At 42.5% G+C, this 72,089-nt stretch overlaps 1 long non-coding RNA gene, 1 other non-coding gene and 1 pseudogene across 4 annotated transcripts; 2 read left to right on the forward strand and 1 right to left on the reverse strand.

Moving 5' to 3' along the window:
• Positions 1-14,153: 14,153 nt before the first annotated feature.
• LOC112438113 (U6 spliceosomal RNA) lies at positions 14,154-14,254 on the forward strand (annotated as a pseudogene).
• Positions 14,255-21,340: 7,086 nt separating this feature from the next.
• LOC130541101 (uncharacterized) lies at positions 21,341-31,713 on the forward strand. Of its 3 annotated transcripts, none has more exons than XR_010111159.1 (4): positions 21,341-21,536; positions 24,212-24,381; positions 26,607-26,724; positions 31,392-31,713. It is a non-coding gene; the product is annotated as an uncharacterized LOC130541101 (long non-coding RNA). The 3 variants fall into 3 exon arrangements; XR_010111158.1 differs by having other exon boundaries at positions 24,215-24,381; XR_008955133.2 differs by lacking the exon at positions 24,212-24,381.
• A 7,299-nt stretch (positions 31,714-39,012) lies between these two features.
• On the reverse strand, positions 39,013-39,083 carry TRNAG-GCC (transfer RNA glycine (anticodon GCC)). The gene has a single exon. It is a non-coding gene; the product is annotated as a tRNA-Gly (tRNA).
• Positions 39,084-72,089: the final 33,006 nt, after the last annotated feature.

Consider the following 72,089-nt stretch of genomic DNA (forward strand, 5'->3'; position numbering starts at 1 on the left):
AGGTTTCACCACATTGCCCAGGCTGGTCTCAACTCTTGAGCTCAAGCGATCTTCCCACCTCAGTCTCCCAAAGTGCTGAGATTACAAGTGTGGGCCACCACGCCCGGCCTCAATTCAATTTTTACTGAATCACTGCTAGAATCAGTGATTATTTCATCATAATTTTCCTGCAATGTGGCAGGAACAAAAATGTCTGGGTGATAGACCTGGCAGCTCTGAATCCCAGCATGTGGTGAAGTTAAAAGATGGCATCAGAAATCATAAAATAGGCCGAGCGCGGTGGCTCATGCCTGTAATTCCGCACTTTTGGGAGGCTGAGGCAGGTGGATCACCTGAGATCAGGAGTTCGACACCAGCCTGGTCAGCATGGTGAAACCCTGTCTCTACTAAAAATACGAAAGTTAGCTGGGCTTGGTGGACATATGATATAACAAATAACTCCATACAAACTAGAAAGAAGAAGAAGAATATTGATAAAGAAACAAGAGCAGGAGCAAACAACAAAGTCACAAAAGGTCTTGATATAGAAAGGTAACCATGAGGAACTCCATAGGGTGGTTGCTTGGAATAGGTGGGATGAAATCGTAGGATATAATATTGGAACTGCAGATTATTGGATGTGAAGGGCTCCATTCACATGCACTTGTTAAAACAATAATGACGATTCTTTTAAATTTTTGTGCCAAGTATGCAGAAGAAGACCCAAGTGCACTGGCAGACCCATGGCATCAGTACACATCTGCTATCGGCTCACTTTCTCTAATCTCCAGGGGCTTTTTCCCAACCTTCTGGTTCCTTCTCTGTCACTGACCATTATAGAAGGAAAATGAATCCAATAATTAAATCTTGACCCAAACTCAAAACAAATAATTTCTTTGTGTTTTTTTTTTTGTTTGCTTTTTTTTTTTTTTTTTTTTTTTTGAGACGGACTCTTGCTCTGTTACCCAGGCTGGAGTGCAGTGGCTCAATCTCGGCTCACTGCAACCTCCACCTCCCAATGCAAGCGATTCTCCTGCCTCAGCCTCCCAAGCAGCTGGGACTACAAGCATGTGCCACCATACCTGGCTAATTTTTGTATTTTTAGTAGAGATGGGGTTTCACCATATTGGCCAGGCTGGTCTCGAACTCGCGACCTTGTGATCCACCCGCCTTGGCCTCCCAAAGTGCTGGGATTACAGGCGTGAGCCACCGCGCCCAGCCAAAACAAATAATTTCAACAGCATAAAAACATTTTATTCTCCTAGTGTTGTAACGAGGTAAGCATTTTCATATCTGAATGAACCTCCCTTCTTCCCATGATAGGAAGAGTTGATGTACAAGAATTTGATTTAAAAAAAATACACAGGAGAGGTTACGTGCAGCCTGCAGGTTAACAAGATGGGTGGATAGGATAGAACCCTAAAGCATAATTAAAACCGCTTAGGTAATTGTTTTTAAACCAAGCTTTGAGAACTAAAAATGAAATTTCATATTAAGAATATTCATGTGTTTTTCTGAACACTGCTAGAACCAGTGATTATTTTTGAATAGGTAATATAAATTATAATGTTGCCTAATAGCTGAGAGGCTTTTGGGCCAAATACTCCCACCGCATATATTTCCTAAGAGCATGGAAGTCCCACAAGCCTACGTGTACCTAACAATGGCATGTGTACATGACATCATAATTTCACTTATCAAGGGAGGAAATGAGTCACACCTGAAGTTGTGTCATGTCATTGAAGCCAAACAATCTGTCAATTTCAAAATTGGGGATGCAGTTTATTTCACAAAGAGTGTGTAGGCTAAAAATGTACGTCCTCTTCTATTCTACTGAAGCAAGAGCAGACAGATACCTTCTGCTGGTCCACCTCCAAATCTAGTTCTTCATCTTGAGGGATTTGTGTTACTTCAAAACAGCAGAACAATTCTTTCTGCCACAATGTTCTCTTCAGCCATGGGTATGCTTCTAGGATTTCATTTCCTGATATTGTCCTTCTCCTCTTTTCGGGCAGGTGCACCTGAGTTTCAAATATTTCACATGCCTAAGTTGGTGCAGGTAAACTACATTCTTTTCCTTTTGCTTTCTGAGCCAGTTATTTCATTTCCTAGCACATTCTTCTATATTTGGCCTTATGGAGCGTCTGCCAATGAGAAACAAATGTCTGCCAAAAGCATCTGTGCTCCAAACAACCTTTGTCCATTCTTATTTCCTCTATTTGGATAATTCCACCTACGTTTAATCCTCTCATCAGCCTATCGTTCATCTCAAACCTGATTTCTATTTATTTTTGTCCTGGCTAGCTCCTCTTTAGTGTATATTATCCTACCTTTTCCGGGGGTGTGCAAATTTTCTAAGCATTATCTCTAATAACAAATACTTTAGAAACTTTCCTACTTACCAAAAATGTATCATTTTGAGACTCACGTAATAGGGGCTAATGGATTCTGTGCTAAATTTCCAAGCCTTCTCCTGTCTCAAGTCTGTGCATATTACCTAAACCCTCCTTGTATATAGCTTTTTCAGCCTTTGAGGCTGGTTCCCCACTGATTATTATTTGCTATCTGGAGCTTTCAGAGGCACATCTCAAAACTCGCCAAGTTCCTTGTTTCATCTAGTAAAGTCAGTGCAATATTACATCTATAATCTTGCCTCTCTTCTGTTATTGGAGATCTTCCAGGAATATTTCTTATTATTTCCCCATCTTTGAAAGAAGTTAGGTCAAATTAAACAGAAAAAGGAATTTATTGGAGGAACACTTGGTTGTCCACATCTTCAGGAAGACTAGGGAACTACATTCAGAATAGGCATTAAAAAGAGGAGGCTATGCCACCAAAACCCAGCCAAAACCAAGCCACAGAACAAATCCAGTGAGGATACCACTGCGTCACAGAGCCACTGCAGAGACCATCCATACTGCCAGCATTGACCTTGGCCCTACCACTGTCTTGGTTGCCAGCATGCAGCCCAACACCCCACAGCCAGAGAGATGTCCCCACTGCTTTTGACCCTTGGTTTCTGTCTCCAGGTCTGAGACTCATGGGTCTGATTGTCACACCTAAGTCATGGGTTCAGGCCCCAGCTTCAGGGGAGGTTGAGAGGTAAGTTTCAAGTCTATTCAGATTTTACAGTGGAAGATGAACTCTGCCTCCCAGCAAGACCAATAGTATAGATATTCCAAATGTAAGAAAGGAATTCAGATAACAGACAAATGGTAGGGGAAGTCTACTATGTTTTGACTGCTGTCATCTGCCTTATGGCATAGCCAGTAGACAACTCATCTGTGTGTTGCACTATAGCTAGGGCCCTTACAGGAAATATGTCTTTTCATTTTCCTTCATCTAGCACGGCAGTTTCCAAGCCGTGCTCTGAGGTACCCCGACCCCCACCAGGTGCCACAGAGAACTCAGAAGACCCAGCAGCATATTTTAAATTTTCAAGGACAGGCTGGGTGTGGTGGCTCAAGCCTGTAATCCCAGCACTTTGGGAGGTCGAAGCAGGCACATCACTTGAGGTCAAGAGATCGAGACCAGCTTGGCCAACACGGTGAAACCCCATCGCTACTAAAAATACAAAAATTAGCTGGGTGTGGTGGCAAGGCCTGTAATCCCAGCTGCTCAGGAGCCTGAGGCAGAAGAATCGCTTGAACCTGGGTAGGTGGAGGTTGCAGTGAGCTGAAATTGCACCACTGCATTCCAGCCTGGGCAACAGAGTGAGACCCTATCTCAAAAAAGTAATAATAAAATAAAATTTAAAAAAATAAATTTTTGAGGACAGCACAGTGACATCTATCAGACACCACTCAGTCTCTATCTCGAGGTGGTTCACAGTTTCATTAGATCAGGCTACATTCCCTTCCAAGCCAGCCCTTTCTTTGCAAGGCTGGGTGTTCAGCAGTCACTACAAGTTTTTAGAAAGTACCATATGAAAAAGCAACGTGGAATAGGAAATGAGAGTGACATGTTCATTCTGATTCCAAACTTGTCCGGTGGGCAGTGCCCCACAGGCACACACGTCCCATTAGTAACTGTGTTCATTCAAGAATGAAACTAAGTATTACTTGTTCTTTATATTTATATGTTTGCTTTCCAAATAGCTACTTGGTTGTTAAAACATAAATATTTAAAGGTGTTTGAACCTACTAACTTAATACACGTAACTGCTAGGGTTGTTTTGGCAAGGAGTGAAGGGGGAGTGTTTTTGTTTTTGTTTTTTGGCCCAGGAATGTTGTGAAAAAAATTAAAACACAAATGGCACCATAAACCAAAAGAGTTTGGGAAACTCTGAACCAGCACAATGTCTATTGATTTTTTAAATTAATGTTTTATTCTTCACAGTCCTGCATTGTTCAAGAGAAGCCTCCACTGTCCTCTCTCAAAGAATAACTTCTGAGTAAAGACAAGGAATAATAGAAAGCTATTATTATATTATTATTATAGCTTCCCACTCATATGATAGGTGGCAAGTGGATGACTAGAATTTCCAAAAGCAAACAACACAGCTGGGAGAGACCAAGAGACGAAAATATAGAGGAGAATACAGGCAAATGCAGAAAGTCCCCAAAGAACAAAGACAGAGTCAGGGAACCTCCCAGCCTTCTAGAAAAGGGACTCATGGGCCGGGCGTGGTGGCTCACACCTGTAATCCCAACACTTTGGGAGGCTGAGGTGGGCGGATCACCTGAGGTCAGGAGTTCCAGACCAGTCTGGCCAACATGACGAAATCCCATCTCTACTAAAAATACAAAAATTAGCTGGGCATGGTGGCACATGCCAGGCAGGAGAATCGCTAGAACCTGGAAGGCAGAGTTTGCAGTGAGCTGAGATCATGCCACTGCACTCCAACCTGGGAAACAGAGTGAGACTCTGTTTCAAAAAAAAAAGAAAAATGTAAAGGGACTCATGCACCCATTACCTAGCAGAAGTGCATGGTATCACTGCTGGCAAGCACAAGGATGTCTATATATCCAGTAGGGAGAGTTTGAATAATTCTTCTGTGGAGAAAATATAAGCATGCGGCAGAAAATGTCCAACTTTGGAGACAAGAAATTTGCTTATTGATATTTCTAAAAACAGTGTCATGTTTAAGGATGAGTTTCGAAGGAGAATGCAGATAATGACAGAAGAGCTCTAAAATCTTACACGAGTCATTAAACCCAGTTTTCTCTTCCATAGAAAGAGTGTATGTACTTGGCATCTAGCCTGCTAAAACTCTTAGTCTGTGTTGGTCTGAGATTTTTGGTGTCCTCAAAAGTGAATTTTATTTGTTTGTTTGTTGTTTGTTGTTTTTTGTGTGTGTGTGTGACAGGGTCTCACTCTGTTACCCAGGCTGGAGTGCAGTGGTATGATCACATCTCACTGCAGCCTTGACCTTCCAGGCTCAGATGATACTCCTACCTCAGCCTCTTGAGTAGCTGGGACCACAGGCAAGCACCACCATGCTCAACAGATTTTTTTTTTTTTTTTGGTAGAGGTGAGGTCTCACTATGTTGCCCAGGGTGGTTTTGAACTCCTGGGCTCAAGTGATCCTCCTGCCTTGCCCTCCCAAAGTGCTGGGATTATAGGCATGAGCCACCATGCTGAGCCTAACAGTGAATTTTGTACATAGAAAAATGATTTCAATGGTTACTTACTAAAATTAATTCAATCTATTAAAGCTATAAATTTTAAAAACCTACTTCTTTATTTGGCTTTTAAATTCTGTCTTGCTGAGTCTCTTACTCTCACTTGCTTTGATGAAACCCAGCTGCCATGAGCCTGCAGCTCACAACAAGAGTTGGTCCATATGGAGAGGTCCATATGGTAAGGAAGTGAGGGAGGCCTCCAGCCAACAGCCAGTAAAAAACTGAGGCCCTCAGTCCAACAACCCATGAGCAAGTGAATGCTGCCCAAAATCACATGAACGATCTGGGAAGTGGATCCTTCCTCAGTCAGGCTCTTGGATCATAGTGACTCCTGCTGGATCTCCTTGACTGCAAGATCCTTAGGCAGAGGCATCCAGGTAAGCTGCAGCTGGATTTCTGTCCAGGGGAAACTGTGAGTTATTTTAAACCTGAGTTTTGGAGTCTTTTTTTTTTTTTTTTTTTGAGATGGAGTCTTGCTCTATTGCCCAGGCTGGAGTGCAGTGGCACGATCTCAGCTCACTGCAACCTCCATCTCCTGGGTTCAAGTGATTCTCCTGCCTCAGCCTCCTGAGTAGCTGGGCTTATAGGCATGCACTACCATGCCCAGCTAATTTTTGTATTTCTTTCTTTCTTTCTTTTTTTTTTTTTTTTTTACTAGAGACAGGGTTTCATCATGTTGGCCAGGCTGGTCTTGAACTCCACACCTCAAGTGATCTGCCCGCCTCAGCCTCCCAAATTGCTAGGATTACAGGCGTGAGCCACCATGCCCAGACTTGAGTAATTTTTATGCAGTAACAGATAACTAATACAGAAACTAAAAAAGACATGACAGGTAAATGCAATGTGTGACCCTGGACTGGATATCATGGGGAGGAAGAGATACTAAAAGGACATATTGGACAATTGCCAAATTTGAATATTGACAGTATATTAGGTAATAATATTAAACTTCTTAATAGGATTATTGGACTGTGGTTATGTAAGGAAGTGTCCCTTTTATTACGAAATTCACATTGAAGTATTTAGAAATAAAGGAAAATGATATCTGCAATTAACTCTTACATGGTTCAGGGAAAAATTAACAATAATATGCATTATAAGTAGAAAGAGTAGTAAGGCAAATGTGTCAAATTGTTAATTTATGAATCTGGATAAAGGATACATATTTAAAAGATATGTGTACATTTCTTGCAGCTCATCTGTAACTTTGAAAGTATTTTTTAAGGTTTTTTTTAAGTAGTATAGAGAAGCAATTTGTCATTTGTGGCTTAAACCTAAAATGTTACAGAATTTTAAAATTAATTAAGACGTTCATTTCTTTAGTAAGAAAAAAGAGACTTATTTTTTTCTTTTAATAATGATAGTCTTTCTCTTTTGGCGCTTTTAAAACCAAATACAAGCATAAATATATTCTGCCCATTGTATTTTCAGGAAAAAATTAGATTTGGCTAAGTTAGATTAAAACGCTATGTATAAATTTCTGTATTTAAATCCTACACTTACTCCGAAGTAAAGACTGTTGTTCAAGTAAGGAGACTCAAAAGAAGAAGTTGAAAGGATAACAATCCAATTCTAAGGCCTACCTTGTGCAAAAAGTCAAAATTTGACTTCGGTACCTTCCTGACATTCTATCTTGACAACACTTTGTGACAACCTGACTTGTCACCGTATTCACCTTATTTCCTGTGCTAATCCAAGGATATTTTCTGATTAACATTTTATATCACAAGAATTTTATGTTATTTTCCTCCCCTTAACACTTTTATCCCATCACTTGAGTATTTTACCTTTTAATTTTTCACATTTTCAAGTGAGTGTTGTGGAGACAAATGTTGTCCACTATCCTTCACACCCATCTTCATTTCTTTTCTACCCCCTACTCATTCTCCTTTCTTCTTTTACCTTCTTGGGCGCCTTGCTTTCCTTTCTCTCCCATGGCTTTATCTCTTTGACGCCTTCCCTCTTGCTTCCTCCATACTAACCCCACTTGATATGGTTTGGATCTGAGTCTTTGCCCAAATCTCATGTCAAATTTTAATCTCTGATGTTGGAGGTGGAGCCTGGTGAGAGGCGATTAGATTACGGGGGTGGATTTCTCATAAATGGTGTCGCACCATCCCCTTGGCGCTGTTCTCGTGATCATGAGAGACTTCTCCTGCGATCTGGTTGTTTAAAAGTGTGTAGCGCCGCTCCCCTCCCCGCACCCCCACTCACTTTCTTGCTCCTGCTCTGGCCATGTGATGTGCCTGCTTCCCTTTCACCTTCTGCCATGATTGTAAGCTTCCTGAGGCCTCCCCAGAAGCTGAGCAGATGCCCCCATCATGTTTCCTGTACAGCCTGCAGAACCGTGAACCAATTAAACCTCTTTTCTTTACAAATTTCCCAGTCTCAGATATTTTTTTGTTGTTTGTTTGTTTTTGTTTTTGTTTTTGTTTTTTGAGACAGATCTTGCTCTGTCACCCAGGCTGGAGTGCAGTGGTGCGCTCTCGGCTCACTGCAACCTCTGTCTCCCGGGTTCAAGCAATTCTCCTGCTTCAGTCTCCCGTGTAGCTGGGATTACAGGCATGCGCCACCACACCCAGCTAATTTTTGTATTTTTAATAGAGACGTGGTTTCACGTTTTTGGCCAGGCTGGTCTCGAACTTCTGACTTCGGGTGATCCGCCCACCTCAGCCTCCCAAAGTGCTGGGATTACAGGTGTGAGCCACCACACCCGGCCATCAGATATTCCTTTATACCAATGCAAGAACAGACTGATACATCACCCAAGGCCAGCTTTCACCATTTCATACCTAGATCACAGCAATCACCTCAAAACTGATCCTCTGCCTATAGGCTCTCCAAGCTTCCCCAAACATTACAGAGGCATTCAATTTTAGAAGTTCAGAACCTATACACCTGCCCATTATATCTGGTTTAAACTTATCAAGTTTCTATACTATCATTTCCTTACCTCTGAGAGGTACCAAACCACCAAACCAGTTTTTTTTTTCTTTGACTTACCTGAGCCAGTGTTTCTCTCCCCTTTTAGGGCCACCTATCACTAATATATTTAGGAAAAGACCCATTGCAGGTTTGTTGTGGAGTTCTCTGTTCCCAGCTGTTTCTCCACATTCTGCCATGGCCCACGTGTCACTTAGCACTGTCAGTGGGGACCTGGATAATTTCCTTTAGTCTTGTCCATCTCCTCTTCCACACATAATCACACATAGATGCTGGGAGAAATAATAAGAGGAAGCATAAAATATGAAAAGATAAATTTGAAACTAGCCTCTGTATATGACTTTTTTCCCAACAAAGTCCAACCAAACATCATCTAAGGAGTTAAAGGTTTTGTAGCGGTTTCCTTGTGAGCATACTGTGGAACAGCTGATCTCGAACTCCTGGGCTCAGGTGATCCTCCCACCTCAGCCTCTCAAAGTGTTAGGATTACAGATGTGAGCCACCATGCCTGGCTGACTCTTCTTTTTATAAAATTGCTTTTTCCTCAACTTTTTGTTTTGAAAAGTCATAAGCCTACAGAAAGTTACAAGAATTAATTTATACACCAACATGAAATTTCCTAGTTGTTAATTTTTTCAAAGTTCTCAATCTCTCTTCCCCTCTCTCTCTCTTTCTGAATCATTTGAAAATAAATTACAGGTATCTAGTCAGGCGTGGTGGCTCAAGCCTGTAAACCCAGCACTTTGGGAGGCTGAGGCGGGTGGATTACTTGAGGTCAAGAGTTCGAGACCAGCCTGGCCAACCTGGTGAAATCTCATCTCCACTAAAAATACAAAAATTAGCCAGGCATGGTGGTGGGTACCTGTAATCCCAGCTCCTTGGGAGGCTGAGGCGGGAGAGAATCGCTTGAACCCAGGAGGCGGAGGTTGCAGCGAGCCAAGATCACACTATTACACTTCAGCCTGGGTGACAGAGTGAGACTCCATCTCAATAAATAAATAAATAAATAAATAAATAACAGATATCCTTGTTTACCCCAGCAAGAATCTAATAACAAAGACATTCTCTTGAATATTCTTACATAACCACAATACAGTGATCAAAATCAGGAAGTTTTAACATTGTTACAACACTACTTTTCTGATATTATTTTCTCGATAATATTCTTTCTAGCCAAGTTTTTGCCATCTAGAGTCACACATTGCATTCGGTTGCCATGTCTTTAGCCTTTTTCACTCTGAAACACTTCACTGCTCTTTCTGTCTTTCGTGGCATTGTCATATTTGGAGGGTAGTGGTCAGTAGTTTTGTAGAACAGCTCTCGCCTTGGGTTTGTCTGATTATTTCCTTATGCTGAAATACAGACCATGCATTTTGGAAGGAAGAGTACAGGAATAATGTGCCCTTCTCAGTGCATCGCATCTGGAGGCTCCTGACGTCCGTTTGTCCCATTATTACTGATGTTAAGCTTAATCACTTCTTCACAGTGAAAGTATCTCTTTCTTCCTTTGTGACTAATTAGTAGTCTGCTTTTATAGCAGCTCTGTTCATAATTGCCAGAAACTGAAATAAATTGAAACGTCTTTCAGTGGATGAATGAATAAACAAAGCAATGCCTTCATACACTGAAATACACTGAACAATAAAAAAGAACAAACTGGCCAGGCATAGTGGCTCATGCCTGTAATCCCAGCACTTTGGGAGGCTGAGGCAGGTGGATCACCTGAGGTCAGGAGTTCAAGATCAGCCTGGTTAACATGGTGAAACCTGTTGTCTACTAGAATTAAAAAATTAGCTGGGTGTGGTGGCGGGCGCCTATAATCTCAGACACACGGGAGGCTGAGGCAGGAGAATCGCTTGAACTCGGGAGACGGACGTTGCTGTGAGCCGAGATCAAGCCACTGCACTCCAGCCTCCAGCCCGGAGACAGAGCAAGACTCCATCTCAAAAAAATTAAGCCAGCCTCAAAAGATATACTGTATGATTCCATTTATGTGACATTCTTCTTGTAGAGACAAAACTATAGTGACAGAGAAGAGATCAGTGGTTGCCAGGAGTTAGAGGAGGGATGACTGTAAAGACATAGCATGAAAGAGTCGTAAGGTAATATAACTGTCCTGTACGCTGAATGTGGTGGTGGTTACATAAATCTATACTTGTGTTAAAATTCATAAAACAAGGCCAGGTGTAGTGACTCATGCCTGTAATCCCAGGTGTGGAAAAAAAATTCATAAAATGATACACCAAAAAATAAGTCAATTTTATAGTTCAGTGATTTTTCTTTTTTTTTTTTTTTTTTCCTGAGACAGATTCTCACTCTGTTGCCCAGGCCGGAGTGCAGTGGAGTGCAGTGGAGTGCAGTGGAGCGCAACGAAGCGTATTGGTGCGATCACAGTTTACTGCAACCTCTGCCTCCCTGGCTCAAGCAATCCACCCCCAACCTAAGCCTCCTGAGTAGCTGGGACCACAGGCCCATGACACCTGGCTAATTTTTGTATTTCTAGTACAGACAGGGTTTCGCCATGTTGGCCAGGCTGTTCTGAACTCCTGACCTCAGGCGATCTGCCTGCCTCAGCCTCCCAAAGTGCTGGGATTACAGGTGTAAACCACCGCACCTGGCTGATAAGTTAATTTTACAGTTTGATGATTTTTCTTTTCCTTTTTCTTTTTCTTTTTTTTTTTTAAGACGGAATATCACTCTGTTGCCCCAGCTGGAGTGCAGTGGAGTGCAGTGAAGTGTGGTGGCATGATCATAGTTCGTTGCAACCTCTGCCTCCCTGGCTCAAGCAATACCCCCGACCTCAGCCTCCTGAGTAGCTGAGATCACGGGCCCGTACCACCATGCCTGGATAATTTTTGTATTTTTTTGTAGAGACATAGTTTCACCATATTGCCCAAGCTGGTCTTGAACTCCTGGACTCAAGTAATCTGCCCACCTCAACCTCCCAAAGTGCTGGGATTACAGGTGTGAGCCACCATGCTTGGCTGTATGTATGATGACGCTTTAAAATAAAATTTAAAATAATTCACCTGTAAGAAGATACTTGAAGACTCTGTGAACATTTTGTTTAGCTGATAAACACAATCATTACATATCACTCAATTCTTTCTTTCATTCTCCACCTGAGCCCAACTGTCCACTTCTATCCAAACCTTTCAGTGACATAAGGACTTATAGCACCTGTAGTTATCCTCCTGTGGTTAATCATTCCCGCATTCCTACAGACTATCAAATTGACATTTGCAGGCACCGTATCTTAATCACAACCTCTAGAACAGTGTCGTTCTCATATAGGCACGCTTGGAGAATTTATGAATGAATGTGACTTGGCGGCCACCTCTTATGCCGGCGCCTATGCACCTACAGAGACTTCGTGAAGCCCTGGCACATTGTTTTTAATTGTTAAATTTCTCAGTTATGGGTATAATAGAGGCATTAAAGAGCATATAAGATTGTCTTCTCATTATGGATACAGACTTTCATTCTGGTAATCCTATTACACACTTTACCTTTGCATCTGTCTAGTGCAGCCATTAGTTGGCCACAAAATCTGAAATAAATATTTCATATTAAATTTAAAAATTGGCTGGGCGTGGTGGCTCACGCCTGTAATCCCAGCACTTTGGGAGGCCGAGGTGGGCAGATCACGAGATCAAGAAATCAAGACCATCCTGGCTAACATGGTGAATACCCTGTCTCTAATAAAAATATAAAAAATTAGCTGGGCGTGGTGGCACATGCCTGTAGTCCCAGCCACTCGGGAGGCTGAGGCAGGAGAATCACTTGAATCTGAGAGGTGGTGGTTGCAGTGAGCAGAGATCACGCCGCTGCACTCCAGCCTGGGCGACAGAGGGAGACTCCGTCTCAAAAAAAAAAAAAAAAAAATTAAAAACTATGATGTGCAGATATTTTCCCCTAGTATGAAAGCTTAAGTTATTAAATCTGTAGAAAGGCTGAAGAACTTAATGAGGATGTTTTATGCTAATAGGATAAATTTAATGGTTAAGATGTTAAGGTGGTGTGTTAAGGTGACAAAGGGGAAGTGGGAGGAAAGAGAACTAACATTACTGGGCACGTACTACATGCCAGTATCTGCTTCAGGTGCTTTAAAAACATTCTCCCAGTCCCCACCCAACTCTGGGACACACGCTCCATTATGCTCACTGCAGGGTGTGGATGGAAAATGAGAGGGTTAGTTCTACCCAGAAGCACCTGCCTAAGATGCCCTGTGCCCCATCCCTTGGGCCCGCCTGACATTAGTGGCACTAATGTGAACAGCGGCATGCATGCTGCAAGTGCCCCACCTTCAGTGGGTGCTGTGGGGTCCCTTGGGGACACCCAAGCAGGCCACAGCCTGGAAGTGCAGGAGAGTTAGTAAGTAACAGTGGATGGAAGTCAGCAGATTAATGCCCCAGCCTCCTTGTCCTTCAGTGGAACAATGCTGAAGCACAGTCTATGAAGTTCCACAGCTGATCCCGGGTGTAAGTAGGCCTTATTTTTCCATAATGGTTTCCAACTGAGTAGCACACACTTTATAGGCTTTCTCACTTCCTTGTCTCTCTCTTCTCACACCTCACTTCTGCTTCCTGGGATCAATATCATCAGTCAATAGGTAAATGCAGATAGACTACCTGCATCCAAGTCCCTTGCCTTAGACTCTACTTTGCAAGAACCCAAGGTAAGACATACAACAATATTAGTCAGTCTCCTCCTTCTTTAATAATGAAACCCCCAGCCAGGCGTGGTGGCTCGCTCTTGTAATCCTAGCACTTTGGGAGGCCAAGGCAGGCAGATCACCTGAGGTCAGGAGTTCGAGACCAGTCTGGCCAACATGGTGAAACCCCATCTCTACTAAAAATACAAAAATTAGCTGGGTGTGGTGGTGGGCTCCTGTAATCCCAGCTACTCAGGAGGCCGAGGCAGGAGAATCGCTTTAACCCAGGAGGTGGAGGTTGCAGTGAGCGGAGATTGCGCCACTGCACTCCAGGCTGGGCAACAGAGTGAAACTCCATCTCAAAATAAAATAAAATAAAATTTAAAAATATTGAAACCCCCCGGTTTTAGCTGTGCCCAGGACCGTTGAGTTATAGATTATATTATCCCAGCATCTTTGCAACCAGATAAGACCATGTAACTTTTTGCCAATGGGATATTAAGTGCTTTTATTTAACAAGCCTTGCCTTTAAAAGAAATAAGGGTGTATTTTCTTGTTCCTTTGACCATTCCTGCTGTCTGGGATGCAGATGTAATGGCAGGAGCTAGAACAGCCCTCACAGATCCAGAGATAGAAGCCATATTTTGAGGATGGGCTGAGCTGTCCATCCTACCCTACCCTGTTCTGCTTCACTGAGGACTGTTTCAGGAGAGAAAAACAAATGTCTCTCTTCCTTTTTTTTTTTTTTTTTTTTGAGACAGAGTCTCGTTCTGTCACCCAGGCTGGAGTGCAGTGGCAGGATCTTGACTCACTGCAACCTCCGCCTCCCGGTTCAAGCAATTTCTCTGCCCTCAGCCTCCTAAGCAGCTGGGATTACAGGCGCCTGCCACCACGCCCAGCTAATTTTAACATCTCTCTTCTTAAGCCACAGTATTGTAGGGATCTCTCTACTAATGTAGCATGGCACACATATATGGAAATTGGAACAGTGCAGAGATTAGCGTGGCTCCTGTGCAAGGATGACACACAAATTTGTGTTGTGTTCCATACTTTTAACATAGTTGGAAAGAATGAATAAGATCCAGTGTTTGACAGCACAGCAGGGTGAATATAGTCAATAATAATTTAATTGTACATTTAAAAAATCACTAAAAGAGTATAATTAGTCTGTTTGTAACACAAAGGATAAATGCTGGAGGGAATGGAGGCCCCATATTCCATGATGTGATTATTACACACTGCATGCCTATATCAAAACATCTCATGAACCCCATAAATATGTACACTTATATTTACTCAAAAAAATTTAAAAATAAAATAAAGTAGCGTGGACTGTATTTTTGCAGAGGATAAGATATTGGACAAAGTTACACAGCTTTGGAGTAAGGTGTAAAGGGAAGGTTTGCATTCAAATCTGTGGGAATCCACAGCTCAAGCTCTTAAGTGAGCCCTTCATTTATTGTGGGTGCCTGACTTGCCTCCTATGTGTTGGGGTAGTAAAAAGGCTGAAAAATATAGCATTATTGATGACTCCTCACTGAAAAGATTTACCTTCCTTTATCCAACAGGGGAGGGAAAGGTTAATTCTGAGTTCCATCAACATGCAAATGAGGCTGGCTGCAGGTGGCCTACACCGATAATCCCAGTGCTTTGGGGTCAAGGCAGGAGTATCGCTTGAGCCCAGGAGTTTTTGACCAGCCTGGGCAAGATGGCAAGACCCCCGTCTCCACAAAAAAGAAAGAAGAAGAAAGAAAAGAAAGAAAGAAAGAAAGAAAGAAAGAAAGAAAGAAAGAAAGAAAGAAAGAAAGAAGGAAGGAAGGAAGGAAGGAAAGAAAGAAAAAGAAAGAAAGAAAGAAAGAAAGAAAGAAAGAAAGAAAGAAAGAAAGAAAGAAGAAAGAAAGAAAGAAAGAGAAAGAAAGAGAAAGAAAGAATATTAGCTGGGCATGGTGGCACAGGCCTGTAGTCCCAGCTACACGGGAGGCTGAGGCAGAGGATTGCTTGAGCTCGGAAGTTCGAGGCTGCAGTGAGCTTCTATCGTACTACCTCGCTCCAGCCTGGGTTACGGAGCGAGATCCCGTAGAAGAAGGAAGGAAGGGAGGAAGGAAGGAAGGGAGGGAGGGAGGGAGGGAGGGAAATACAAATGAAAATGGAAGACGTCATGATTCTATGAAGAAAGCTTAAATCTACTGAGGTTAGAATTGCCTTTTTTGTAAGAACCAAAGCAAAATATTTAACCGTTGTTATGAGCTAAATTGTGCCTCCTTTCCCCCATCCCCCGCCCCAAATTCATATTTTGAAGCCCTAACTCCAAGTACCTTAAAATGTGACTGTCATTGGAGGTAAGGTCATGAAAGAGGTAATTAAGTTAAAATGAGGCCATTAAGGTGGGCCCTAATTCAGTCCGACTGGTGTCCTTATAAGAAAAGGAAATTTGCACACACTGAGAGACCCCAGTATGCCTGCATAGAGAAAAGACCATGTGAAGAGGCAGCAAGCAAGCCAAGGAAAGAGGCCTCAGAAGAAACCAACCTGCCGGGACTTCAATCTCGGACCTTCAGCCTCCAGAACTGCAAGGAATACATTTCTGTTATTTAAGACACCCAGTCTTGCCGGGCGCGGTGGCTCACGCCTGTAATCCCAGCACTTTGGGAGGCCGAGGTAGGCGGATCACCTGAGGTCGGGAGTTTGAGACCAGCCTGACCCACATGGAGAAACCCCATCTCTACTAAAAATACAAAATTAGCCGGACTTGGTGGCGCATGCCTGTAATCCCAGCTACTTGGGAAGGCTGAGGCAGGAGAATCGCTTGAACCTGGGAGGTGGAGGTTGCGGTGAGCCAAGATTGCGCCATTGCACTCCAGCCTGGGCAAGAGCAAAACTCTGTCTCAAAAAAAAAAAAAAAAGACACCCAGTCTGTGATACTTTATTACAGCAGCCCTAGCAAACTAACAGTCACTTACCCTCATCAAGGAAGGATATAGCATGTTTCTACCGGATGAATAATTAAGTAAATGAATAAATGAATGATCATGGTGCTATACTGCTAGGGAAAAAACACGAACATTTTGCTCTATAACATGCCATTCATTAAAATACATTTTAATTCAGCTTGACTGAGAGAGAAGAATGCTAACATGACCTAGCTTAGATATGTGTAGTAATCAAAAAGAACACAAGAGTCTGTGAGTTATTTCAGTTTTGCTAAACACAAAATGACATTGTCCTGGATGCCTCTGTAGCCGAGTCAAGAAATCTGAAATGACGAAACAGCAGAATTCTGAATTTCAGGCTAAGTGGCTGCATGAATCTCCAAGAGTGATGAGGTTCTGAAATGAACCATTAAAATTTCATCAAAAGTAGACCACAGCTGGAGGTCAGAGGAAAAGGTTACATGAGGTTATACAATCCTAAAAGAACAATATTTCATTTTTGGTTTTTAATGAACCAATTATTTCCATGGTTATAGGAAGCTTCCTATATTTCTAAATAAAGCACCTTAAACACAAAATGCCCAAAATCGAATTCATGTTTTTTCTCTTGGAATTTTCTCTCTCTTTAGAGAGGAATCGTTTTAGTTGCCAATACCATTATCCTCCTAGTCACCCAAACTGGAATTTCGTTTTTGTATAGAACTGAGGACAAAACTTTCTCTGCCATCTCTTTCCATGGAACAGTATCCTGAGTTTCTAGGTAATTCATGTTAAAGTTGTTACCATTTGCAACTATGTATCTGTGTAAAAATTATCTTGCCACTATACAAGAAAAAAAAACTCAGATGTAAAAGAATTGCAATGCTGAGGCTAGTATAAGATACAATTGCCATCCATAATCTCTGTATCAAATTTGCATTCAAACAAACATCATAATGTTCATTGTTTTAATTTATAAAATAAATTTATCCTAATTAAATTTCCTTTTAATCTAAACCTAATTTCTATATTAAAAAGAATATCTTTTGGCCAGGCGCAGTGGCTCACGCCTGTAATCCCAGCACTTTGGGAGGCTGAGGCAGGCGGATCACGAGGTCAGGAGATCGCGACCATCCTGGCTAACACAGTGAAACCCTGTCTCTACTAAAAATACAAAAAAAAAATTAGCTGGGCGTGGTGGCGGGCACCTGTAGTCCCAGCTACTGGGGAGGCTGAGGCAGGAGAATGGCGTGAACCCGGGAGGCGGAGCTTGCAGTGAGCCGAGATCGCGCCACTGCCTTCCAGCCTGGGCGACAGACAGAGACTTCATCACAAAAAAAAAAAAAAAGAAAAGAAAAGAAAATCTTTTAATGTTGGAATCATGTAAATTTTTTTTTTTTCTTTTTCTTTTTGAGATGGAGTTTCACTCTTGTTGCCCAGGCTGGAGTTCAATGGCACAATCTCCACTCACTGCAACCTCCACCTCCCAGGTTCAAGTGATTGTCGTGCCTCAGCCTCCCAAGTAGCTGGGATTACAGGTGCGTGCCACCACACCCTACTAAATTTTTTGTATTGTTAGTAGAGACAGGGTTTCACCATGTTGGCCAGGCTGGTCTTGAACTCCTGACCTCAGGTGATCTGCCCACCTTGGCCTCCCAAAGTGCTGGGATTACAGGCATAAACCACCAGGCCCAGCCAGAATGCCATATAAAATTTAATTTGGGAAAAATGTCTGCTGCTATAATTATGTGGACAAAAAGTCATTTATCTCTAGAATAAAAAGCAAGATCACAAGACAATAGAATGACTCTACTTGCCTCTTCAGCCCATCCCTTGCTACTCAGTCACATCACACATAGTCTCTGGAAAATCATCTTTTTTCTCATTCCATTCCTCCTTCTGCCATCCTCTGTCTACAGTATCCCTTCGCCTGCACTTTAGGCCCACAAACCCTTGAAGATTCAATTCAGATCTCACCAAAAAGTATTTTCTGGCCCACCAAGCCCTGGCCAGAAGTACCTCTTTCAAACATCTCTTACGTTAAACAGCATTATGGAACACTATTGTTTTGGACTGAGCTTCTGCACTAGGCCCCAAGGGACCAGACCAGACCAAAATGGAGTCACTTGTGCTAAATGCCACTTCATCAAAATGAAACTTTAAGGAAGTCGATAGATCTCAAAACAGATCAGTTTTTCCTGAAAACTGGAGATTCCAGTCTGAGTCAGCTATAATAAGGACACTTCCGTTTGCTTAAACTCATATTAAAAAGTAACCTGAAGTAACCTAATGTTTACCAGTCAAGCTTTTTTTTTTTCTATTGTTCTGTTTCCTTGTTCCCACCTTGTAAAACCCACTGTTCAGCAGTTGCTCGTGAGAGCTTTCAGTACATTTTATGGAATGAAGGCTGCCCTGATTTATAAATCCCAAATAAATGCCCATCTTTGATCTATAACTAAATTTGTTGTAATTTTGTCTTTTGACACTTAAAATAACATATGTTTTCAATTTTTATATTTACATTTCCCACTAAAGTGAGTGTCTGGAGGAGAGATTGTGCTAGAGATAGCCTAGCACATGGTGGACATGCAGAAATATTGGAAGGAAGGAAGGAAGGGAGCAAGGGAGGAAGGGAGGAAGGGAGGGAGGGAGGGAGGGAAAGAGGGAGGAGAGGAAAGAGAAAAAGAGAAAGGAAGGGAGGGAAGGAGGAAGACAATTTCATATTAAAGGGCTCGTAAATGAGGCAAGTTTTGCTGTCATGGCATAATTCAAAGGAAATATTAGCTGAGCTATATCTCAAAATTATGTTTAATATCCAGCTATCAGCAAACTGAATTTCCCACCATAAGATATTCTTTACTGGGGCAGGGGAGGGAGGCCAAGAATTAGTACTCTGAAAGCAACCATTTAAGCTGGAATACTCCTCTGTATCTAAAATATGACAGATGTCTCCAAGTCTTCAGACCGGGTTAACCAGAGGAGAGAAGGGCCTGGGAAGAAAAGACAAAAAAGTAGGCAGTGAGACCCATTTCAGGCCAGTTTCCCAGAGATGGAGGGAGAGAAAGGACAGAACAGTACAGACTCATCAGGAGCAATTCAGTGCCCAGTTACGACATGTTTAAACACTGCCTTTTTTGTGTTTTTTCGACAATCCTGAGATGGGAGGGTGCCACACATTTCTTCATTTGGAGAAACTGAGCTCCTAAAAGATTAGATAGAAGTAAAACTGGTAACAGCAGCCAAACTTTTCAATAGTCGTCTCTCTCCTAGAGCAATGCTCTGTGGAAGGGAGAGAAAACTATGTTGCCTCCCTAATGATAATGTGCTGATTCTGTTTGTTTAACTAAAGCTACACCAGATTAGCAGACCATAATTACAGCTAAAATCCTTGTCTCTGATACAGTTGACAGAATGTCTGTTTCACTGAGCTGAACTCCCAGGAAAGGCTTTACTCAAGGTTAAGCCAGGCTGCCTGAAAGCAATAGTGCTGTTTCAGTGCTACACTGGATACTTTATCTGAGCAGCGGGATTTCCTACACTTGGGTTTCACATGGTTTACTTTGATTTCTTGGGGCGATAAGGACGTTTGCTCTTCTTTGAAAGGTTGTGTTAGTGGTCATACCATTGTAAAACCTTAAGAACTTTCTTTTGTGTCTGGATATGAAGATATCTGCCTTTTTCTTGATATACAACTTTACTAGGACTTCTTTTAGGGAATTCCCCCCTCCATCCCCCAATTCTTTCCTTGCCTTTCAGCTTTGCAGAACGCAATGAAGTCTGTCATTAATAATCTTTCCTTGACCAGGCGCAGTGGCTCACAACTGTAATCCCAGCACTTTGGGAGGCCAAGACGGGTGGATCACCTGCAGTCAGGAGTTTGAGACCAGCCTGGCCAACATGGCGAAACCCCTTCTCAACTACAAAAATAAAAATTAGCCCGGCGTGGTGGCGGGTGGCTGGAATCCCAGCTACCCGGGAGGCTGAGGCAGAAGAATCGCTTGAACCCGGGAGGCGAAGATTGCAGTGAGCCGAGATCCGGCCACTGCACTCCACCCTGGATGACAAGGGTGAAACTCCATCTCAAAATAATAATAATAATAAATCTTTCCTTTATCTAGTCAACTTTGAATGTTATGCTTAATTCCTTGAGACCTAGAAATGGAATTCAGTGTGTTTGTTTGATCACTGGTGGTTTTCTATAGTGGATCGAGGAATGTTCTCACCTCTTGCCAGAATCTTTTAAATAGTCCTGCTCTCTTCTCTGTCAGGTCGCTTCTCTATTCACTCTCATCTACTTTGTGAATCATAAGGCAAATTATCAATGAATTTGACTAAAATTTCAAGAAATAAATCAAGGTGAGAAAAGTGAGCTGACAACAGAGTTGAGAATAAAAGGGGAAGTATTTGACTGGGTCTGTTTTGCTTCCCCGCCCAAAACCATCCCAGACGTTCCTTAAATAGAGCCCACAGTTTGTGGGCTTTCTAATGAATAGTGGCCAAGAGGCAGCCTCACATTTGAGGCATGCTATTACCATTTTTTCATCATTCCCTCTCCTTAATTAGGGTCTTTAAAGGGAGGCTGCCCTCAGATTCTGACAAACAGTATTAGCTTCCTCATAATGCAATGCCTGATCCTGGAGCTATTTTTCAGGATGGTTTGCACTGAGTCTGTGACATTGTCTATATTTCTAGAATGCAGGAGGAATACCTCAACAGAGAATTAGCTGTAGAGGTTCTAAAAAGCCTATTCCTGAAGGCCTGAAGAACTGATTTTAATAACCCATAATAATACGGGAGGGAGATAGAGTTGACTAATTTTCAGTTTCACAGTTTGGCTAATGCCTACAGTAAGATGTATTTTACCTGTACCAAACACACACACACCAAAAAATTCATGAAACAATATTTATCCCTTTTCCATGCAATTCCTTCTATTTTCCATTCTAATTTATTTCAGTTTCTAAATGCAAACCTCCACCCACTGAATTGATTCTCTCACACTAAAGAGTGGCAACCCACTGTTTGAAAAGCACTCAATGGGATGCCCTTTATTTTTCTAACCCTGTAATTCAATATAGAGAGACTCTGAATTGAGGACAAGCCTGATGAGTTTGAGGTATGGAATAAAGGAATCTGATCGGCTCCGGGTTTGTTGTGTTTTTAAATCTTCCTGTGTGTTCATTCTCTTCACCACAGAGAGGACTCTATTATCTTTGCTCAAAGAGCAGACAGTGCTCTAGCTGTTTTCCCCTGCTTAGCTTTGATCCCTGCAGCCATGCTCAGCCCTTCCCCCAAGCCCTCCCTTCCAGATGGATTGAGGCTGTTGAGACTCCAGGGGTGTTCGGGGCTGGGAGCCTGCTGAGTGTTCACTGTTCCCACCTCCAATCTGCTCCATCCTCCAGCTGCATTTCATTCCGGATCTACCAGGTTAATGGGATTATTGTTCTTCTCTATTATTCTGTTATTTCTTATAGGGTGAATCAGTTTGTTCCTGGGACAATTTTTAGATGGTTGCTGAGATGACAAAAATGGATGGGGATTTTATTTTAGGAATAAGTGTTCTTCATCAGCCAGGATTTAATCTGGGAAGAATTTATTCACTCTCAAATGGGTTACTTTTTGAAGTGACTTAAAAATAAGATTTTTTTGGCTGGGTGTGGTGGCTCACACCTGTAATCCAGCACTTTTGGAATCTGAGGCAGAAGGATTGCTTGAGCCCAGGAATTCAAAACCAGCCTGGGCAACATATTGAGACCCAGTCTCTATTATTAAAAAAAAAAAAATGTAAATAAGATTGTTTTATCAGATAAAAGCAAAGCATACCTTAAGGCACAACTCATGTTTTAATGCCTATATCATCATCAGATCAACCATACAACATTTTAGCTTCAAATTTTAATTTTGGTTAGAAAGATAAAGTGATAGACTGATTATATCATTTATTTTATTCATTATATTCAACAACATTTGCTCAGTACTTATTGGATACAGAGCACATTTATTGACCTCAAGATATCTAGACCTTTAGAAGGGAGTTTTTTTTTTAATGCCTACAGATAGCCACTATATAAAATAAGATTTTAATAAGTGACTATACACAGTATAGTTCACAGCCTTATCACAGTATCTCCTCCTTTTCAGAACTTGCAAGAGTGAAAAGAGAAATTACTCATTCCTAGTGTATCTGTTTTTTCAGGACATCAGATTGCCAAATTTCTGTATTCTTCATTTTAATTAAATGCATGATTGATTGACTGAATGAATGCTGACTGTCTATTTGCTGCCATGTGCTATAAATGTGACGAAATGATCTTCCTATTGATCTTTCTTTGGTTTCTTGATGTTTGTCTCAAAAGAATTGACTTCCCAATACCTGGAACGCATGAGGGTGGAGAGAGACTGAAAAATGGAAAGAAAGAGGCATGAAATAAGGCTACTGGGGACTCGGGTTTTTCCTTCCTCTCTGATTGTCCAAATCCAATAGAAATATAAAGTGAGGCTGGGTGCGGTGGCTCATGCCTGTAATCCCAGCAGTTTGGGAGGCCAAGGCGGGTGGATCACCTGAGGTCAGGAGTTTGAGACCAGCTTGGCCAACATGGTGAAACCCCATCTCTACTAAAAATGCAAAAAATTAGCCAGGAGTGGTGGAACACACTTGTAATCCCAGCTACTCGGGAGGCTAAGGCAGGAGAATTGCTTGATCCTGGGAGACAGAGGTTGCAGTGAGCCGAGATCACACCACTGCACTCCAGCCTGGGCAATAGAGCAAGACTCCATCTTGGAAAAAAAAAAAAGACATATAAAGTGACATAAAATATAAAATTTTAAACTATAGTAGCTACAATTGAAAAAGTCAAAAGAAACATAAAATTTATTTTTAACAACATATCTTGTACAATCTAATATATCTAAAATATTATCTTTACAATGTGAAATCAACATAAAAAACATTAGTGAGATATTTTACATTCTTTCAGGTATTTTTGGACTATTATCTTCAAAACCTGGCACGTATTCTTCACTAACAGCACATCTCAATTTTGATTAACCATATTTCTTGAGTTCAGTAACCACAAATCACTAGTGGCTGTCATATTGAACAACATAGCCTAGATAAAGAAGCAAAAGTCAAGGAAAATCTAGATAGTTAATAAATTTCTTTAATATTTAGAGGAAGGGACTCTTACTTCATGGGGTAGGAGGAAACCTGAAAACCAGTTTTCTCTTTCTGCTGATGGAGAAATGGGAGTTGCCAACTCAAGATCCACTCCTTTCTCTTCCAGCCTCTCAGACGTGGGGAAATGAGATAGAGCTGGAGCTGAACCTCTCCTACTTCTCTCCAGCACCCCAGAATTAAATCTGCTCTGAGGAAAATAAAGGCAACTCTACAGTCCTCACATTAGTATCATGCCTTGCAGTTGATAAATGCTTTCATGTACAATATATCATTGGATATTTAATCATACTGTGACGTGGTCAGTCGAAGTATTACTATTCTCACTTTATAGATGAATGATCTGGGCCTCAGGGAGATTAAATGGCTTGCTCCAAAGTAGCACAGTTAGTATCCAAGTGTTTTGAAATTTAACCTAGTGTATGTCTCGCTAAACCAGAGCTGCCTGGCAAAAGGAAGTTAAGAAAATATTTACAGAAGTATGTTTTTTTTCTTCTCTGGACACATTTCATCTACTCCACACCCGCCCCCCACAAAAAATAAAAGAAAAGAAAAAAACCACTGGTGATCATTTTGCAGAAATAACCTCTTGGCCAATTGAGCTTTTAACTGGGTTTTTGTATTTTTTTTAAGTTGGACCTCATTGTCTAGTGTAGCAATTTAGAACATCTAATTATTGACAGCAAGTCAGCATATTACAAAGGCAGAGTTTTTGCATTGGCTCTGAAATGTGTTGCAATCATTTTTGTCTGGGAAAACAAACAAAAGTGGATAGGCAGCATGGTTGTTACATGAGATGCTGGCTGAGTCCCAGGCCCTAGGACATTGGCTTACCTACCAACAATACCTCCCTTTCAGGCGATGCCAACTGTTTTATGAGAAGATCACAGTTCTCTGGAAGTGAGCTTTTGTGTTTTGCTCTAATCAGCAGGATCCAACTTTACTACTGTCATGGAGGGAATTACAGTAATTCTACCAACTTTTGAGGCAACCTTCTTCTGACACTGTGTGAAACAGACTGAAAAGACTCTAAAGATGGAGAGAGCTCAATGCTTGAGAAAAGGAATTCTGTCCTTTGAAAGGTCTCTAGAACAAAGGGTATGCAATATGTTTATCACTTCAACTTTGGAAACATAATAGGCTCTAGAAACACATTCTCATTGATCTGTTTCTACTGCTCCTGTTTTTTTTTTCTGCTTCACCCAATTGTCTTCCTATTTTTATCTCTTTCATTCCACTCTGGAGCCATGTTGCTTGGTCAGGCCACCCTTCAAAATAAATGATTTTTTCCCTCTTTCATGTTATACCTGTTTTCTTAATTCTTGGCTGTTACTTTTCTCAGTTAACCTTTGGCAAATAATAATGAAATTAAATTTAGCTGGTTGTAGAGAGAAAGAGTCATTGTAGAAGTTGGGATGGTCTGGAAGTGAATTAAAAAGTATTTTGATAGCCCTCAGAATGTGGACAAAAATAGTAAAAATCCAGCTGGGAGTCAGTGTATCCATTTTATGTCATTTGCAGTAAATTGTTGGGCGTCTCCTTGTAGCTACCACAATAATGCTAATGATGATGACTTCTTGCTTGAAGTGCTGAGTGTTGAATCCTTTGCCCCAGTTATGTGCCATATACTGATTTCCTTAGCAGTAGACAAATACTGGAAACACAAAAGGCAGAAGCCATGTCCTACTAAGCCATTCCCTTTGTCTAGTTTATCACTCAGTTCTGTCTATTCTTTCCTTCCTCTGTGGGAAATGGGGAGTTCATAAATGGTAATAACAAACTTGCAGAAAAATGTTAAGATAGAAACTTTTGTAGCAGCCAGCATTTTTCTTAGAGGAGGTCAAAGCATAAAGAAATAAATTGATCAGCCTCTGTTCCTATCTCCCCCAAAAACTCCTTCTCTAGATATCCTACTCTCAGAAACTAGTAATCAGGCATTATGAAAAATTACTTAATCCACTGGGCCAATTCATGTAGCTTATTAGCTATCTGCCTTTAGACTGAAAAAAAAAATAGCCAAATTATTTACTAGCAAATCCAGAAAGTAGGTGAAGTTCTTTAGCAGTTTAATGTTACTATAACAGTCTAATTCACAGGAGCACACACATTTATAAAATTCTTATCTGCACGACTTGGCACACCCACATGAGACAAATGTCATCCATGACAATGGGGCTATCAGGTCTTTTATAGCATACATTCTACTATAAATTTATAGGGATCAAGGAAAAACTTCTCTTTGCCATCTGAAGGCTTACTGAAAAATCAACTGACAAAAGGCAGATTAATAGGCGAAATGGCCTACAGATGTGTTAGTGAGCATGAGGGAGAATCACAGAATGATTGTCCAATATCCCAGTGAGGTACAGATGGTTGTATATACTTCTTAGGGGAAAGACAGATAGAGACGTGTAGATGCTTTTTAGGGGATTTCGATGGGCCTGGAGAACATACAGTGGCCTGGGATAAAGTCTTTTGGGCCAGCAGAGCAGAGAATAGTTTGTGACCAGTCTGTCCAGGCGTGTTGATAGAATTCAGTCTTTCTTCCCATGAGTTCAGTTAATAAAAACTCAGGGAAGGGGCCAGAAGTAATTGTTTTCTTCATTGTCAGCTCCAAAATGTAGGCAAATAAGGAATTTCAGGGGACAACTTCATCCTGCAAGGAGGATTAAGAGACAGGACAGGGAGGAGGCCCAAGAGACCTCGAGGCTTCTTTTTCAGTTCAGCATGTCAAAGTGCCACATTTTGGGGTATCCGTTTCTAAGCTCCAACACATTCAAAGTACCTCAAAAGAACCAGATGCTGCTAAGATAGTTCACAGGGAAGATGCTGTCCTCTTCTCCGTATCCTGTATTTAAAATTCAAGTGGTTTCTCTTTCTAGGCTACCCCGTAACTTTGTTGGTTAAAGGATGCGCTACCCATTTAAAATGTCAAATTACAAAGCCAGAGAACTGGCCTACCTGATTCACATACTTTGCCTTTCTCAACCCCTGTAATCTCAGCATCATACATTCTATCTTTTCAACGTGCATATTAAAAGGTATCTTAAAGACTATCTTACTTGGACTGAAACGTAAGAGTATCTGCGAACGCTGATTCAGCTTGCAAAATACATAGAAAAGTAGCAAGAAAAATGATGTAACATCCCATGTAGTCGGTATACTGGCCTAGTTTCAAGACCGAAAGCAGTCTGAAAGTGTCTGAAAAAAGTCGGAAAATGTGTGTGTGTGTGTGTGTGTGTGTGTCTGTGTGTGTGTGCAGCCATGCCTAACAGCTCATGTTTAGCTTTCTTTTTTTTTTTTCCTTTTCTTCTTTTTTATAGAGTCTCATTCTGTCACCTAGGCTGGAGTACAGTGGTGCAATCACAGCTCACTGCAGCCTCGATCTCCTGGACTCAACCAATCCTCCTGCCTCAGCCTTCTGGGTAGTTGAGACTACAGGTACATGCCACCACAGTCCCCTAATCTTTTAATTTTTATTTTTAGTAGAGATGAGGTCTCACTATGTTGCCCAGGCTGGTCTTTTTTTTTTTTTTTTTTTTTTTTTGAGACAGAGTCTTGCTCTGTTGCCCAGGCTGGAGTGCAGTGGCTTGATCTCGGCTCACTGCAACCTCTGCCTCCTGGGTTCAAGCAATTCTCTGCCTCGCCTCCTGAGTAGCTGGGATTACAAGCACCTGCCACCACAGCTGGCTAAATTTTTTTGTATTTTTAGTAGAGACAGGGTTTCACCATCTTGGCCAGGCTGGTCTTGAACTCCTGACCTCGTGATCCACCCGCCTCGGCCTCCCAAAGTGCTGGGATTACAGGCATGAGCCACCGTGCCCGGCCACCCAGGCTGGTCTTGAACTCCTGGCCTCAAGCAATCCTCTCGCCTCAGCCTTCCAAAGTGCTGAGATTACAGGCATGAGCCACCCAGCCCACTCACATTTGGCTTTCTTTTCCTTTTTTTTTTTAAACTTCAACTTTTATTTCAGATACAGAGGTAGATGTGCTGGTTAGTTGCATGGGAATATTGCATGATGCTGAAGTTTGGGGTTCGAATTCCATCACCCAGGTAGTAAGCATACCACAACATAGGTTTTTCAACCCTCCCACTCCCCACCTTGTAATAGTCTGTAGTGTCTTTTCCCATATTTATGTCCACGTGTGATTAGCTTTTCCCATATTTATGTCCATGTGTGATTAGCTAGGTCACTTCCCAGAATGTTATATACCCACACACATTGAGAAAGTTTTTGGCACTGGAATTGCCCTGGGTGATTGTGTTGGAACAAGTGCCAAAACAGTAACGTTCTTACCTGAAACACTGCTGGGGTTTGCAGGAAGGCACTGATCCACCCTTCCTACAGCTTGTTCATGCCAAAAAATACAAGGAAAGCTGCAGCTCCCAGAGGGAGAGGGAGAGAAACTCTTGCCTCTTTTTAAATGAGTAGACTAAGGGCCGGGGGCGGTGGCTCACGCCTGTAATCCCAGCACTTTGGGAGGCCGAGGTGGGCAGATCACGAGGTCAGGAGATCGAGACCATCCTGGCTAACATGGTGAAACCCCGTCTCTACTACAAATACAAAAAATTAGCCGGGCGTGGTGGCAGGCGCCTGTAGTCCCAGCTACTCGGGAGTCTGAGGCAGGAGAATGGTGTGAACCCGGGAGGCAGAGCTTGCAGTGAACCGAGATCGCGCCACTGCACTCCAGCCTGGGCGACAGAGCCAGACTCCGTCTCAAAAAGAAAAAAAGTTATAAACTAAGATGAAGGGAAAACATAACACAAATATTTTTCAAGGAGTAGTAAGATATTAGAGCCCTAAAAGATTTGATGGGCACATTTGTCTTGCTTGTTTCACCCTCATCATCATCATACGAGTTTATTTCATTTAAAAAACAGAAAACATAGAGAAGCATAGAAAGCATTCCAATCCCCCATAATTCCGCCTCCTAAACATGCATACATTTATAGACTACGGTTCCATGGGACCTGATATATATGGTACCTGATACACATGGATAAATTTTTCCTACCAAAATATCATAAATTATACTGTGTTGTAGAAATTGTCTTTGTTACCTAACAACAAATCACTATGTCAGTATATAAATATTTACCACATCATTGGTTGTTTTTTGGGGTGCTGTTGTTGTTGTTGTTGTTGTTGTTGTTTTGAGACATGATCTCTCTGTGATGCTCAGGCTGGAGTGCAGTGGCGTGATCTCGGTTCACCGCAACCTCTACCTCCTGGGCTCAAGCAATCCTCCCACCTCAGCCTCCTGAATAGCTGGAATCACAGATGTGCCACCATGCCTGGCTAATTGTTTGTATTTTTGGTAGAGACAGGGTTTCACCATGTTGCCCAGGCTGGTCTCCAACTCCTGAGCTCAAGCAATCCTCCCATCTTGGCCTCCCAAAGTGCTGTGATTACAGGCCTGAGCCACTTCGCCCAGCATACCACATCATTGTTAATGGGTACATAGTATTCTCTTAAGTGGGTGTATTATAAGTTATTTAACTAATACCCTATGATTGATTGCTTGAATTCTTTTCAACTTCTATAATTATAATTAATTCTACAATAAACAGCCTTCTGGCCAGGTGCAGTGGCTCACGCCTGTAATCCTAACACTTTGGGAGGCTGAAGAGGATGAATTACCTGAGGTCAGGAGTTCAAGAACAGCCTAGCCAACATGGTGAAACCCCGTCTCCACTAAAAACACAAGATTAGCTGGCTGTGGCAGCACATGCCTGTAATCCCAGCTACTTGGGAGACTGAGGCAGGAAAATCGCATGAACCCAGGAGGCAGAGGTTGCAGTGAGCTGAGATCAGGCCATTGCACTCCAGCCTGGGTGATAGAGCGACACTCTGTCTCAAAAATAAATAAATAAAAATTAATTAATAAATTAGCAAACCCAGATTTCAGGTGTCTCCTAATTTGAGGGACCAGGAGGGAACACCAAGACCATATGTAGCTGCATTTGTGTTCATCCCTTACCTTATGACTACCAGGATACGTGAACTCAGCCTATCTTTGAAGCTCTTAAATAATCCTCTAATGTAAAAACCTCAGTGAACATGTAAACATAACTGGAGTTTTCATAGAGAAGGTGGAAAACAGGTTTTGCAAAACACATCTCACAGAAAAAAATCCCTCATAGACATGTCTGTTCTTACTCATTATCTGTTATATCTGGGAATGGGGTAGAGGGTGGCTGGCAAACAAATCAGTTCTTCTGCTCAACTTGCTTCCTCAAACTTGCCTTGATGCTCAGCCAAACAAAGGGCCCTCCAGTTACCAGAAATTGCCCTCCTCAGAAGAAAATTTAGCAATCATCTAAACTTGTTTTAAACATGCCCTTTGAGATATCACGCCCAGCTCCAGCAGTCTGTATTAGAGTATTTCTTCAGATCCTTGTCTGTTAAATCCTTCAAGAGTGTTAACTTTTCTTCACCTAGTTTCTGCCCATTTCTTGTCAATTTTCTTTCTAGTTTTTTTTTCTTATCTTTCTTTCTGTTTTTTGTTTGTTTGTTTGTTTTGGTTTTGGTTTTGGGTTTTTTTCGAGACAGTCTTGTGCTATATTGCCCAAGCTGATCTCCAACTCCTGAGCTCGGGCAATCCTCCCACCTCAGCCTCCTGAGTAGCTGGGATTACAGATGTGTGGCATCATGCTCAGCTCTTTTTCTAATAATTTTTTCTTCTCTGGTTGCTACTGCAGTTGGTAACTTTACTCCACTATATTATCTAATCAAGTCTTCTTTATATATAGAAAAACTATTGATTTAGATACTTTTGTGTGTGTGAAGTCAACTAGCTTACTGATTTATCTCATTGTTTCTTCTGTTTTAATTGATATATTATTATCTGCAAACAATAATTGTGTCTCCTCTTTCAAGTATTCATACCTCTTACTACTTTCTCACATCTAATTACATTGAGTAATTACACTGAGTAGTACCACTAAATTAGGAGTACTAGTAGTGATGATGGACTTCTTTGCCTTCCATTGCAAAATCTTTTAATGCTTCCATGAAAAACGATACTGGCTTTGACATATAGTTTAAACATATACACACATACACACACAATTTTAATTTCAAAGACTTTACATTTATTCCTATTTAGTGATGGTTTAAGTTCCTTATCTGTATATTTGCTTTGTTTGCTTTTATTTTTAAACTAGGAAGAAATATTGGATTCGTCAAAGTCCTTTGAGATACCAGTCTACTGACCCATACTAAATTTGAATTATCTTCTTTTTAAACACTTAAATAAACTTAGACATGTTTATGGGTTGTTCATTCTATTGTACTGATCTACAAGTCATTTCTAACACCAATAAAGTGCAGGTCTATTTATTGAACATTTTAATATATTATAATAGCTAGAAATTTTAGTCCTTCTTTTTTTTTTTTTTTTTTTTTTTTTTGAGAGGGAGTCTCGCTCTGTTGCCCAGGCTGGAGTGCAGTGGCACTATCTTGGCTCACTGCAAGCTCCACCTCCCAGGTTCATGCCATTCTCCTGCCTCAGCCTCCCGAGTAGCTGGGACTACAGGTGCCCGCTGCCATGCCCGGCTAATTTTTGTATTTTTTTTTTAGTAGACACGGGGTTTCACCTTTTTAGCCAGGATGGTCTTGATCTCCTGACCTCGTAATCTGCCCACCTCAGCCTCCCAAAGTGCCGGGATTACAGGCATGAGCCACCGTGCCCGGCGTCCTTCTATTTTTTTAATCTTTAAGATTTTCTAGGTAGGGCATGGTGGCTGTAATTCCAGCACTTTGGGAGGCCAAGGTGGAAGAATCGCTTGAGCTCAGGAGTTTGGGACCACGCTGGGCAACATAGTGAGACCCCATCTCATAAAAAATAAAGATAAAATAAAATAATAAAATTAATTAATTTGAAAAATATTTTCTTGCTTCATGTGTCTTACTATTCTAACCATTATTATATTACTATCATGTAGATAGGCAAAATTAATAAGATAGTTAGAAAATAATACAAAATAATTTGGGGCACTTTTATTTAAAAATTAAAATACATCCAGTACCATAAATTCCAGGAGAGGCAGAAATCAATATGAGCTTAATGAGTGATGAAAATTACCACAGATTTATTTTTTGCAGATACAGAAGATGAGAGACAGAAAAAGAGAGAAATTACAGAGTGACGGAGAAGGCAGACATCATGCAACATGCTCAAGGGCTATTCATTTTAAGCTGAAACATACATGTGTAGAAAGCATCCTTGTACTTATAATCCCAATGACTATGAAGAAAAATAATTTAGCCAAATAGTTCCTAGAACAGGAAAAATAAGGAATTATATTTTGAGATAAGAAGTTAAGCTCTAGTATAACAATGATATTGGGTCAAAGAAAAATGAAAACAAATTTTAAAAACGTTGCAACATGAATAAAAGTTTCACCAAATTGGGAGTCTATTATAAGCATGTTTTGAGTTATTTTCTTTCCCAAAGACTTCATTTTTGTTTCAATTTATTTCAGTAGTATACACTTCTGAAAATATTTAATTAATGTCGTACTGGTTCTCGTAAAAGGTGAGGTGGAGCAATTCCATTAAGCTATAGTGAGGTGAAGAGGGAATATCTGGTGAATGAATTTGAAATAAGCTCCTTCGCGATATGCCCCTTCCATAACTTCTGTATCCTTGTCATCCCAAACTGCCCACATTTCGCTGAACTCCTTGCACTTCTCAGAGGACATCTTACCTGTCAACGCACGGTATCAGTTGGCTGGGGGAGGTCCCCAAATACTGGTGAGACCCTGACCCCTGCTAGTGTCCAGGCACTTGACACCGATATAGAAGGAATCCAAAGACGACGAGTCAGAAAACAGTGACTGTATGAAGATTTACTGCAAAGTGAATCTCCACGGAAGTGCAGTTCAGGCCTACTCAAGAGAGAGACACTCCCAGCGGGGCTTGGGGCTGCTATCTTTATGGGTTTCTTTAGCCAAAGGGTGAAATATTCATGAAGATTTCTGGAAAAAAGGTGAAGATTTCTTGGAACTGTGGTGCCACCCATTTTTATACCAAATATGGGTGTTCCCAGAAGTGTCATGGCATTGGTGGGTATGTAATTTAGTATGTTAATGAATGTACAGTGAAGTCCTCATGAGACCTAGGTGAAATCCAGCACCATGTTGGGTCCAGTCAGCCTCAGCCAGCTTGGTCTACACCCTGGTTTGCAAAGTATCAGCCCCTAGTTTATGCAGCTATTTCAACAGTTTCCTTTTTGCTAGTCATGTGAAACTGCTGCCTAGAATTTTCTATTCTCCTACCACCACGCTGTATTATTCCTGTCTCACTACCCTTCAACTTCCACCCACTTTTCCTCTGGATACTTGTACAGTACTCAGTTTCAGACATAGGAGTGTGGAAATCGTCCCCTGCGTCCCAGTCTGAGACAGGTAGTTCTTTTTTTTTGCCATCGCATCTCATGCACGCCTCTCTGAATCACTGGTTTTCTTGACTGTCTCCCTCAGCAGAGACACCATGGAAGGCATCTTAATTGAACATTCAGCATTTAGCATATGGAAGCATTAAAGATGTTATGCAAAAAACATAAGCTTTTTTTTTAACATCTTAAGAAATGTGGGCTCAAGCTCTGCTCCCTACTGTATTTATTTTTCTTAATACCCTTGTGGTTAAAATGTCACATAACGATGTCACATAATCTCACTAATATCATATGTTATGGGTATGATATTAATAGTCATATTCAAACTGTTAATGAATCACATCAAGAAAGCCCGTCTCCTTTAGTGTCTTATAAAAATTATAGAGGAAAAACAGTGCAAGTCAGTAAGTATAATATTAAGGGGCCGGGTGTGGTGGCTCACGCCTATAATCCCAGCACTTTGGAAGGCCGAGGCCAGCGAATCATGTGAGGTTAAGAGTTCGAGACCAGCCTAACATACTGAAACCCCATCTCTATTAAAAATACAAAAATCAGCCAGGCGTAGCGGCGGGCGCCTGTAATCCCAGCTACTTGGGAGGATGAGGAGGAGAATCGCTTGAACCCGGGAGGCAGAGGTTGCAGAGGTTGCAGTGAGCTGAGATCGCGCCATTGCACTCCAGCCCGTCTGACAGAGCAAGAATATGTAAAAAAAAAAAAAAAAAAAAAAAAAAAAGAATAAGGGAATCAACCGGGCTCAGTGGCTCATGACTGAAATCCCAATACTTTGGGAGGCTGAGGCAGGAGGATCACTTGAGCCCAGTAGTTTGATCCCAATCTGGGCAACACAGGGAGATCCCCGTCTCTACAAAAATTTTTTGTAGATGCCCGGCCGCCCATCGTCTGAGATGTGGGGAGCACCTCTGCCCTGCCGCCCCGTCCAGGATGTGAGGAGCGTCTCTGCCCGGCCGCCCTGTCTGAGAAGTGAGGAGACCCTCTGCCCGGCAGCCACCCCGTCTGAGAAGTGAGGAGCGTCCTCCCTCCTCGTCCGGGAGGGGGGTGGGGGGGGTCAGCCCCACGCCCGGCCAGCCGCCCCGTCCGGGAGGCGAGGGGTGCCTCTGCCCGGCCGCCCCTACTGGGAAGTGAGGAGCCCCTCTGCCCGGCCAGCCGCCCCGTCCGGGAGGGAGGTGGGGGGTCAGCCCCCCACCCGGCCAGCCGCCCCATCCGGGAGGGAGGTGGGGGGGTCAGCCCCCCGCCCGGCCAGCCGCCCCGTCCGGGAGGGAGGTGGGGGGATCAGCCCCCCGCCCGGCCAGCTGCCCTGTCCAGGAGGTGGGGGGCGCCTCTGCCCGGCCGCCCCTACTGGGAAGTGAGGAGCCCCTCTGCCCGGCCAGCCGCTCTGTCTGGGAGGGAGGTGGGGGGGTCAGCCCCCCGCCCGGCCAGCCGCCCCGTCCGGGAGGGAGGTGGGGGGGTCAGCCCCCCGCCCGGCCAGCCACCCCGTCCGGGAGGGAGGTGGGGGGGTCAGCCCCCCGTCCGGCCAGCCGCCCCGTCCGGGAGGGAGGTGGGGGGGTCAGCCCCCCGCCCGGCCAGCCACCCCGTCCGGGAGGGAAGTGGGGGGATCAGCCCCCCGCCCGGCCAGCCGCCCTGTCCGGGAGGTGAGGGGCGCCTCTGCCCGGCCGCCCCTACCGGGAAGTGAGGAGCCCCTCTGCCCGGCCAGCCGCCCCGTCCGGGAGGGAGGTGGGGGGGTCAGCCCCCCACCGGGCCAGCCGCCCTGTCGGGGAAGTGAGGGGCACCTCTGCCCGGCCGCCCCTACTGGGAAGTGAGGAGCCCCTCTGCCCGGCCAGCCGCCCTGTCTGGGAGGGAGGTGGGGGGTCAGCCCCCCGCCCGGCCAGCCGCCCCATCCGGGAGGGAGGTGGGGGGGGTCAGCCCCCCGCCCAGCCAGCCGCCCCGTCCGGGAGGTGAGGGGCGCTTCTGCCCGGCCGCCCCTACTGGGAAGTGAGGAGCTCCTCTGCCCGGCCACCACCCCATCTGGTAGGTGTACTCAACAGCTCATTGAGAACGGGCCATGAAGACAATGGCGGTTTTGTGGAATAGAAAGGGGGGAAATGTGGGGAAAAGATTGAGAAATCGGATGGTTGCCGTGTCTGTGTAGAAAGAGGTAGACATGGGAGACTTTTCATTTTGTTCTGTACTAAGAAAAATTCTTCTGCCTTGGGATCCTGTTGATCTGTGACCTTACCCCCAACCCTGTGCTCTCTGAAACATGTGCTGTATCCACTCAGGGTTGAATGGATTAAGGGCGGTGCAAGATGTGCTTTGTTAAACAGATGCTTGAAGGCAGCATGTTCGTTAAGAGTCATCACCACTCCCTAATCTCAAGTACCCAGGGACACAAACACTGCGGAAGGCCGCAGGGTCCTCTGCCTAGGAAAACCAGAGAACTTTGTTCACTTGTTTATCTGCTGACCTTCCCTCCACTATTGTCCTGTGACCCTGCCAAATCCCCCTCTGCGAGAAACACCCAAGAATGATCAATAAAAAAGAAAAAAAAAAATAAAAAATAAAAAAATAAAAAATAAAAAAAATAAAAAAGAGAATAAGGGAATCATAAAGTTGGAAAGGTAGGTGAAAATCATTCATCCTGTGGTTCCTAACTCTGGCTGAGCTTTTAATAAAATGCCAACAACGCCCAGGTCTTGTGCTAAGAAAATTTGATTACACTTGTCTTATGTGGTGAAGGAGTAGCTGTGTATGTGCGGGTGTGTGCATGTGTGCGCGTGTGTGTGCGTGTGTGCATGTGTGTAGAGACAGGGGCTCACTATGTTGCTCAGGCTGGTGTCAAACTCCTGAGCTCAAGCAATCCACCTGCCTCAGCCTCCCACAGTGCTGGGATTACAGGCATAAGCCAGCAGGCCCGGGTAAGCAGTATTTTTTTAAAGTTCCCCAAATACTTCTAATATGCACCCAGAATTAAGGACACCCCATCTAATCCTACTCCATGTTGCCTAATCATTTTCCTGATGAGGCAACATGAGAGGTGACGTCACTTAGGAGAGTGAGTAAGGGACACACTAAAAATAACTAAAGTTACTCAACGTAAAATGGTCTCTTTCCATCAGATCATAGATTCATTATGGAAGGAATGATCAGAAAATCAAGAGATTGGGAAGAATTGGCTTGTTTAGATGACCAGTACGGGTGAGATTAACTAGACGGAAAGTAAAGCAACCGCAAGCTGTATGTGGTGGCACTTCAAATAGGAGTAGTGGGAACTAACATGAAAAGAAAAAAATGATTACAGTTGGCAGGCAAAGGAGGGATCTGTGCAGGAAATAACTTGGCTGAATAAATAGAATGAGCTAAGACTAGATTATCCAAACACGAGATTCATTTCTAAATCAGACAGAGCTGAACTTAACAACAACTCTATCTACTTGTAGTTTCCTCTCTGTATAAATTTTACACTGCTAGTGAGCATGGATTTACAGTTATCTGCAAATCTTACTCCTGAAAAATGAGAATATAGACAGCTCCCTGATTTGGAGGAACTGAGAATGGAAATTACATTGTTGCATGAGGTCAAATATTTCTCAGGTTTATCTTACACATTTAGAATATTAAAAAAAAATAAATTGGGGATAGCAATGAGGGAGATCAATGCAGGAGGTCAACCGATATTTATTGGCAGAAGAGCAAGGGAAAAAATGTGATGGTGTTTTGTTTTCCATCAACACCTCCAATCTCTTCATCCTCCCTGCAAGCCAACTTTATTCCCAGATGGTCTTTAAATTCTAATATTTAAAGAAATATAGTCTTTCCAGGAGCAGTAGCCCGCGCCTGTAGGAAGGTTGCTTGAGGCCAGGAGTTTGAGACCAGCCTAGGCAACATGGTGAGACTCAAATCTTTTTTTTTTTTTCTGAGACAGAGTCTCCCTCTGTCACCCATGCTGGAGTGCAGGGGTGCGATCACGGCTGACTATAACCTCCGTCTCCCGGGTTCAAGCGATTCTCCTGCCTCAGCTTCCCGAGTAGCTAGGATTACAGGCGTATGCCGCCACACCTAGCTAATTTTTGTATTTTTAATAGAGACGGGGTTTCACCATGTTGGTGAGGCTGGTCTGGAACTCCTGACCTCAGGTGATCTGCCGGCCTCGGCCTCTGAAAGTGCTGGGATTACAGGCATAAGCCACCACTCCCGAACAAGACTGAAATCTAAAAAAATTTTAAAAATAAATAAATAAATAAAAACGTTACAGCTCAGCTCTTTTAGAATTTGTCTAACAGATTTCTTAGTCTTCACCAGGACACCCCCTACCCCCACCACCCCACCAAAAAATGTTTTATCCAGGATAAAACTGCTTGCCTTATTATTTTCTTAATTTCATGCTGTAATCGTGTATACAGTTTCCCAACTTTTTTAGCATTAATCTTTCAAAATACAATTATCTCAGTTTGTGATCCTGATCATATGTCAAGTAATATAATTTTGTGACTCATACTTTCGGAATATTTTGTCTTAGCTTCCTGATTTTTATACACACATATACAAAGAAATCTCCATTTTTCTTTATTCTTCTTTTATTTATTTATTTACGTATTTTTGAAGATGGGGTCTCACTCTGTTGCCCAGACTGGGTGTGGCTGGAATGGTGTGAGACTTAGAAATTACTGTAGATGTTGTTCATCCAAGTTGTCATAATGAAAATTGTGAGACATTCAAATCACTCTTTTTTATGTTATGAACCATGTGCTTCACAAACCCAGATCTCAAAGCTGTGTAGTAATCCTACTGTAGATTCAATCTAAATGTCAGCCCACGCAAATACAGACTATTTGATATAGAAATATTCCCACCCAAATATTACTTCCCAATAATTATAATAGTAAGCCCATACAAAAATAAAGCATCAAAGACTTTTTAGCTGCCTAGCTACCATCCACTCTCTTTTCTATAGGTTTTCAAAAGTCTGATGGTTCCAACTTCTAATGGACTCAGCATTCGTCAGGGAGACTAACTCCCAATACTCCTTGACCCTTGCACCGTAATTCATAATGCTTCCATTTTTTTGCTAAAAGAATCATCAATGGCTCTTGAATTTTTTTTTTTTTTTTTTTTTTTGCACATATCCATCCACAAATGTCCCTCTTCCATTCTCCCCACGGGTACAGTGATATCTAATAATGAGTTACAAATTTTTTTTGTTTCCCCTTTAATAAATTTAGTACTGGTGTGGCTCTGAATAATTACTAAACAGCCAATTTTATGTCTTTAAAGTATATGTATCCAGGCCGGGCGCGGCGGCTCACGCCTGTAATCCCAGCACTTTGGGAGGCCGAGGTGGGCGGATCATAAGGTCAGGAGATCGAGACCATCCTGGCTAACACAGTGAAACCTCGTTTCTACTAAAAATACAAAAAATCAGCTGGGCGTGGTGGCGGGCGCCTGTAGTCCCAGCTACTCGGGAGGCTGAGGCAGGAGAATGGTGTGAACCCGGGAGGCGGAGCTTGCAGTGAGCCGAGATCGCGCCACTCCAGCCTGGGCGACAGAGAGAGACCCCGTCTCAAAAAAAAAAAAAAAAATTGCGTCCACCTCTTCCTTATATGAACCGTTGTGAAGACTAGGGATAAAGTAAGTGAAGAGCCCGGATCTATCTGAAACACTCTTATCAATTGTTAGCTGTTATTTTTACTGTTTTCCCCTATACTCTTTTATATGTTTAGTGTCTTACAGGAAGAGGTTAAAAAGTGCAGGGGTGGGGGCAATAGGGGACAAGGAGAATATAATAAAGGATTAAGTAATTAAATAGAAGATAGGAAAGGGTACTCCAAAAACAAGTGTCCGTTCCAGAACTTGCTTCCTAGTAAAGCAAGGTCCTCAGGCCATCTTCTCTGAACCTTGATTCCACTGTATTTTCAGTGTGCGAACAGTGATTTAAATCAGTCCATTTTAGCTGTCAAACTCATACCGTTTGAGAAGATTCATAACCCCAGAGAGAGCGCTTACGAAGGAGGGATTAACATGGCAAACACATGCGCAAACTCCAGATGGCTGAGCTGAGACATGTTTGGGGGAAAGTCTCTCTCCTGACTGGGGAGGAAATGCTATATGGGAGGAAAACTACTGTCTGTAGTGATAAAGGATGGTCAGTTAGTCACTGGGTGACAAAGCCTGTTCTACAAATCATTCAATTTAAGAAGCATTTGGGACCCCTCGAAAGTTTTTTTGTTTGTTTTTGAGACGAAGTTTCTCTCATTGTTGCTGTGGCTGGAATACAACGGTGCAGTCTCGGCTCACCGCAACCTCCCGCGCACGGTCCAAAACACATTTTCATACTGCATGGGCCGGGAATCGAACCCGGGCCTCCCGCGTGGCAGGCGAGAATTCTACCACTGAACCACCCATGCTCCGATAGAAGAGTTGGGGAAAAGTAGTAACATGATTGGAACGCGACTGGAAGGTGTTCTTTGTTGCAAGAGACTAGATAATGGAGAAGGAAGATGATAATATTTTGGTCACTTGGCTGGGCATGGTGGCTCATGCCTGTAATCTCAGCCCTTTGGGAGGCCGAGTGGGGAGGATTGCTTGAGCCCAGGAGTTCGAGACCAGCCTGGGCAACACAGGGAGACTCTTGTCTCTAAAAAAAAAACTAAAAAAAAAGAAAATGAGCCGGGCATGGTGGCACGTGCCTGTAGTCCCAGCTACTCAGGAGCCTGAGGAGGGAGGATTGCTTGAGCCTGGGAGGTCAAGGCTGCAGCGAGCTGTGGTCATGCCACTTGCAATCCAGCCTAGGTGACAGAGTGAGACACTGCCTCAACAGCAACAAAAAAGTTGGTCACTTGAAGTACTGCTACTTATTGATTCATGATACAATTAAATGTTGCCTCTCCAGATTGGGGGAATTGGGGGGTTTTTTGAGAATAAAGTGCTCCAGATAGCCGTGTGAGTACCTCTTGAATAAACACCAGTTTTTTTAAAAATTGAATTCATTTATATAAAAATATAAATTGCATTAAATGCTATTTATATTAAATGCTTTCCTGCCATCTTAAGCAGAATGCGCTGAATAATACCTTACTGAGGACTCAGCACCGTGACAGCCATTGCTGATTATTGCAGTGAACTGTGATTCAGTGATGTGGGACACACCGTCAAGGAAGTGAGTGCAATGAGAGCTCCACATACACAAAGTTCAGAAAAAAACAAAGCACAGGAGGCTGTTTGCTTTCTAACTACTCGTTTCACCCCTGGACTCTGGTGTACTCTCCAGCATGCCCCACTTCAGGAAGGATATTGGCAAAGTGGAGTATTCTAGCTAAGAAAAGAAGCTAGGATGGTAAGCGCTATTGAAACAAGGTTCAGCCAGCAAAATGTCTGAAAGCGTTAGAGAAGCTTAACTTAGAGAAAACTTATATATAAATATTTAAATGTTGGTAGTATTGTCTTGTGACGATGCCTTGAATAGAAACCTGTAAATGTCAACCTGGTCTCTACTAAAACTACAAAAATTAGCCAGGCGTGGTGGTGCAAGCCGGTGGTCCCAGCTATTCAGGAGGCTGAGGCAGGAGAATCGCTTGAACCTGGGAGGCGGAGGCTGCAGTGAGCCGAGATCGCGCCATTGCACTCCAGCCTGGACAACAGAGCGAGACTCTGTCTCAAAAAAAAGAAAAAAGAAAAAAAAGAAAAAAGAAAGAGAGAAGGGGTGGGGAGAGAGAGGAATAAAGAAAACTGTAAATATCTAATAGAATACTAAGACTAATTGGTAAAAATCATTACAGAAAAGCAGATTTTGGGCCGGACGCGGTCGCTCACGCCTGTAATCCCAACACTTTGGGAGGCCGAGGCTGGCGGATCACCTGAGGTTGGGAGTTCGAGACCACCCTGACCAACATGGAGAAACCCCGTCTCTACTAAAAACACAAAATTAGTCGGGTATGGTGGTACATGCCTGTAATCCCAGCTACTCGGGAGGCTGAGGCAGGAGAATCGCTTGAACCCAGGAGGCGGAGGTTGCGGTGAGCCGGAGATCGCGCCATTGCACTCCAGCCTGGGCAACAAGAACGAAACTCCGTCTCAAAAAAAAAAAGAAAAGCGGATTTTGATTCAATATGAAAGAAACTCCTCTTTATAATTCATTTTGATTCATAATTTATGTGCAAGATCTTACTTGGTTTCGCAGGTAATGGAATAATGAGCGAACAAAAGTCCCAAACTCAAAAAAGACATTAACCTAGGGTAGCTGGAATGGAGAGTGCACGAGGCGAGGAGCAATGAGAGTTGGAGAAGCAAATGGGACTAGATCATGGAGGGCCTGAAAAGGTAGGATTGTTTTAAACAAGTAACTGGAAGTGATAAATCATTTTAAAATATTTTTAACTCACATTTTAATTACAAAGCTAATTATTATAAAAGTCAAATAAGTTTATTAAAATTTTAAATATATCAAAATATATTATGTAAAAGTGAAAGTTCACCCTAACCCCAATTTACAGAGGTACCTGTGAGTCGTTTAGCCGTGTCTTTTTTTTTTGAGACAGAGTTTCGCCCTTGCCCAGGCTGGAGTGCAGTGGTGCCATCTCGGCTCACTGCAGCCTCCGCCTCCTGGGTTCAAGCAATTCTCCTGCTTCAGCCTCCTGAGTAGCCGGGATTACAGGCGCCCACCACCATGCCTGGCTAATTTTTTTTAGTTGAGACGGGGTTCCGCATGTTGGCCAGGCTGGTCTCAAACTCCTGGCCTCTCAGGTAATCCACCCGCCTTGGCCTCCCAAAGTGCTGGGATTACAGGCGTGAGTCACTGTGCCTGGTTTTTTGTTTTTTGGTTTTTTTCTGAGATGGAGTCTCACTCTGTCACCCAGGCTGGAGTGCAGTGGCACAATCTCGGCTCACAGCAACCTCAGCCTCCGGGGTTCAAGTAGCTGGGATTACAGACACGTGCCACCATGCCAGGATAATTTTTGTATTTTTAGTAGAGACAGGGTTTCGCCATGTTGGCCGGGGTGGTCTCGAACTCCTGACCTCAAGTGATTCACCAGCCTCCACCTCCCAAAGTGCTGGGATTACAGGTGTGAGCCACCACACCCGGCCCCTGGCCTGTGCCTTTACTTGACCTTTTTGTTGCTATGTGTTCCACATCTATAAAATGAGGATCATAATAGTACCTACCCAATAGAGGCAACATGAAAATTAAATTAATTACCGCCAACTCCATAAAGGCAGGGATTTTGTTTGATTTAGGGGTTTTCAACCTCTGTACTACTGATATTTTAGGCTGAATAATTTCCGGTAGTGGAAAGAGGGGCTGGTGTCCTGCACACTGTGGGTTGTGTAGCAGCATCTCTGGCTTCTACCCACTTCTACCTGCAACAAAAACTATTTATAGACATGGCCAAATGTCCCCTGGGGGGCAAAATCACCCAGGTTGAAAACCACTGGTCTAATTTACTGCTGAGAGCCTGTCACCCAGCACAGCATGCAATAAATATTTGTTGAATTGAATGAATGAAGTGAATGCATATAGGAAGCCCTCAGTAAGTGTTACCTATTTTTATTACACTATTTTCCAACTATATAAATTTCTACATAAGTGGGATCCAATTATGTGTACTTCAAGGCAAATTGCATTTTTTCTCTAACAATCTACCTTGGTCATACTTTTACATCACCACCACCATTTTATACAGTTGTATCTCAATTGCTTTCTATGGCGTGAAAGTAGTTTTATAATTCATTTATTCAATTCATTATTGATGTGCATATAGGCTAATTTCAATTTGTTGTTATAAATAATGCTACAAAGAACATTTTTCATTATGAATTTTTATTTACTGTCACATCCGGGGCTATGCAATGTATCGTGTCCTAATTTGGAAAGGGATTTTGTATTAGGCAGGTTTCTCCAGAGAAAGAGAATCAATAGGATGTATATACACACAAGGAAACTTGTTTATAAAGAAATTGTCTTACACAATTATGGGGGTTGGCAAGTCCAAAATCTGCAGGGTAGACCAGCTGGCTGAAGACCCAGGAAAGAGTTGATGCTGCAGTTCAAGTCCGAAGGTCATCTGCTACAGATTCCCTTTTGCGGCAGGTAGCTCAGTCTTTCATTCTATTCAAGCCATCAACTGATTGGATGAGACTTACCCACATTAGGAAGAGTAATCTGGGCCAGGCGTGATGGCTCACACCTGTAATTCCAGCACTTTGGGAGGCCAAGGCACGTGGATCCCTTGAGCTCAGGAGTTTGAGACCAGCCTGGGCAACGTGGCAAAATCCCAATTCTACAAAAAATACAAAAATTAGCTGGGCATGGAGGCGCATGCCTGTGGTCCCAGCTATTCACAAGGCTGAGGTGGGAGGATCGTTTGATCCCAGGAGGTCGAGGCTGCAGTGAGCTGAGATTGTGCCACTGCACTCCAGTCTGGGCGACAGAGCGAGACTCCATCTCAAAAAATATATAAATAAATAAAATAAAATAAAATACTAACACAGAAATTAGCCAGTTGTGGTGGCATGCTCCTGTAATCCCATGTACTCAGGAGGCTGAGGCAAGAGAATTGCTTGAACTCAGGAGGTGGGGGTTGCAGTGAGACGAGATCTGCCACTGCACTCCAGCTTGGGCGACAAAGCAAGAATCTGTCTCAGAGGGTGGAGGTGGGGGGTGGGGAAAGAACTACCTGGGACTGCATACTTTATAAAGAAAATAGGTTTAATTGACTCACAGTTCTGCATGGCTGCGGAGATCTCAGGAAACTTTCAATCATGGTAGAAGGTGAAGGAGAAGCAAGCACCTTCCTCATGAGGTGGCAGGAGAGACAGAGGATGAGAAATGCTACACTTTTAAACCATCAGATCTCATGAGAACTCACTATCACAAGAACAGCATGGGGGAAACCACCCCCATGATCCAATCACCTCCCGCCAGGTCCCACCCTCAACATGTGGGGATTACAGTTAGAGATGAGATTTGAGTGGGGACACAAAGCCAAACCATATCATCCTGTCTTAAAAATGAAAAAAGTAATGGTAACCTGTCTTATTCAAAGTCCACCAACTTGAATGTCAATTTCATCCAAAAACACGCTCTCAGAAACATCCAGAATAATGTTTGATCATATATCTGGGTACTACGACCCAGCCAAGTTAAAGAAAATAAAATTAGCCCAGTGCAGTAGCTCACGCCTGTAATCCCAGCATTTTGGGAGGCTGAGGCGGGTAGATTGCTTGAGCCCAGGAGTTCAAGACCAGCTTGGACAACATGGAGAAACTCCGTTTCTACAAAGAGATAAAAAATTAGCAGGGTGTGGTGGCGCACACCTGTAGTCCCTGCTATTAAGGAGGCTGAGATGGAAGGATTGCTTGAGCCTGGGAGATTGAGGCTACAGGGTGCTGTGATTGTGCTACTGCACTCCAGCCTGGATGATTGAGTGAGAGCCTGTCTCAAAAAAAAAAAAAAAAAAAAAAAAAAAAAAAAAAAAAAAAAAAATCCATTCCAAATCAGGAGTGCTGGTAAAAAAAAAAAAAGAAAAAAGAAAATTTATCACACATAAAATTAATCATCACAGATTCCTTGCCAACACATCAGCAGAACTGTCTGACCACCCAAAAAGAGAACTGTTGATGTGAATTGTGTGCTAACCAGGAGCCTGGACTGGACAACCTCTCTATGCACGTGGGGTTCTGAGTCTGGAAAGAGATGCCATCTGAGAATGGTGACATATGTCTTTCTCTTTCTTCCTAACCATGGCTACAGACTAGTCTATTTTTGTGGTTTATCTGCCTACTGTTTAGAATTATTCTGTCTTCTTGGGGCTGTCAGGCACTCAACTGACACTTCTTGATGCTATTGCTGTGTCTGCCTTGAGCAGCTAATGATGGATGTGAAAACCCTTTTATAATTGTTCATGCCAAAGGAAATGTGCAGCCACATGCTCCTGTGGTCTCCTGTGGGCTAAATAAACCCTGATAACCAAGCTTATTATCATTATGTCTAAAATTAAAGTAAACAAATAATGAGTGAGGGCTTGAGTGGTTTATTGTGGTTGAAAAGTACTGACTGACTTAACACATGAATCTTATAACACCTATTTATATGGGTAAAGATTTGGAGGGTTATTCTAGTTTCCCGTCTGGGTTCCAGATATGTGAGATTGCTGGGTGGGAGAATGTTATAGATTGTAGGTTTGTTGTCTTAAGGCAGGTAGCTGTCATTTCTGCCTAAATTATCTGTAAGGCAAGAAACCAAATATATAAATTAATACCATAAATAAGCAAACAAATAATTCTCTAATCTCAATCAATACTTCCCTACTTGTGAACTGAAGAATTAATACAGTCTCTTTGTTTGCTGCTTGGCATGAGTTTCCTTTACCTTTAAAATTAGGTTTGTGTTCATGAAACAAGGTTAGAAATTTAGGGAAGGGAAGAAATCTACTATTTAAAAATATATGACTATTTATTTTTAGCTACCACTTTTTAGCACCTAGGTATTAAAATACATAATAATTAGGAGCTAAGTGTATCCCATAATCTGTCATCATTCACTCACTTCAAGAGGCCCATCATTAACCTTTCCATTAATTCTACGTCTTTTAGATCTTCCTAAATCAACACCTACTCTAAATGATTCCTCAAATTAAACCCTAGTTTTGCATCTGCACTTTCTCCGTTCTAGCCTGAAAAGCCTACAATCTTTTCTGTCTAGTCCCCATTTCTGCCTCACTCCAGAATCTGGCTTGAAGCCCTGGACTTTCTCGAACTCGATTGCTGGCAAGCAAGTCCTCCATCAAACAGATCCCTCACATGTCTGTGCATTAAAAATAGCTAATATGACTCACTGGCACTTCTTACTTACTCAAACTAAAGGACAGCATCTGTGCTTCAGGGATAGGAGAGTGAAGAGAGCAGAATGTGAAGAGGGAAACTACCAACATTCAAAAATCATTTTCTGGACTTGACATTGATGTTAGCTTTGTCCCTGGTATCTCTATCAGGAAACATATCTGCAAGTGATTGTATGTAGAATTATTCTTTCTTAGCTGATCTATCTGGGGAGGCACATTTTCAAGGATGTCTGCTATGGTGAATATAGCATTGCCATGCTTATTCATGGGTCCCACTGTTTAGACTAATATTATAATAAAGGTCCTGGTTTCAAAAATGCCTTTTGTCAAACTTTTGTCTGCCTTTGTGTCCAAAGATGAACCTTTTAATTCATTCATTCCTTCGATCAAGAAATCATCATTGGCTGGGCGCGGTGACTCATGCTTGTAATCCCAGCACTTTGGGAGGCCAAGGGGGAAGATCGCTCAAGCGTAGGAGTTTGAGACCAGCCTGGGCAACACAGGGAGACTCTGTCTCTACAAATTGGAAAAAAAAAAAAACTTATGCTGAAGTAGGAGGATCACTTGGGCCCGGAATGTCAAGGCTACAGTAAGCCATGATCGTGTCACTGTACTCCAGCCTAGGTGACAGAGCAAGATCCTATCTCAAAAATAAAAAAAGAATGTATTATTGAATGCCTTCTAGGGCTGCCATGTTCTCCAACTCGTAAGGGCACCATTCTCAGTATAGTCTCTGGAGTTGAGCTCTAGCGGGGGCATTCCCTTCCGGGGTATATTGACTGAGGGACATACAATGGTATGTATGACATAGTCACCTATCTATAGCCCTCCAGGGGGGATTAAGAAACATTTTTCCATTTTCAAGTAGATTACTGTATGTTTATTTGTTTGTTTGTTTGTTTGTTTGTGTGTTTCTTTGTTTTGAGATGGAGTCTCGCTCTGTCACCCAGGCTAGAGTGCAGTGGCATGATCTCGGTTCACTGCAACCTCCACCTTCCAGGTTCAATCAATTATCCTGCCTCAGCCTCCCAAGTAGCTGTGACTGCAGGCACACGCCACCATGCCCAGCTAATTTTTTTTGTATTTTTACTAGAGAGGGTTTCACCATGTTGGCCAGGCTGGTCTTGAACTCCTGACTCGAGTGATCTGCTAGCCTCAGCCTCCCAAAGTGCTGGAATTGCAAACATGAGCCACCGCGCCCAGCCAGATTACTGCTCATTTGTTACTCATTCATACCTACTGGTTATTCATTAAAAATAGCCCAGGTTTATGTTTTTATTGGCCTTGTCTAGTGGCTTCCTCCATGTCCGGAGACTCTCTCTGTCCCTGATATGAAAGCACACTTAGTAATCAAACATAAGCACGGTACAGGCAGAGATTCGAAACCAACTATGAACCAGGAAATACAAATAATGACTTTCATATAAGGTTTCTGTCTTGTAAATGTTGATAATGCTTATCAGCTAAAGGAATAAAGTCCAGCCCTGCACCCAACACAGCTGACAATATGATCTTTGTAATCCACAAAATGTCAAGTATAATTATCCTGACCGTTCCTTCACTTAAAAAAAAAAAATCAAACTGGCCGGGCACGGTGGCTCACGCCTGTAGTCCCAGCACTTTGGGAGGTGGAGGCGGGTGGATCACGAGGTCAGGAGATCAAGACCATCCTGGCTAACACAGTGAAACCCCGTCTCTACTAAAAGTACAAAAAATTAGCCAGGCGTGGTGGCGGGCACCTGTAGTCCCAGCTACTCAGGAGGCTGAGGCAGAAGAATGGCGTGAACCCAGGAGATGGAGCTTGCAGTGAGCTGAGAACACGCCACTGCATTCCAGCCTGGGTGACAAAGCGAGACTCTGTCTCAAAAAAAAAAAAAAAAAAAAATCAAACTATGACAAGAGAAAATTTGTGTTTCTTTAACAGAACCCAGCCAGGAAGGTCATAAAATCTAGTCATGACAGGTTCTCCTCTCAGTAGAAAAACTTTTTTTCCTAATAGTAACTGACCTTTCTCATAATTTTTTTCACCCCGTCAAACATTTCGAAGACTTAACGCAACTACTTTTGTTAGTTGGATGGAAAACACCTTGTGATTCAGGTAGAAATAATTCTTCAAGCAGAGGAATTTATATAACTGTGCCTTTTACTATCCATTAAGCAGTTTTTTTATGTTGGCCTACTTGTAACGTGTATCAATGTCAGTTTATAAGAGGAAACAACATTCAGCCTTTTCACTGGTTTATAATAAGAAATCACTATTTCAAATGACCTTCCCTGAATACCACTCTCTACTGAGTGCTGGAAGGAGCGTGGACAAAGATGAGTAAGACACTGCCCACGCTCTCTGTATGCATGCAATCTGGTGCCTGCAATGACATCTACTCAAAGAACTCAGTCAACTGGCAAACTAACAAGGTCTATAGCCATGGGTGAAACAGACTGCCTTGAGAATATGGGAAGATTAATTCCAACTGGGGGATTTGCTAGGGTGTGTAGTGACCACGTGGGGATGTCAGAGGAATGGGAAAACAAGAAGATTAAGGGATGAAAAGAGACTTGAAACATTTAAGAATGGAAGTCTGGTTGAGGAATTCAGACTTAACCATGTAAGTCCTGGGATTGGAAGTAACAATGCTTAGATGTGTGTTTCCTTAGCAAGATTTTATGTGTTCTTCATTTCATACAATGAACAACATAAAATATATTATTTAAGGTCTACAAAAATCTCCAAACCTACCTTCTGTTGCTGATCCTCTTGGCCATTTTGTTCCTGCAAAAGAGCACTCCTTTCCCACCAAATGCACTTTCTCTCTGACCCCCCGGCATGTCTTGAGTTCTGTCACCTCTGTTTCCCTCCAGCTCTGCTACCAGCCTGAAATCTTTGTCCAGTCTTCTCTAGCTATTCAATTTATACACTCAGCATGCTTTTTTTGTTTTTGTTTTGTTTTTTTTTTTTTGAGACAGAGTCTTGCTCTGTCACCCAGGCTGGAGTGCAGTGGCAAAATCTTGGCTCATTGCAAACTCCACCTCCCGGGCTCAAGCGATTCTCGTGCCTCAGCCTCCCAAGTAGCTGGGATTATAGGCGCCCACCACCATACCCAGCTAATTTTTGTATTTTTAGTAGAGACAGGGATTTCACCATGTTGGCAAGGCTGGTCTCAAACTCCTGACCTCAGGTGATCTGCCCACCTCAGCCTCCCAAAGTGCTGGGATTACAGGCATGAGCCACCGTGCCTGGCCTCACTCAGCATGTTAATTGAAATTACACATATATATGTAATTAATATATAATAATATAAACATATATATTTTTAGAACTGAGGGCCTAGTATGTATTAAGCAGTGTGAGAGATAGAAAAGTATAACAGATCAGCTCACTGCTAATCAGGGAGTTTACCGTCTATCTAAATTCTATCCATCCTTTGAGAGAGCTTTTTCAGACCAGAAGCCCAGCCTGTGAAATTTGAGGGTAAAATATTCCAGAGTGAGGAACAGTCTGTGCTAAGCCCTCGAATGCAAGGAACGCAGTGGAATGCAAGGATGCACGGGGAGCATCCCAGAGCCCCTCTTCAGAATGAGATTTGGCTAAGGGCTTTGTTGCAAGTGCCCCAATCCTATGTCCTTCACTCCTCGATAAACTGTCTACCTGCAAGTTCTCATCTCAGACTCCCTGAGAAACTGGACATAAAATAGTAAAATATATAGTGATGATTTTAAAACATCAGCAACAGGCCGGGCGTGGTGGCTTATGCCTTTAATCCCAGCACTTTGGGAGGCCAAAGTGGGTGGATCATGAGGTTAGGAGTTCAAGACCAGCCTGGCCAAGATGGTGAAACCCCATCTCTACTAAAAATACAACAATTAGTCAGGTATGGTGGCAGGTGCCTGTGATTCCAGCTACTTGGGAGGCTGAAGCAGAGAATTGATTGAACCTGTGCTACGCTAAAAACCATCTTCTGGCCAGGCCCGGTGGCTCACACCTGTAATCAGAGCACTTTCGGAGGCCGAGGCAGGTGGATCACGAGGTCAGGAGCTCAAGACCAGCCTGACCAACATGGTGAAACTTCGTCTCTACTAAAAATACAAAAATTAGCCAGGCGTGGTGGCGCACACTGTAATCCCAGCTACTCAGGAGGCTGAGGCAGGAGAGTCGCGTGAACCTGGGAGGCGGAGGTTGCAGTGAGCTGAGATGCACCACTGCCCTCCAGCCTGTGCAACAGAGCGAGACTCCGTCTGAAAAAAAAAAAAAATCAGCAACAAAAAAAGTAACGATAATCTAAAACAGTAGGATATATAGCAATAAAAGAGGCCGGGCGTGGTGGCTCACACCTGTAATCCCAGCATTTTGGGAGGCCGAGGCAGGCGGATTACGAGGTCAAATGATCAAGATCATTCTGGCCAACATGGTGAAACCTTGTCTACTAAAAATACAAAATAAGCTGAGCATGGTGGCACATGACCGTAGTCCCAGCTACTCAGGAGGCTGAGGCAGGAGAATCACTTGAATCCGGGAGGTGGAGGTTGCAGTGAGCCAAGATTGCACCACTGCACTCCAGCCTGGCAACAGAGTGAGACACCATCTCAAAAACAAAACAAAACAAAACAAACAAACAAACAAACAACAATAAAAGAGAGATGAAATTTTGCCTAGAGAAAAACCTTGAACTCCATGATATGGAATTTATTTATTTATTTATTTGTTTTATTTTCTTTTATTTTTTGAGACAGAGTCTCGCTCTGTTTCCTGGGCTGGAGTGCAGTGGCGTGATCTTGGCTCACTGCAACCTCCACATCCCAGGCCCAGGTGATTCTCATGCCTCAGCCTCCCTTGTAGCTGGGATTACAGGCATGCGCCACCACATTTAGCTAATTTTTGTATTTTAGTAGAGACGGGGTTTCACTATGTTGGCCAGGCTGGTCTCAAACTCCTGACCTCAGGTGATCCACCCGCCTCGGCCTCCCAAAGTGCTGAGATTACAGGCATGAGCCACTGTGCCTAGCCTGGAATTTATTCTTTATCCTATGAAACAGTTGTTTCCAAAGTGAAGTGGCTAAAAGGATGGTAAGGGGTATAGGAAGAAATTATTTATTAATTATTCATAGTTTTATTAATGTCTTTTTTCTGTTTTGTAATATAGATAGCATTGGTAAAAATAACACATCTAAATAATTTGAATATATATGTGTGTATAATAATGTGTGTATATATATATATACACACATATACATACACACATATACTTTGGTATGTGCTCTAATTTTTTCTTTTTGTTGTTGTTGAGGCAGGGCCTCACTCTGTTATCCAGGCTGCAGTGCGGTGACTCACTAAAGCTGAGGCTTTAGTGGTAGGACTAAACCAGGAAGTTGAGACTTCCTGGGCTCAGGCAGTCCTACCATGTCAGCATCTCAAGTAGCTGGGACCACAGGCACAGGCTACCATGCCTGGCTAATTTTTAAAATGTTTGTAGAGACAGGGTCTCACTGTGTTGCCCAGGCTAGACTCAAACTCCTAGGCTCAAGCAATCTTCCTGTCTTGGCCTCTTGAAGTGCTGACATTATACAGGTGGGAGCCGCCGCACCTCTAATTTTCTTTCTTTTTTTTTTTAACCAGTAGATGTACGCAATTAAAATTTAAGACCATACTGTAAACAATGGGAGAGTCATTGAGGTCTTATTTGCAGAGGAGGATATACTCAGCATATAAATTATAATAATGGATAATGGTTCTCAACTTTCTTCCTTTCTTTTTTTTTTTTGTTTTTTGTTTGTTTGTTTGTTTTGAGATGGAGTCTTGCTCTCTGTCACCCAGGCTGGAGTGCAGTGGCACAATCTCGGCTCACTGCAACCTCTGCCTCCCAAGTTCAAGCGATTCTCCTGCCTCAGCCTCCCGAGTAGCTGGGATTACAGGCGCCTGCCACTACATCCGGCTAATTTTTGTATTTTTAGTAGAGACGGGGTTTTACCATCTTGGCCAGGCTGGCCTCGAACTCCTGATCTTATGATCCGCCTGTCTCGGCCTCCCAAAGTGCTGGGATTACAGGCATGAGCCACTGCACCCGGATGGTTCTCAACTTTCAACCCAGGAGAATTCCCTGGGAATTATTAGAAATTACTGATGACCAGACCACACTCCAAATTAATTACATCAACTCTCTGGGGTAGGAACGAACATCAATATTTTTCTTTTCTCTTGGTGATTCTAACATGCCAGGGTTAAGAACCACTGAATTAGAGTTATAATCAAGTTTGATATGAATTGGCCAATGAAATAGTATAATTTAATATTAAATATTAATTAATTAAAACTATTAAATGTTCTCAAAAGTTACAGAAGAATAAAAACTAAATATTTAAGAAATTCTTTTACCTTAAGTATTGAAAATAAATGGTTTTTCTCTTCACGGGTTGTTTTTATTTCCTTATAAAGCCTAGCTGTCATGTGATCCTCCTGACTCTGCGGAAGTCAGTCAGAGAAATAAAGACTAACTCACTCATTAAGAGACCTTTTACATAAAACACTTTCTTATCTGTTAGAATTTGAGCTTTCTCGGACTCTCAGCTTGTTTTCCCAAGTTTACACAATAATAAAATACACACAATGACCTTCTTACTCTTCTTTTGCCAGCGGATTATTTAATACTGATTAGCTTTGAAATGCAAATAGCCCTATCAAATAGCAAGCTACTTGCCTTCAACCGGACTAAGGCTGCATTAGAGTGAAAGTCAAAACTGTTTTATGCAAAGAAAAAAAATAGTCTGTCAAAGGCCCCTAGGTCTTCAATTTTTTCAGGATTATATTCAGGATATGAAATTCTTTGTACTGACTAACGGATTACCTTTTCTTCTAAATTCTTTTGTTTCCAAACTCCCAATCCTATGTTGACTTACAATTAACCCTTTGCTGACCATTAGTTGAACTTTCAAACCAAACATAACGCTTTCAGCATTTGTATTTATATCACAACATGACAAATACTAGTAAGAGAGGGAATTTTTACAGAAAAAGCTTATCTAGCCTCTTACATGAGGACCACTATTTGTTTTTCTTAAACAGAGAGTAACAACTTCAGGGCTGCAAAATACCTTTGAGATTACCTAATTCACCCTCTTCATTTTACAGATATGCACCCAAGGTCTGGTATGCTTTTACTAGGTCAGTGTTTGGGCTGAAGAAAACAGGGTTGGGTTGCTGAATAGTAAATTCCTGGTGGAATGGAAACTGAGCTGACATTGGCAGATGGGTATTAAACCCGCTGGAGTCCTCCGCCTGAAATTCAAGGCTTGAAAGAGTCAGAGGCTGACAAGATACCAAGGCTGAGACTGATTTACTTTCTTTTTCTTTTTCTTTTTCTTTTCTTTCTTTTTTTTTTTTTTTTTTTTTTTTTGAGACAGGGTCTCACTATGCCCCCCCAGGCAATGATTATAGCTCACTGCAGCCTCAAACTCCTAGGCTCAAGCTATCCTCCCACCTCAGCCGCCCCAGTAGCTGGGGCTACAGGTGCACACCACCATGCCAATTTTTTTGTTTTGTTTTGTTTTAGACAGGGTTTCTTTCTGTCACCCAGGCTGGAGTGTAGTGGCTCCATCACAGTTCGCTGCAGCCTTGCCCTCCCGGGCTCAAGTGATCCTCCCACCTCAGCCTCCCAAGTAGCTGAGACTACAGGTGTATGCCACCATGCCCAGCTAATTTTTGTATTTTTTGTAGAGATTGTGTTTCACCATGTTGCCCAGGATGGTCTCAAACTCCTGGGCTCAAATGATCCTCCCACCTTGGCCTGCCAAAGTGTGGAGATTACAGGTGTGAGCCACCATGCCTGGCCTGCCTGGCTAATTTTTAAATTTTCTGTAGAAACAGGGTCTTGCTATGTTGCCCAGGCCGGTAATGAACTCTTGGCCTCAGGCCATGGGGATTACAGGTGTGAGCCCCTGCACTTGTCCAGGACTGATTTCTCAAAAGCAGCAGAAGTTGGTGGGGTTGCAGCCAGGTGGCCCAGCCCCTGACAGCACCTACCAAGGGACTGGGGACTGCCCAGCACTGGCTAGTCCCAGGTGATCCGGTCAAACTGGGCATTCCTCTGTAATATCCTTCTGAAGAAGCTGAATTAATATTTCAGTGGGATAGTTTAGAAATGACACAGACCTGGGGCAGAAATACAAAGCTTGCTACCAGCTATGGAAGCATCATCCTGTTTGCTTTGTCTTTTTTTTTTTTTTTTTTTTGAGACGGAGTCTGGCTCTGTCTCTCAGGCTGGAGTGCAGTGGCATGATCTCGGCTCACTGCAAGCTCCGCCTCCCGGGTTCACGCCATTCTCCTGCCTCAGCCTCCCGAGTAGCTGGGACTACAGGTGCCCGCCACCACGCCCGGCTAATTTTTTGTATTTTTAGTAGAGACGGGGTTTCATCGTGTTAGCTAGGATGGTCTCGATCTCCTGACCTCGTGATCTGACCGCCTCGGCCTCCCAAAGTGCTGGGATTACAGGCATGAGCCACCGCGCCGGCCTGCTTTGTCTTTAAAATTATCTGCCATTAGAAAATCAAACAGTTGCCAGGGGCTGGGAGAAGGGAGGCACGAGGAGTTATTGTTTAATGGGTGTGGAATTTCAGTTTGAGAGGATAAAATAAGTTCTGAGGATAGATGGTGGTGATGGTTGCATAACAATGTAAATATACTTAATGCCACTTGCCACTGAACTGTAGATTTTAAAATGGTTAAAATGGTATATGGTAGATTTTGTGTGTGTGTGTGTGTGTGTGTTTCTTTTTAGAGGTAGAGTTGCATTCTGTCACCCAGGCTAGAGTACAATTGTTCAATCATAGCTCACTGCAGCCTCAACTTCCTGGGCTCAAGTGATCCTCCTATCGCAGCCTCCCAAGTAGCTGGGACTAAGGAGTGTACCACCACACCTGGCTGGGTTTCTTTGTTTTAGTGTTTGTTTGTAGAAATAGGGTCTCACTATGCTGCCCTGCCTAAATTTTGTTATGTATATATTACTGCAACAAAAATATATCTGCTATTAGTTCTTTCTTTCTTTCTTTCTTTTTCTTTCTTTCTTTCTTTCTTTTTCTTTTTCTTCTTTCTTTTTTTTTTTCTTTTTTTAGATAGGGTCTTGCTCTGTTGTCCAGGCTGGGGTGCAGTGGCATGATCATAGCTCACTGCAGCCTCTAACTCCTGGGCTCAAGCGACCCTCCTGCCTCAGCCTCCTGAGTAGCTGAGAATACAGGCACGTGCCACCACGTCCAGGTACTTTTTTTGATTTTTAGTAGAGATGGCATTTCACTTTGTTGCCCAGGCTGACCTCAAACTCCTGAGCTCAAGTGATCCTACTGCCTTGGCCTCCCAAAATGCTGGGATTACAGGCGTAAGCCACCACGCTCGACCTGCTGTTAGTTCTTAAATCACCATCTCTGTGTTTTCTTTTGTTTGTTTGTTTTTTCTTTGAGTTCAAGAGTTTTGCTCTTGTTGCCCAGGCTGGAGTGCAATGGCATGATCTCAGCTTACTACAACCTCCGCCTCTCGGGTCCAAGTCACTCTCCTGCCTCAGCCCCCCCGAGTAGCTGGGATTACAGGCATGAGCCACCACACCTGGCTAATTTTGTATTTTTAGTAGAGGCGGGGTTTCTCCATGTTGGTCGGGTCTCAAACTCCGACCTCAGGTGATCCGCTCGCCTCGGCCTCCCAAAGTGCTGGGATTGCAGGCATCAGCCACCTCGCCCGGCCCATCTCGTCTTTTAAATAAGTATCTCAGGCTCAGCACGGTGGCTCACAGCTGTAATCCCAGCACCTTTGGAGGCCGAGGTGGGCAGATCACCTGAGGTTAGGAGTTCGAGACCAGCCTGGTCAACATGGTGAAACCCTGTTTCTACTAAAAATACAAAAATTAGCCAGGCTTGGTGGCGGGTGCCTATAATTCCAGCTACTCAGGAGGCTGAGGCAGGAAAATCGCTTGAATCCGGGAGGCAGCGGTTGCAGTGAGCTGAGATCGTGCCACTGCACTCCATCCTGGGCGACAGAGCAAGGAACCATCAAAAAAAAAAAAAAAAAAAAAAAAAACCCTCATATTCTCATGTAGTTTTTTAAATACCAAAATATTCAAGAAGTCTAGGTTTTGAGAAAATCATTGCCAGACTGAAAATTACCTGATAGTAAAATCTCTGAGTAAATTTAAATTTTAAAAATTTTGTCAGAAGCAATTGGTACTCAAAGAACACAAAGATTTGTAAATGTCAGGGAAGCTAAAGTTTTCTAACAGCCTCAAAAATTTTATTTCCCAACACTACTTTCCCCAAAGAGAAAAGTTTTGTTGTTGTTGTTGTTGTTGTTGTTTTTGAGACAGAGTCTCGTTCTGTCACCCAGGCTGGAGTGCAGTGGCACAATATTGGCTCACTGCAACCTCTGCCCCACCCCAGGTTCAAGCGATTCTCCTGCCTCAGCCTCCTGAGTAGTTGGGATTACAGGCATGTGCCACCACACCTGTCTAATTTTTGTACTTTCAGTAGAGACGGGGTTTCTCCATGTTGGCCAGGCTGGTCTCGAGCTCCTGACCTCAAGTGATCCGCCCACCTTGGCCTCCCAAAGTGCTGGGACTACAGGTGTGAGCCACCACGCCCAGCCAAGAAAAGATCTTAATACATAAATAAAATATAGAACAGTCTCCTTGTAAGTGTTTCCAACACATAAAAGAAAGGGGAGGATCTTTTTGGAATTGTTGCGGTTTGTCATTTAATCGTCACTTTAAAGTGAAGAAGATTGAGTATTAGAGAAGTTAGTTTGTCCAAGGTTTGGAAGAACAGGGTTTTGGATTAGAACCTAAACCAATCAAACTCCAAATCCTCACTGTTAACAATTTTCTGTTGGCATGCAAATGTATTTCTTCCATCAGGCTATGTGATAATTATAAATAATGGGGCTGGTATAGACGTAAGGTACTGACATTCCCCAAAGAACCATGAAGTAAACTGCTTTTACATAGTGGGAAAGAGTCCTCATAAAGCACTCAGCCCTGGAACATTCTTTCAAAAGCAAGACATAAAAAAAAATCAAAAGTAAAAATTCTCTATCACTGAAAAGGAAAAGACATTTTGTTGAGGGCAAAAGAAGAATCCTGCCAAGCAGAGAGAGTGAACTGTAGCAAATAGACACAGATATATCTGGATAATTAGGCATGATATAGTGAGTGTTTCACTGAACCTTGAACAGCTGTAGACAGAAACTGAGAATTCTATAAAGTTTCTATATTTACTCCCATTTCAGGAAATTACCAACCTGGCTTGAAGCTATATGGCTCAGCCTGGGATAAAAACTGGTGTGAGAGTTTCAAAGGATCAGCAGGTGAATCAGAGCCAGGACAATAAAGAGAACAAGTACAGAGCTGTTTATCTTATTTCAGCTACAAGTTTTTCCAATACCTGACTGAGAAAGTGTTGAGAGTCAACACCCTTGTAGTCACGTATGGTCTATGTGTCTTGGTTTTCACATGCATCAGGAGCTGTACATGTGTACATATGCACACTTAGGAAAGCCAGGCCTTGGGCAAAACTATGGACAAAGACAGCCACAAATTTATATAACCCCAGATCTGTTCCTTCTATCCTCTGGGAACTCCGGTTTTCCCATAGCCTTCCAGAATTGTTCTAGGAGGGACTAGAGCCTATTTTTCATGAGCAACTGGGTCTAGTTCTTGTTATTAGATATGACTCAGATCACTTCCAATCTGCAAAGCAGAAGCTGTGATGCCAGTGTTTGCTGAAAATGCTGCCACTGCTATTGAACATGCAGAGGTGTGCCGTTTTGGGGCCAATGTCTAATGTAGAAGAAAACATGTCCTTTGTCCGATCTATGAAGTCAGACAGCCAGGGTTCAAATTCCAGCTTTGCCATTCACTAGGTATATTAGCAGTGACAAAGGTTTGTGTATTTAGCAAATGGGATTTTCATAGCCCTACCTCATAGGATGGTGGTAATGGCAGATGATATAATGCATATAAAATGCCTAGTTAACATTGATTGAATGCTTATTATAAGCTAAGCAAAGTACTAATACTGCTATTATCTGTAAGAAGCAAGCAGAAGATGCCACTCTCAGCAGTGTTCCATGCAGCAAATTGCTCTGCCAGTTTTTACTCAGTCTTTAATTGCAGACCCTTGCTTTAGGATCTAGACTGCTCCTGAATAACATGAATGGCAGAACCTGTGCTATGCTAAAAAACATCTTCTGGCTGGGCACGGTGGCTGACACCTGTAATCAGAGCACTTTGGGAGGCCAAGGCGGGCAGATCACGAGGTCAGGAGTTCGAGACCAGCCTGACCAACATGGTGAAACGTCATCTCTACTAAAAATACAAAAATTAGCCGGGTGTGGGGGCGCACGCCTGTAATCCCAGCTACTCAGGAGGTTGAGGCAGGAGAATCACTTGAACCTGGGAGGCGGAGGTTGCAATGAGCTGAGATCGCGCCACCGCACTCCAGCGTGGGTGACAGAGCGAGACTCCATCTCAAAAAAAAAAAACAAAAAAAAAAACCATCTTCTGCACAGGTCCATATGTGGCTTACTCCTGGGGCAAACCGAGTGGGATGCCACCAATATCCAGGAGGTATAATAAATTGTACCTAGTTTACTAATTACGGAATTGCAGTACAATAGTAATGTTTTGTATCTTTTTGAATGACCAATTTAAAAATATCATATAAAAAGGTAGGAAAAAACCCTACAATTTTCAGAGACTTCCAGGTGTTGTTAAGAAGGGCCCCAAATATGATAAATGCCACTAAAATCTGAGTTGCCCACTAATATGGTTTGGTGTGTGTCCCCTCCAAGTCTCATGTTGAAGTATGATCCCCAGTGTTGGAGGTGGGGCCTGGTGGCAGACATTTTGGTCACAGGGGTAGATCCCTCAGGAATGGCTTGGTGCCCTCCAGATGGTAATGGATGAATTCTTATTCTGTTAGTTCATGGAAACTGGTTGGTTAAAGGAGCATGGCACCTCCTCCTCTCTTGCACTCTCTCTCTCTCTCGCCATGTGATGTACCAGCTCCCTCTTCACCTTCCACCATGATTGTAAGCTTCCTGAGGCCGTTACCAGAAGCAGATGCCAGCATCTTGCTTCCTGTACAGCCTGCAGAACCATGAGCCAAAATAAACCTCTTGCCTTTATAAATTACCCAGTCTCAGGCATTCCTTTATAGTAATGGAAACAGACTAATACACTCACTTTCAAAGGACACAGGTAAAGTCCCTCTTACAGAATGGTGCCTCACAAATCACACCTAATGTACATTAAGAATTTTATGAATTCCTCCTAAGTCTTTGTCCTGTAGATCTACTTTCATGTCTGCACACATAGATATATGAACAAAGATAAGTGTTGCGGCAGTACAGCATATATGCATAAATAGAAACAAATGTCTGCAGAGAACAGGATAACTAAATAATGATACTTTTAAAAATAATTGAATAAATCTCTACGTTCTGATATAAAAAATTTTCAATATCAATGTGAAAAAAGCAGGTGTTAGAAAGTATCTCTAATATGCCCGAGTTATGTGTATGTGTGTTTTAAAATATGTATACATATCTGTTTATATACCTAAAACAATTATGGAAATATATACTATATATATATATAATTGCACATGGATATAAAACAGACAAAGTAAAAATCAACTACACGCCTAATATTTAGGAATTAAAATGATATCCCAAACTTCTCCCTCCTGTTAGTTTTACTTATTTTAAACAATATTTATTACGGCAAAATACCAATGAAAAAATTTGAATAATCTACAAAAATGTGTTGTAAGAAGAATGTAAAAGTAAAAAAGGCATTAGACATTAATGATAATTTTCTTTATCTAAACCTGTACCCAGGTTGTCTTTTCTGAATTCCTACTTACATCTCAGAACTGGAGGGGCTACGGAGTTACTTGGTTAAAGTATCATCCATTACCCAGTCATGTTCACAAGGGCAGAGGAAAAAAAAGCATTTCTTTTCTAAGTGCCTCAGACTTATGAGAATTGAAAGTTATAAAGTGCCATTTAATATTGTTTATCTATATTTTCCCTTTAGTTTAACCAAATCATACTGGGAGATATCTAGGGCCCTGTATTATGTAGAATAGAAGAAAGTATTTTAACAATTGTTTTACACTATAAGATAGCTTAACAAAAACATGAGCTGAGAAAATCTCTCAGATAAAATGATCAAATAACATAATGATTTTCTGAAAACAAATAAAATATTGCAGTCCTAAAGAAAAAAAAATGAGGGCCAAAACAATATTAGTACAAAACTTTTCAACCGATGGTAAATAAGAAGATAGTCATAATGAAAGCATAATGAAAAAGATAAAGATTAAAGGAATTCCATATGAAAATAATCTAAGTATAACTGATGTTCTTGAAGAAAACTCAACAAATGTAAAGAAAGTTTTATTCAAAGATATAATTCAAGAAATACCCCTGAAATGAGCCAAAAACTGAATCTGCAGAAGAAAATATCACCTCCAGGAAAATTTGATTTAGAACATTCAACTCATAGACAAGCTAATGAGGCTCAAGAATGAAGACTTTTTTTCCAGGCATCTGGATTTTATAGATAAACTACCACCAAAGGGAGAAAACTTTGGCCGAATCTCCGTGGCAATACTCAATGCCAGAAGGAAAAAAGGGCAATGGTAGCCAATCTCTAAAATGACCTTCAACGATTCCTGCCTCCTGGTGTTTATATCCTTGTGTAGTCACCTTCCTCATTTTAACAGGGTTGGTCTGTGTGACCAATAGGATCCCGTGGAAGTGATGGTATGTCACACCCAAGACTACATTATAAAAGACACTGTAGGCCAGGTGCGGTGGCTCACGCCTGTAACCCCAGCACTTTGGGAGGCCGAGGCGGGCAGATCACCTGAGGTCAGGATTTCGAGGCCAGCCTGACCAACATGGAGAAACCCCATCTGTACTAAAAAAAATACAAAAAATTAGCAGGGCGTGGTGGCACATGTCTATAATCCCAGCTACTCAGGAGGCTGAGACAGGAGAATCGCTTGAACCTGGGAGGCAGAGGTTGCGGTGAGCCGAGATGGCACCATTGCCCTCCAGCCTGGGCAACAAGAGTGAAACAAAAAAAAAAAAGAGAGAGAGAGAGACACTGTAGCCTCTGTCCTGGTTCACTTTTCTCCCCTGGACCAGTCACCCTGGTGTAAGCCAGCTGCTCTGCCAAGGTCAACCTGATAAGGAACTGAAATCTTTCACAAACAGCCAATGGGAAACTAACTTGCAACAACCACCACATGAGTGAGCCATCTTGGAAGTGGAAGTTCTAGTTCTGGTCAGCCTTTGACATGACTACGGCCCTAGCCCACAGCTTGAATGCAGTATCATGAGAAATCCTGAGCCAGACCTTGAAGCTGAGCTGCTCCCAGATTTCTGACCCTCAGAAACTATGTATCATAATAAAGATTTGTTGTGTTAAAAGGCTAAAATTTCCAGTAATTTGTTTCACAGCAATAGATAATTAAAACAATCCTCTAAAAGGGAAATAGCATGTGGCCCCAAAATATCAAACATATACATTGTGGCCCAAGAATAACATATTCAGACGAGATGTTATTCAAGAGTAGAAGTGTATATTTTCATAAATAAAAAATGTTAGGCGCCAGGCACAGTGGCTCACGCCTACAATCCCAGCACCTTGAGAGGTTGAGGCAGGTGGATCACCTGAGGTCAGTAGTTTGAGACCAGCCTGGCCAACATAGTGAAACCCCGTCTCTACTAAACATATAAAAATTAACTGGGAGTGGTGGCAGGTGCCTGTAATCCCAGCTACTCGGGAGGCTGAGGCAGGAGAATCACTTGAACCCAGGAGGCAGAGGTTGCAGTGAGCCGAGATCACACCATTTGCACTCCAGCCTGGGCAACAAGAGCAAATCTCTGTCTCAGAAAATAAAATAAAATAAAATAAAATAATGAATAGGCAATGCAAGATTCATTAAAAGAACTAGGCCAGGCGCAGTGGTTCCTGCCTGTAATCATAGCACTTTGGGAGGCCAAAGCAGGAGGATTGCTTGAGCCTGGGAAGTCAAGCCTGAAATGAGACATAATTGTGATACTGCACTCCAGTCTGCAACAGACTAAGACCTGTGTCAAAAAGAAAAAAAAAAAAAAGAATTACTTGTTAGGGAAGACCAGCTGATTAAAAGATTCATCAAAGCAAAGCATTCAGAAACAGAAATCATAGTGAAAAAACTGGCAGTGAGCATTGACTCTTTTAAATTGGAGAAATAAGTTCCTATGGAAATTTATTAAAATTTCCAGTTTTTATCAATAGAGTAGAAAGTAAATGTTAAAAATCATACAATATACAAATAATAAAAATAATGTCAATAAATAATGTCAATGACAAAGATGAGAGGAATTACAGGAATACTGAGGTCGTCAATCTTTTTCTGGAAGACCGTTGTTAATTGATAGGTAAACCGCAAAGATTTTATTAAACACACTGACTCCAATTCTTCTATATTTTCCACAAATTCATTGTTAAGATAAATCTTTTAGGAAATAGTATCTCTTTTGGTAAAGAACTACGCTCTAATTTTTTTTTTTTTTTTTGAAACGGAGTCTCGCTCTGTTGCCCAGGCTGGAGTGCAGTGGCGCGATCCCGGCTCACTGCAAGCTCCGCCTACCAGGTTCGCACCATTCTCCTGCTTCAGCCTCCCCAGGAGCTGGGACTACAGGTGCCCGCCACCACGCCCAGCTAATTTTTTGTATTTTTAGTAGAGACGGAGTTTCACCGGTTTAGCCAGGATGGTCTCGGTCTCCTGACCTCGTGATCCACCCGCCTCGGCCTCCCAAAGTGCTGGGATTACAGTCATGAGCCACCGCACCCGGCCATTTTTTTTCTACTTCACCTACAATTGACTTGAGAAAATATGCTCTGATTTTGAATTCACTTGTTTCTTTTCTATTGTAATTTTTTTTTTTTTTTTTTTTTTTTTTTTTGATACAGAGTTTCACTCTTGTTGTCCAGGCTGGAGTGCAATGGCGTGATCTCGGCTCACCACAACCTCAGCTTCCCAGGTTCAAGCGATTCTCCTGCCTCAGCCTCCTGGGTAGCTTGGACTACAGGCGCATGTCGCCACGGCTGGCTAATTTTGTGTTTTTAGTACAGAAGGGGTTTCTCCATGTTGGCCAGGCTGGTCTCGAACTCCCGACCTCAGTCGATCTGCCTACCTCGGCCTCCCAAAGTGCTGGGATTATAGGCGTGAGCCACCGCACCCGGCCATATTGTAAATTTAAATTATAATTGTATTTAGAAATAGAATGTATATTATGAATCCATTTGTAGAGAAGTTATTTATTTATTTATTTATTTATTTATTTTGAGACAGGGTCTCATTCTGCAGTCAAGGCTGGAGTATAGTTGCACAATCATGGCTCACTGCAGCCTTGAACTCCTGGGCTCAAGGGATCCTCTTGCCTCAGCCTCCCTAGTAGCTAGGACTACAGATGAGCACCACCACACCCGGCTAATTTTTAAATTTTTTGTAGCGATAAGGTCATGCTATGTCACCCAGGCTGGTCTCAAACTCCTAGGCTCAAGTGATCCTTCCACCTCGGACTTCCAAAGTGCTGGAATTACAGGCATGAGCCACCTTGCCTGGACTCATGTCTGCTAACAGTCCATCATATGGAGTAATTTACTTAATTATTTCCCCCTTGCTACATAGCGAAATTTTTTCTAAAATCTCATTTTTATAGAAATTCAGAGAACATACTTGTACATACATTTGTCTGCATATCCATGTTTGTTATTTCCTCAGAATAGATTCCAAAATGTAGATTTACTAGATCAATGAGCATGAATATTTTTAAAGTAGTATAAAAAGCAGTTTAAAATAATAATATAGTTATAAGTAACATTTATTGAGCACTTACTCTAGTACCAGATATTTTACTAAGAACTTTACCTACATTATCTCTTTTAATGATCACGTAAACCTAAGATGCTATTGTCATTTTACAAATGAGAAAATCTAGGCTGAGAAAGTATCATTTCCTGAAGTCACACAATTAATAAATGTCAGAGGCAGCATCAGAAGCAAGGCCAGACCCTGGGGCCTAATTTCATCCTCAAAAGTGAAAGTTTCACAGTAAGATTGCTTGTGTTTGCACCTTACCTCCATTTACTAGCTATGAAACTCTGTACAAAATACTTATTATCTTTGGCTTTGGTTTTCTCTAAACTGGAGAAAATAATAGTACCTTTCCCTAGAGTAAGAATTAAATGAAATAATGCCAGGCTTGGCGGCTCATGCCTGTAATCCCAGCACTTTGGGAGACTGAGGCAGGCAGATCACGAGGTCAGGAGTTCAAGACTAGCCTGGCCAACATGGTGAAACCCGTCTCTACTAAAAATACAAAAATTAATTGGGTATGGTGGCACACACCTGTAATCCCAGCTACTCGGGAGGCTGAGGCAGGAGAATGGCATGGCCCTGGAAGGCGGAGGTTGCAGTGAGCCGAGATCGCACCACTGCACTCCAGCCTGGACGACAGAGCAAGACTCTGTCTCAAAAAAAAAAAAGGATTAAATGAAATAATTTAAATAAAACAGTAGTGACAATACGAAAGAAGAACTCGTTATAAATTACCTACCCAATTGCTACCCTTATTATTTACAACGCTCTGAATATACCTTGTATATTTTCCATAAACCCTTCCCAAATTACATTCCTACCAGCAGTATTGTTGACAGATTTATGTAGGTGTGGATTATAGTGGGTTCCAAGAATGCTAAGAAAAATAATGCACCAAAAGGTGACCTATGTATAATCCACTTCCTGTTGTTTGTGTATCATACATGCCTCCTAAAGGTGTTATTTGAATTGGCCCCCCTAAGCTTCCTTTTCATTATTTGCTATAGTATTCATTTTAGAAAGAGGAATGTAAATAAGTGAAGTGGAGAATTAAAGGAGTATTTTTGGTAAATCAAGCTCTTAAAATTAATTCAATTTAAAAGTTCTGGTTGATGAGGGCAAAGCTGATATTGTTTGAAATTAAAGAGATAATTTCATCATTATCCTATTTTTTTTCCTATGCATACAATAAACTAGAGGAAGAGAAAGGGAGAAAAACAGGGTACCATCCTCTGTTTGCTGTTTCAAAAAAGACGTTTAATTTATAAATGTTATTATTTATAGCAATCAATTTTTATCATCCTCATTGATCCTCATTGCAATAAAACACAAATTTCATTGCTGCCTTTATGATTTTCTGATAATTTGTGATCTATAGACAGTAAAGATATTGGAATTAAAAAGTAAAATGTGGCTGGGTGTGGTGGTTAATGCCTGTAATTCTAGCACTTTGGGAGGGCAAGGCAGGAGGATTGCTTGAGCCCAGGAATTTGAGACCAGCCTGGGAGATATAGTGAGACCCTGGCTCAAAAAAGTAAATAAGTAAATAAATAAATAATAAAACGTAATTATATTCAAAGTGTACAAAATTTGGTGATGAACATGTACAAAGTATACCAAATTTGATTATTACTTTCATCAAAATATGGAAATTAAAGAAACATGAAAGATCAAAACATGAACAGTTTTTAATTTTTTTAAATGTTATTTTTTGAAAACTACAAATGAGAATTAAGGAATATCACAATTTCAAATCAAAATTATTATTATTATTATTATTCTTTTGTGAGACAGAGTTTCCCTCTTGTTGCCCAGGCTGGAGTGCAATGGCACGATCTCAGCTCACCACAACCTCTGTCTCCCGGGTTCAAGTGATTCTCCTGCCTCAGCCTCCCGAGTAGCTGGGATTACAGGCCATGAGCCACAATGCCCAGCTAATTTTGTATTTTTAGTAGAGACGGGTTTTCTCCATGTTGGTCAGGCTGGTCTGGAACTCCTGACCTCAGGTGATCTGCCCACCTCGGACTCCCAAAGTGCTGGGGTTACAGACGTGAGCCACCGTGCCCAGCCCAAAATTATTTTTAAATGCTGAATTCTTATTTCAATTTTTGAACTTAATTATATTTTATATTAATATTTGAAACTAAAATCAGCATAATTCTAGCATTCAGTGTCCATCTAGTTGCCCAAATAAAGACTCCTTCTCCCATTTCAGTATGCTCAGACTATATGAACTTTTAAGAGTAAGAGGAATTGTTCAGCCTTATGTAGTGCTGTTCCAAACACTCTGTCATTCTTGAGTTCCTTCAGAGGTACTCCTAACTGGGAACATGAAAACAAGACAGAAAATGGAAGGTCCTCATTACTTGGAAAATGATGATTCCATTAAGCAAGGATCTCTGCATTCATACTGTCTCTGAGTGGAAGGATTTGACCCTTTGTGCTTTCTTTTTACCTAGGCACTCCTGGGCTGAGAGCCTCTCTGCACTCCAAGGCAGTGTATTTGTCTGACATTGGCAGCAGCATATCATGCTGGCTTTTGGTTTCAAGAACATCAGCAGGACATGTGGAGAATCCATCATTTCCTTGGGGCCTCAATGACGTTAGCCTCAGGACTGATCGTTTAGGGTGACAGGTCATTCTGCGTCTGCTTGGTCATTAGAATGACAAAGTTGTCCATGTGTTTTGGTTTTGTTTTTTGTTTTTTTTTTTTTTGAGATGAGTCTCACTCTGTTGCTCAGGCTAGAGTGCAGTGGTGTGGTCTCAGCTCACTGCAACCTCCGCTTCTCAGGTTCAAGGGATTCTCCCACCTCAGCCTCCTCAAGTAGCTGGGATTACAGACATGGGCCACCATGCCTGGCTAATTTTTGTATTTTTGGTAGAGATAGGATTTCACCATGTTGACCAGGCTGGTCTCAAATTCCTGACCTCAGGTGATCCACCTGCCTCAGCCTCCCAAAGTGCTGGGATTACAGGCATGAGCCAATGCGGCTGGCCTATGTGTTCTTTAATACATTTATTTTGTGGCTGTTTCAGTAATATGTGTGGCGCCTTCCAGTATGGGATTCACAGCAGTGGTCCCACTGGCCTGGGTCTAAGAGCAGAAGTGAGTATTGCTCCATAAGTATTGTGGAGAAGCAAGTATTGCTTCTGTCTTCAAAGTCTTTATCCCAAGAACCAAAGTAGAGACTGTCATCATTAGGGTTGCTGGTGCAGAGCCCTTTAAAATCATAGCAGATCCTCAAGCACATGCATCCCCTGAGAGGCAAGAATCCCAAGTGAGAGTAGTAAGGGGCCAGCTCTTCCAGTCACAATAATAGTAACTCAAGAAGCAGGGGCTGGGCACGGTGGCTCACGCCTGTAATCCCAGCACTTTGGGAGGCCGAGGCAGGTGGATCATGAGGTCAGGAGTTGAAGACCAGCGCGACCAACATGGTGAAACCCTGTCTCTACTAAAAAATACGAAAATTAGCTGGGCATGGTGGCTCATGCCTGTAATCCCAGCTACTTGGGAGGCTGAGGCAGAAGAATTGTTTGAACCCGGGAGGCAGAGGTTGCAGTGAGCCGAGATTGCGCCACTGCACTCCAGCCTCGGGGGCAGAGCCAGACTCCGTCTCAAAAATAAATAAATAAATAAATAAATAAATAAATAAATAAAATGAAGCAGGGGGCCCAGGGTGGCTGGTGTAGTAGAGACTGCAGGGCCAACTCCTCCAGCTCTGCAGAGCTCCTCGGGGCTCTGATTTAGAGGTCAGAGCCAGCTCTTTGCTCCCACATCTTATTTTGGGTACAGTGCTGCATTATTTGCATCTGGGCCTTGATTGGGACCACCCTGGTCCAGATCTACAAATCCACCAGAAAGCAAATCTTGGGGAACAAGCTTGGGGAGCAGGGAAAGAAGTATTTATCTCTCCCTTCCCAGAAGACCATGGACTCCTAATGTAAAAGTTCTCAACTTCTCAGCTCAGGAGCTGGCTTTAAACAAAATGCCTCTTTTTACCTTTCTCCTGGGCATCACTCAAGCTTTCTCAGTGCAAAAAAAGGCATAAGGATCTGGTCAGGGTGATTTTCCATCTCTACCTATACAGGGAGGCAGTGGCAACATCTTTTGCAGAAAAAGAGAAAAAAAAAATATCTTGTGATCCCTAGTGGCAGATAATCCCATTAGGCAGGTGAATAAAAGCTTAATATTTATATAATTGGAATTCAGTGGACCCTTTCAAACAGTGCTGAGATATTATCATAGTAATTTGAGTCACTAGGAATTTAATACATTTATCTAGTTGGTGCTCTGGGGGAATATGTATCTCTATTGTTTGTCAACAGTATTTCCTTTGTCTTTCATTAGTGGTTATGCAGTTATTCCTTCTTTCTTTCTTTCTTTCTTTTCTTTCTTTCTTTTTTTTTTGAGATGGAGTCTTGCTCTGTTGCCCAGGATGGAGTGCAGTGGTGTGATCTCAGCTCACTACGGTCTCTGTGTCCTGGGTTCAAGTGATTCTCCTGTCTCAGCCTCCTAGGTAGCTGGGACTACAGGCATGTGCCACCACACCCAGCTAATTTTTGTATTTTTGGTAGAGATGGGGTTTCATCATGTTGGCCAGGCTAGTCTCCAACTCCTGGTCTCAGGTGATCTGCCTGCCTCTGCTTCCCAAAGTGCTGGGATTATAGGCATGAGACGCTGTGCCTAGCCTATTAGCAGTTATTCTTAAGTAATCTTTAAATTATGTGTTGAATGCTTCTCAAGAGCCTGGATTTCACCACAGAGAGGCAAATATAACATGTACGTCTGTAAAGATTAGTATAAAATTTCTTAATCTTTTTAGACAGAGAAGATAAAGAGTCACCACTATAATCCCAGCACTTTGGGAGGTCGAGGCAGGAATTCCAGACCAGCCTGGGCAACATAGTGAGACACCATCTCACCCAAAAGAACAAAAAGAAAAAACAATTCGTCAGGGAAGGTGACGCATGCCTGTAGTCTCAGCTACTCAAAGGGCAAGGTGGGAGGATTGCTCTAGCTGAGATAGTTGAGGCTGCAGTGAGCTATGATTGCACCACTGCACTCCAGCCTGGGCAACAGAGTGCAACCCTGTCTCTAAAAAAAATATATATATATATATATATGTATATATATATATATATGTATATATATATATATATGGAAAATGTTTACTGCCTAGGATATGAACTTTATGCAATCATACAATAGAAAATTTTAAAATTATTTTTATTACCTATACTATTCATTTTTGCTGATTACAAAATTAACACTCATTATGGAAAACTTGGAAAATATAAAAAAGTACAAGGAGAAAATAAAAAGCACTTATATTTCTTCATCCAGATTTAAACCTGTTCGTATTCTGATGTAAGACCTACCAGTCTTTTTTCAGTATATCTGTCTATATAGATAATTCATTTCAAAAACTGGAATTTTAGCATGTGTTTAGTTTTACAGTTTGATGTCTTCAGTTACCATATTACAATTTTTTTTCACTTATTCAATAGTCTTCTGTGATATCTTTTTTTTTTTTTTCTTTTTGAGATGGAGTTTCACTTTTGTTGCCCAGGCTGGAGTGCAATGGCGCAATCTTGGCTCACCACAGACTCTGCCTCCCAGGTTCAAGCAATTCTCCTGCCTCAGCCTCCCGAGTAACTAGATTACAGGCATGTGCCACCACACACAGCTAATTTTGTATTTTTAGTAGAGACGGGGTTTCTCCATGTTGGTTAGGCTGGTCTGGAACTCCCAACCTCAGGTGATCCGCCCGCCTCAGCCTCCCAAAGTGCTGGGATTACAGGCGTGAGCGACCACGCCCGGCGATGTCTTTTTTTTTTTTTTTTTTTTTTTTTAAGAGGCAGAGTCTGATTATGTTGCCCAGCCTGGAGTGCAGTGGCTAGTCCCAGGTGCAATCATAGTGCATACAGCTTCAGACTCCTGTGTTCAAGTGACCCTCCTGCCTTAGCCTCCTGAGTAGCTGGGGCTACAGTTGTGCACCACTGCACTTGGCCATGGTATCTTTTTTGTTTGTTAGTTTGTTTTTGTTTTTTTTGTTTTGTTTTGTTTTGTTTTTTGAGTCGGAGTCTCGCTTAGTCGCCCAGGCTGGAGTGCACTGGCGTGATCTCGGCTCACTGCAAGCTCCGCCTCCCGGGTTCACGCCATTCTCCTGCCTCAGCCTCCCAAGTAGCTGGGATTACAGGCGCCCACCACCACGCCTGGCTAATTTTTTGTGCTTTTGGTAGAGACGGGGTTTCACCGTTTTAGCCAGGATGGTCTCGATCTCCTGACCTCGTGATCCGCCCGCCTTGGCCTCCCAAAGTGCTGGGATTACAGGCGTGAGCCACCGCGCCCGGCTGCCATGGTATCTTTTAATGTCTAAAGAGGATCACACCATTACAGTTATATACCCTGTTTATCTTTAGAAAAAAATGTTTCCTAATTTTTTTTTTTTTTTACCAACCAATCAAGCAGCAGTGAATCTATTTAAACAGACTCCTATTTTTAGAAATTTTAAGTTATTCCTTGTGTTTTACTATTATTTACTTGAAGCACATTTCTAGAACTAGAATGTTTGGGTAAAAGTGCCTATACGGGTCGCAAGCCCCTGGTAACCACAGCAAACCACACACAGCCACCTCCTTCCCACTCCTCACCATCACCCCACATGCACGCTAAGCAACTAGTTTATGCTCCCACCAGAAATGCATATAAAAAGGCTGTCCCTGCACCTTCCTTTATAGGGCAGTATATGGTTTTTTTCAGTATGGACAATTTATTTAATTACTAGAGAAAGGTTTTTATTTTCTTTTTTTTCTTTTGTTTTTTTTTTTTTTTTTTTTTTTTTTTAGAGACGGAGTCTTGCTCTGTCGCCCAGGCTGGAGTGCAGTAGCGCGATCTCGGCTCACTGCAAGCTCCGCCTCCCAGGTTCACGCCATTCTCCTGCCTCAGCCTCCCGAGTAGCTGGGACTACAGGTGCCCACCACCACGCCCGGCTAATTTTTTGTATTTTTTAGTGGAGACGGGGTTTCACCGTGTTAGCCAGGATGGTCTCGATCTCCTGACCTCGTGATCTGCCTGCCTCGGCCTCCCAAAGTGCTGGGATTACAAGCGTGAGCCACTGTGCCCAGCCAGGTTTTTATTTTCATACATTTAATTGCCTCCTGTATACTTTACCATTTTTCTGTTTGTTTGTTTTGTTTTTTGAGACGGAGTCTCTCTCTGTCACTCAGGCTGGAGTACAGTGGCATGATCTGGGCTCACTGTAACCAACCTCTGCCTCCCAGGTTCAAGTGATTCTCCTGTCTCAGCCTCCCGAGTAGCTGGGATTACAGGTGCCCACCACCACGCCCAGCTAATTTTTGTATTTTTAGTAGAGATAGGGTTTCAGGCCGAACACGGTGGCTCATGCCTGTAATCCCACCACTATGGGAGGCCGAGGCAGGTGGGTCAGTTGAGGTCAGGAGTTGGAGACCAGCCTGACCCACACAGTGAAACCCCGTCTCTACTAACGATACAAAATTAGCCAGGCATGGTAGTGCATGCCTGTAATCCCAGCTACTTGGAGACAGAAGAATCGCTTGAACCCAGGAAGCGGAGGTTGCAGTGAGCTGAGATCGGGCCATTGCACTCCAGCCTGGGCAACAAGAGCGAAACTCCATCTCAAAAAAAAAAAAAAAAAAAAATAGGCCAGGCGCGGTGGCTCATGCCTGTAAGTAATCCCAGCACTTTGGGAGGCCAAGGCGGGTGGATCGCCTGAGGTCAGGAGTTCAAGACCAGCCTGGCCAACATGGTGAAACCCCATCTCTACTACAAAAATACAAAAATTAGCCAGGCACAGTGGCGGGCGCCTGTAATCCCAGCTAGTCAGGAGGCTGAGGCAGGAGAATCACTTGAACCCAGGAGGCGTAGGTTGCGGTGAGCTGAGATTGTGCCCCTGTACTCCAGCCTGGGCGACACAGTGAGTCCATCTCAACAACAGCGACAACAAAAAAGAGACAGGGTTTCACCATGTTGGCCAGGCTGGTCTGGAACTCCTGACCTCAGGTTACCTGCCAGCCTCGGCCTCCCAAAGTGCTGGAATTACAGGCGTGAGCCACCATGCCGGGTCCCCATTTCTTAGCTGTAATATTCAAGTTTCTTAATGAGCTTTTTACTTTGAAAAAATAAAGATTAAGGTAATTATCCTATGTCATGTATTTGCAAATATTTTTCTAGTTTGTCATTTTTCCTTTGTAATTGTGTTTGACATTTTTTGACATACAGATGTTTTAAATTGTCTATGCTGTTAAACTTATCAATCATTTCCTTTATGTTTTCTTCCTTTTGTTTTATTTAATTACACAGGAAATTTCACTTGCTGAAAATTTATCCACACTTATGATTTGTGTACATTTCCACAAGTATGTTATATTTCAGTAAGGTTTACCAAAAATAATAAAGGTTTTTTCTGGCATAGTGTGTGTGTGTGTGTGTGTGTGTGTGTGTGTGTGTGTAACCATTTGTCCTTTTTTTCTGACCTAGGCATTCCTGCCCTGTAGAGTCCTCCCCTGTACTTGGAAGCAACATATTTTTCTGACATTGGCAGCAGCATACACTCAAACCTTCACATTTGGTCATATAAATATGATCAAATGTCAAATACACACACACATACGCACACACATATT

Source organism: Pan paniscus, chromosome 22 (genome assembly GCF_029289425.2).
Source record: "Pan paniscus chromosome 22, NHGRI_mPanPan1-v2.0_pri, whole genome shotgun sequence".
Classification (NCBI taxonomy): domain Eukaryota; kingdom Metazoa; phylum Chordata; class Mammalia; order Primates; family Hominidae; genus Pan; species Pan paniscus.